This window comes from Quercus lobata, chromosome 1, assembly GCF_001633185.2.
Source record: "Quercus lobata isolate SW786 chromosome 1, ValleyOak3.0 Primary Assembly, whole genome shotgun sequence".
In the NCBI taxonomy this organism is placed as follows: Eukaryota; Viridiplantae; Streptophyta; class Magnoliopsida; order Fagales; family Fagaceae; genus Quercus; species Quercus lobata.
Genome location: NC_044904.1, coordinates 37,124,250 through 37,195,899, shown reverse-complemented (window position 1 = coordinate 37,195,899; position 71,650 = coordinate 37,124,250). Strand labels below are relative to the sequence as shown.

Here is a 71,650-nt window from a genome sequence, read left to right as displayed (position 1 = left end):
GGGTTGCAAAAAGCAGCAGACAGTGGCTCGTTCTAGTACAGAAGCTGAATACAAGGCCTTTGCCAATGCTTCAGCTGAGGTTAAATGGTTGCGTGCCCTTTTATTTGAACTTGGAATTCCTATCTCTAGCTCTCCTGTTCTGTGGTGTGACAACATAGGTGCAACCTATTTATCCTCCAATCCAATTTTCCATGCTCGCACTAAGCATGTTGAGATTGATTTTCACTTTGTTCGGGATATGGTAGCTGATGGCTCTCTTCTCATTCGGTTTCTGTCTACCCGAGATCAGCTTGCTGATATTTTTACAAAGCCTCTGTCTTCCTCTAGATTTGCTCTTCTTCGGACCAAGCTCAATGTATCTCCAATACCGTTGAGCTTGCGGGGGCGTGTTAAGGATGTTAAGGATACAGCTGTAGCTACAGCTGTAATTGCTGAGGATAATAGCTGATGTATATTTGAATTTGTAAATCATATTTTGAATAGGATATGATAGGATAGAATTAGGCTTGTGATGAGATAGGATGAGGATACGGTAAAATTACTTTAGAATTTGTATCTCAGTGAAGTATATCCTTCCGGATTGATATATCAGATTGTATTCACATTTGAATTGTAACAAACTCTTATATATACAAAATGCCTTGAACCGTGATGGTAAGGCTTGGAAATCATTTTTGTATATCTGATTTTACAAATAGTAACACAAATAATTGGAGTACTTTAACAGGAGATAAAATCAACTGACAGACTGATAGACACAATAATAGTTTTTTGGTTATAATTAATAAAAAATTAGAATCTTTAGAAAATATTGACAGATCCGCTATATATACTAAAGTAGAAAAGAAAAGTGATAGTTTTTTGGACCTCTATGAAAGAATGGAAGCTTTAAATTCACCTTTGAAACAAGAAAGCAAATTTGAACCCCATCATAGATCATCTTTAACAAAAACTATGACAGATAATTGGCATATAAATAATAGTCGAAAAGATGAGATAGGAATAGGCTTATAGATATTAAAAACAACTGACAGAAGAGTTGACAGAAAAACTAACCCAATTGAGGAAAGAACAACACGTATAGAAGATAAAGGAAAGAATCTCATAAAAGAAAGAAGTGCTGTAGAAAGTGCTATAGATATAATAAATGAAGACAAAGAAAGAGGTATGATAAGGAAAGGCATAGTTAAAGAAATGTTAGAAAAAATAGAAAGACAAAAGAGCCTAATAGAGACAAGTAAGGAAGAAAGAGTAAAAGAAGTGTTAAAGAAAGAAAATAGTACTCTTGAAGAATCTCTACATAGGAAGCTAGATGCAAAAGAAAGACTTGAATCAAGAGAAATAGTCAACAGAGGGAGGAAAAACAATAATAATGATAGTTTAAAAGAAAAGGCAAATAGTGATAGTGTAGTAAAAGTAAAAGTGGAAAAAGTGGGAGTAGTCAATAAAGAAGACAAGAAGTGTAATAGTTTAAAGGAAAAAATTGATGAAAGACTAAAATCAATTGAAAGAGATATAATATACCCAAACGGATAGCTTGACAGAATTAACTAAAAAGATGAAAATTTTAAATACACCTTTAGAGATAGACAGAAAAAGAGACGTAGCAATTTTAAATACTACTGAGTTATCAGATAATAAGAAAATTGACAGACATGTTAGTAATACTATTTGTCATAAATGCAAAAAATATGGACATACTAAAAAACAATGTGATAGACATAATAAAAATGTAAAACGTATAAGTGAATTAGAATTTGAGAAAGATATAATGAATGAATTAATGGACATATTTAATGTTAGTCAAAAAGAAATAGATCAAGTAAAGAAGATAATACGACAGACATAGACAAACAAAATATTGCAAAAATAATAAATTTAAAAGAATTACCTAAACCCGTGATAGACCCCCCTTCATTAGAAAAAGACATTTTGGATAATAACAACAATAAGCAGAAATTTTTAAGATTAATTGACAGAGTAAATTTTCAAAAATGGCATACATAAATCACTTTAATAATTAATAAAGAATCTTCTTTGACAGACTCAGGTGCAGAAGTGAAAAGTTTACAGTTAATTAATCATAAATTGCCTCATATTTGTACTAACGATATATGTTTTGAAACTGTTAAAGACTTCTCTTCCAAAGTTGTCTTGATGTATCCCTTTTTAGAGACAGAAAAAGGAATTGCAACCAATGTACCTTTTATCTTATCCTTTACCCCCAAAAGAAGTTTATTCACGTAATAATATCACTATTTTAAAAGATATTGATAAAGAAAGAATCTATAGAACTGAAAGAAGTTTGTCATCCTTAAAGACAAAAATATCACTTGATGACCCTTTGATAGATAATGACATAAAGAGACTTAAACAAGATATAGAGACAGAGATTTGCTCTAATTCTCTCATTGCTTTTGTGCATAGGCACCTACAAATAGTCCAAACCCTTTGTGAAAAGGAACTTAGTGGAAAAGGCATAAAAGATGGAAATATGATTCCAAATTTTAGTCAATATGAATGGACTGACAGTTTGATAGAAGTACCCAACAAGATTATAATAAATAACATACTTACACCCTTTATAGTATCCTCAGATGTTCATATAACAGATGTTTTAATAAAAGAAGCTCTGACAGATTCTATTTTGCTAATCATTAAAGAACATATTAATTGTGGTAATTTCTTGAATAAAGACAGATTTAATTTTCTTAACAAACAGAGTTAATCATAAGTCTCTGATAGATTTTCCCCAGATTATTACAGTAGTTGATGAAAGACTTTATGGAGAAGCTTTATTTCACATATTCTCACAAAATGAGACATATAGTAATACATACAAAATAGATAGAATCATGGCAGATTTTGTAAAGTTTTTGGATTTTAGCCCCTCTAACATTGAAAGACTTCATCATGATTACTTTTATACCACTACTTGGCATGAGCACAAAGGTGTACAGAAAAAAGTTTGTTTTATTATATATACTTTTCATATAAAATACTTCAAAAGAATTTCACAAAAATACATTGGCAAAAGAATTTTAAAAATAAATTTTAAAGAAGCTTTGCAAGAAAATATTTACTCCAGACATAATCTTTTTCCCGAAACCCAATTACAAACTACTATGAATAAAATATTCTCTCAAAAAGACAAGGGCAAGGCACTAGCGGTGCAACCCAAAGGAATCCGAAAGCCTTCAATAAAAATTTTGGATAGGCATGAAGGCGTCTCGATAGAGACAATATCCCTTCAGGATACGTTGCTAGTAGAGGCAATGTATTCATGTTGTGAAAAAAGTGTAATTCTACAAAAAGTGTTCTGCACTGACCTCATGTTTCAGGACGGAGAATTCACAGACCTTCCTCTTCATATTAAAATACTTCTTGATAATTTACAAGCAGCCTTCAGAAACCTTTATTCCAAAAGACCCTTAAGGCATTGGAATTATATCTTGTTAGCACTAGTGCATTCATTGAAGCCTCTGGTTGTCAACTCCTTGGCAAGGAGGAAGGAGATTCAAGCTCCACAATGACAAAATCACAGTCTCTAAAAAGGTATCTTATGGGAACAAGCTTTTCAAAGCTCCACCCTAAGATTCAGCAAAATACGAGACTTGCCATTAGAACTTTACTTCCTGAAATCCAACAGAAAATATTAACTCATAAAGCCCTAACAAGTTCTTATGACAAATGGATGCATCTTTTTAAAGTTTTATTCTCTACAGCATTTATCAGAACGGAAGACATGACAGAAGACATATGGCTATCTCATAAAGCTACATGGTATGAAAGCTTTGGAGAAGCAAACAGAGTTTATGAAGGAACTTTTGACAGATACAATCCCTATCCAGGATTACTTATCAACACAGAGACAGAAGATCCAATAATTTGTGATCCTTTATGGTTATCTGAAATGCTAGAAGCAGGGTTTATAAGCAAAATAATCATAACTTCTGGAATTCAAATTAGTTTATTTTCCAAAGTCATCCAAGAAGTAGCAGCACAGATTGGAGGACTTAATTATATGAAGATCACTATCTGGAGCACTCTTCTAGCTTGGGATACTAGCTCTTATATGGAAGCTCGGCCAATACACATTTTGGCTCTTATCCATGATTGGGGTTGTATCCTTGAATACAACTGGTATACAGGAGATACTTATTTATCACTTGAAGATTCAAATGCTCTGGCTCAAGAATTGTCTAATTTCATGGGTAATAAGATTTATGAAGTACGGAAAGAATTGGACAAAAGGTTCCACTTATATAGCTATACCAACAGGATAGCTGTGTATGGTCCAAGACCTTCAGCAAGAAGGCTTTTTGGGAAAAGAAAGATTACTAAGGATCCCAGACTAATGACAATAAAGGATCGTGTTCCTATTTATGTTCCTATTTCATACTGTGTTCTATGTAGTAATTATGGAGTGATTCATGAGCATGAGCAGTATGAGGATAACTCTGATCTGCTAGATTATGATAACTACACAGATACAGATTAATAAACAGACAGATATGTCAAGAAAGACAAAATGCTCTCCAGAACAGACAATGGTGACAGAACACTATTCACTAGTGACAGATCACTATTCACCAGCAACAGATCATTATTCACCAGCAACAGATCACTATTTACCAGCATGCTTGAATAGCTTTTAGACAGACCCAAGAAAGTCTAGACAAATAGAGACAGATATTTAAAGTTACTATTGTTCACTAGTATGCGTTTCCTGACAGATTCCCAAACAGACTACTGTTCATAAAACTTTTACTGTTTAAGATTCTACAAGATTCTACCGACAGATTAACTTGAGTTCACTTTACTTAACTCAGGTTACTTTCAAAGATCTATCATAGTTTATTTCATCTATAAAAGGACAGACCCCGAAGACAGAAGATAGGTCCATTTCCAAAGTCCAATTTTAAGGTTCAATTCTCAAGTTCAAAGCTTAGGTCCAAGATAGCTCTCCCGCTCTCTCTCTTGTAATCTTGTAACCCTTCCCTTCTAGACAGATATAATCTTGTAACCCTTTACAGATTTTACTTTGTAATCTTGTAACTCTTCAGACAGTGTTTTATTTTTCAAAGCTTGTATCAAAGACAATTTGTTTTCAAGTTTAATCAAAGACAGAAGTTTTATTCAAGTAAGATTTTACTAGTTTCAGTTTTCATATTCCATATTCTGTTTTAACTTATTTTGAATATATCTATTTTGCTATTTTCTTCTTTATCATCTATTTTATCATTGTTTATGCTTCTATATTACTACTGTGCTCTCTCCTGGGTAGTTAATGATATCAGAGCCATGGATGGTAGATGTATGAGTTTTATTTCTTTGCAATTAAGAAGTTACTAGGAACATATATTACTACTTCAGCCACTACTTGCTCCTTGATAGCGTTGGTCAGCCTCAGACTTGTTGGCAAACCATAGTTTCGCGTTGGTCAGCCCGTTTTGTTAGCCGACGGACAGGCCTTGTTTGGGTGGTCCCGCAATGGAGTTTCCCGAGGAGGTGGTCCCGATAGTAAGGATATCAGTGGTTAGTAATAGTTTCACCAGTAATTATTAATTGCTTAGAAATAGAATGAATATGTTTAGTCGCTCATTATCTGTTGCTAGGACACACTGAGGTCAGGCACACACTAATCTGAACATGGAAAATGATAAGGTAGTTAATTCAGAGGAATATAGCATGGAAGATATAGACAGAAATTTGTTAGAATGGAATAAATGGAATATACTGACAGAAAGAATTGATAAAATCTAAAGATAGACTTCTTTTCTAAATTATCCTTTTTGACAAATTACACTATAAAAACTGTTAAAAGAATTTACTCTTTATTTAATGAATATGAAACAATTCAGTTATTTTCTATGGAATCTATCAACCGACATAGAGAAAAATATGCCTTTTTACATGTTGGTTTGGTTCAGGTAGCTGTAAAACCATTAACAAGAGAAGCTTTAAATACAAGTTTTTTACTTTGTTTAAGAGATGACAGACATTTAAGATTTAATGACTCACTTTTAGGAATGATGGAAACAAGTTTATATAATGGACCAGTATATTTTAATTGTTATCCTAATTTTGCTTTAAGCTTATCTAACAGAAATATTATGGATGCTTTCACTTTGAATGTAAAAACACACGGTTACTAAATGAAAGAAGGCTCAGAACCTTTAGCCATTATTTATAGGATTTATTATAAACTAATGAAAACCACTCTTGACCCTCAATCCATGGTTGAACCATCCCCTAAAGGACATACTCTCCTTCTTCAGGCATCAACCGCAAATAGTAGACTTCGTGTACCCTAACAGATACAATGGAAAGATATAAACCTTCCTGAACAATGGCAACTACAGACCATTGCTCCCACACCAAAGATAGAAAACACTGAGCCAGATTTTATAGCCCAAAAGACAGATGGTACAGTTATTATTTCCTTCAATAATAATGATAGACATACCAATAGCCTTATTAGACCCAATAGTTCTTCAGGCAGAAAGACCCCTATGATGTTTACCCCTAGAAGCTCCTTCTCCTCTAGGACATCTTTCTCTGATTCAAGACCTTTACCTCCTCATAATCTTCCTCCAATTATACACCTTCCCCCTATAAATACTAAAAGAACCCTTGTCCAGATAGAGACAGCTTATTATTCGGCAGACACCACACAACCTACCCGTAATGTTCACCAACCCCTTTAACAACCCCAATCTCAACATGATTCTCCTACCCACACAAACATATTAGGATTTACAGAACATGATAGAAAAATTAATGTTTTATCTAAAGAATTTGTTTTAGATAAAGAATTACTAAAACATGACTACTTAAAACCCAAAAATAGTGACAGAAAAAACCAATTTTTTGAGAATTATAATGAACAAGAAAGGAATAATTTAAGAACCAAGTATTATGAAATGATGACAGATTTACAGACACACTTTAGTTTCTTTGATTTTTTGGACTATCATAACAAAAAGATAAGTGTAATAGAAAAGACATTGTCATGGACAAAGATAGAAAATCATGAGAAAGTATATCAGACTTATCCACCCTTTGAATCAATTATATTAAATCAAAATAGTGGAGTCCAAGTGTTGGCTACTCCTATCAAAAGACTTAGTCTAAGTGATGATAATAAGAACCTAGATAGTATAATTCAACAGAATAATTACACCAATACCTATCTAAAAACAATTGGTCAAAAGCTGCAAGACATAAAAGACAGAATAACATCCCCTTCCACTTCCATAAAAAAAGAAAATGCGTCTAATACCCTTTTGTTTATCTCTCATGAAATACCTCCTCACCTTAGAGCACCTTTAAAGAGACCTATGACAGAGAAAACTGATAATTTACTATATGAAATAAATAAAAAAACTAGACTTAATGAAACTATAATCATTAAAGGATATGGAGCCATTAAAAAACAAGAATATTATAACGTTAAATACAACAGGACGAACTGACTCTTTAGAGGATGAAGAATCAGAAGACAATCAATTGACAGATTTATCTGACATAAATAACTTGGAATCACAATTTACAGATAAATTACAAATTAATAAATTAAATTTAGCATCTTCATCGTAAGATCGCAAAAAAGGAAGAATTGAAGAATTATACCCTAAAAAGAATTGGTATCCTAAACCTACTCCCCCTGATTTACAATTTGAAGAAAGACATACTTATGTCAATTCATCTTACTCGCCATATTTAATTTATGAATGGAATATTGATGGAATGTCAAAATATGAAATAATAAACCTTTTACATGAAATGACTTTGCTCACTAATGTTTATAAGAATCATGGAAAACAGGACCATCAGATAGCTCATTTAATTGTCACTGGTTTTACTAGTCAATTGAAAGGCTGGTGGGATCATTATTTAAATAATGGTCACAGAAATGAAATATTAACAGCTGTTAAAAGAGAAACAAATGGAAGTGTTATAATGAAAAATAGACAGCCTTCACAAGATGCAGTTAATACTTTAATTTTTACCATAACTAAACATTTTGTTGGTGATCCCAATCAATATAAAGAAAGAGCTTCAGATGTTTTAATTAATTTAAGATGTCCACAACTTTCAAATTTTAGATGGTATAAAGATGTTTTTATTTCAAAAGTTTTAAGTAGGAATGATTGTCAACAATCCTACTGGAAAGAAAAATTCATTGCTGGCTTACCTTATTTCTTTGCTCAGAAAGTTAGACTTGATATAGCCAATAATGAAGGAACTATAGACTATCCTAGCTTAATATATGGAGACATAATATCTTCCATTAATAAAATAGGTCTATGGCTATGAAATGATTTAAGGCTAAAAAATCAAATAGAAAAAGAAAAAAGGTATGCTAAAAAAGAGCTCGGAACTTTTTGTGAGCAATATGGTTTTGACCCGTTAATTGCCCCCTCTAGGAAAAGAAGAAAAGAAAAGAGAAATGATAGAAATGATAGATACAATAAAAATAATAGAAGATATTATAAAGGTAAGTCTAGAGACAAGAAAGAAGAATCCAAAAGAACGAAACATGATAGACGTAGGGAAAGTGACATTACTTGTTTCAAATGTGGGAAAAAGGGACACATTAGTAAATATTGTAACTTTCAAAGAAAGATATATAAACTTGACATATCAAGAAAATTAAAGGATAAATTAATAAGTACAATAGAACTAACAAATTGTGATGAAACAGATAATGAAATTCAACAGATAGATAATTGTAACATCACCTCATCATCATCTACAGATGTTTCTTCACATGATGAAAATGTTAAATTATGTAACTGTAATAATCTTGATAATTGTTATTGTAAAAGAAAATTAAAAATAAGTGTCTTAACAAAACAAGAAGACATAATAATGGATTTGATAGACAGACTTCCAGATCTACAGTCTAAGAAAGATTATTTATCCAAATTAAAAGAATCTTTAACTCAAACTGACAGATTTGAAATAGATCTAAAAGATTATAAGTCAACTTATAATTTTACAGAAATTACTACTAGATTTAAACCTAATAAACCTATAACTATGACAGAGCTACAAACAGATATTAATAATCTAAAAAATGAACTAAAAGAATTAAAATCAAAAAATTTCATCTTAAAAGGCATGGTTGAACAGATAACTGTACAAGTAATTAGCATAAAAGATAGAATTAAATATTGTACTGAACCTTTGACAGACTCCCCTTTCCTTGACAGACATAACTATACTGGTGAAAGTTCTCACAAAGATGATGTTAAAGATGAATTTTTAAATATAATTGACAGAATGATATTCCAGAAGTGGTATACTAAAATAACTTTGGTTGTTCATAAAGGATTCTCATTAACAGTTATTGCCCTTGTTGATTCAAGTGCTGACATGGATTGCATACAAGAAGGATTAATACCTTCCAAGTATTATGAATCAACAACAGATAGATTAACTCAGGCTAATGGTGATAGACTTAAAATAAGTAATAAACTAACTAAGGCATACATATATAATAATGGAATCAATTTCAGAACACCTTTCTTCTTAACAGATAAGTTGTCCTCTAAAGTTATATTAGGAAATCCTTTTGTGGCTTTACTTTACCCTTTTTTCACGACAGACAATGGAATATGTACTAATATTTTGGAAACAGAAGTATTCTTTAAGTTCCTCCTACCCCCATTCCCCAAGGATATACACTTACTGAAAGAAATTTCCATCTCCAAGGATAAAAGCACTGATAAAATTGACCTAGTAATAGATGATGATGAGATTCCTACAAATTCAACGGTAGATAATACTATTCTACCAGTAGTATTAGTACTTAAGTATATACATTTTATCTACCAAAAAAAATTTTCAAAGTCTTTATGAAAACAAAATATTTTATTTCCTACCTTTGTTGACTATTAATTCTAGTCTTTTGTTTCTAACTTCCTATGTATCCTTCCCTTATTTTGGCTTTCAAACATTTCTTTTATCTTTATGACAAGATCTTTTCCTTGTACTATAGGATCATGACTTTTAGTTCTTTCTTGTCCTTTCTCAAACAATATTTGACTCCAACCTCATTGTCACTTCCATAATGGTCTTTACTATATTAATTAGTTAATTTTAAAAATTAATAGTCAATTGCTTGGCAAGCAAGATAGCCATTCTAAGGCTAAAATCTCAGACCAAATTTTGCCAAAATAAGTCAAAGCATGAAGGCGTCTCAATAGAGACAATATCCCTTTAGAATACAAGGTCAACAATGACAGTGTACTCAAGTGGTGATCAGAAAGGTTTAACAAACATAATGACAGAATAGCTACTATAGCTACCAATCGGACAAAATAACAAACAAGATAGACAACTGCGACAGATCACTACTCCCTTGCGCCAGATCACTATGGTTTCCAAAAAAATACAGACAAATGTTCCCACGTCACTACTGTTCACGAGATAGATGTTCCCAAGGCACTACTGTTCACAAGCATGCGTAAAAAGAGTTCAGACAAGGACAAAACATATTTTACAGATATAGATGTTCCCAAGTCACTACTATTCACGAGCATGCGTAAAAAGAGTTCAGACAAGGACAAAACAGATATTTAAAGTCACTGCTGTTCACTAGCATGCGTACCTAGACAGATTCCCAAACAGACTACTGTTCATAAAACTTTTACTGTTCAAGATTCTACAAGATTCTACCGACAGATTAACTTGAGTTTACTTTACTTAGCTCAGGTTACTTTTGAAGACTTATCATGGTTTATTTCATCTATAAAAGGATAGACTCCGAAGACAGAAGATAGGTCCATTTTCGAGGTCCAATCTTAGGTCCAAATTTCAGGTTCAATTCTTAGGTTCAAAGCTTAGGTCCAAGATAGCTCTCCCTCTCCCTCAAAAAGGCTCTTGTAATCCTTCCTCTCTTGTAATTTTGTAACCCTTCCCTTCTAGACATATATAATCTTGTAACTCTTTACAAATTTTACTTTGTAATCTTGTAACTCTTCAGATAGTGTTTTATTTTCAAAGCTTGTATCAAAGACAATTTGTTTTCAAGTTTAATCAAAGACAAAAGTCTTATTCAAGTAAGATTTTATTAGTTTCAGTTTTCATATTCCATATTCTGTTTTAACTTATTTTGAATATATCTATTTTGCTATTTTCTTCTTTATCATCTATTTTATCATTGTTTATGCTTCCATATTACTGTTGTGCTCTCTCCTTGGTAGTTAATGGTATCAGAGCCAGATCAAAAGTGTATGGAACTCTCACCTCTCATACAAGGATAAAGGAGGGCTCTCCGCTGTACAGCGTACGCTTTACGTACGTGGCTCTGGTAGGTACCGCTCATGTTCCTTTGTAAGGGCGTTCTTGGGGTGACCTTCCATACCCTTGGATAGGGCGTTCTTGGGGAAGCCTTTCATACCCCGGGATGGGTCCCACGTTTGGGATTGCTTACTTGGGTGAATGATAGTAACCTGGGTAGTTAATGGGGATCGAAAACTCCTTCCTTTAGTTATCAAATTATATAATAAAACAAAAGTAAAATGGGATGCCAGTGCCAAAAAAAAAAACCTTCTGACTTCCAATTGGATTTCATTTTGGCAAAAAAATATTCTTTTCGTTGGTTCACGTCCTATTTCAACCAGTGAATATTTTAAGTCGTCATCCATTTTTGTCCTTGTAACCACTTTGGTAAATATCTTTGTCAGCGTGTCTAACACAACATATTTTAGGAACAAAAATATTACATTTTAGGTACAGAAGGATATATTTTAGATTCTCTTTTTATCCTTGAAATATCACCTATCCAGTTTTATTTGTCCGTAAACAGTAATAAGAGTGGCCAAAAAGAAGAAATATAATGAGTTTTAATTATCTTAATTAGTAAAATCTCTAATAGTCGAATAAGAGCTTTTAGTTCAATCTCCACTTATACACTAAAAAACTAATTGGTGTCTTGGTCTAATAATAAAAAGTAATTATCGGAGTAGATCTTTAATATATATATATATATATATATAACATTTTGAATTTTCAACGGCAAAAATAAGCTTTTAATTTTTAAATATAAAAATAGCTCATAAAGTATAGTTTAAGGACGAGAAGAATATTCTTCTCAAAAAAAAAGAAGACAAGAAGATTATTTGAACCTTCTATATTTTTCCCATATATCATTAAGTGGAGGTGGGTTCATCTAAACATGATACAGAGTATTATAGCAGTAGTAACTAGTAAGGTTAAAAAATGCAGAACTATAAACCACAGCTTTCACATGACAAGCCAACATCATTCAAATTTCTTTAAGCTACACTATAAAAGGAAAATTCTGAGGTACTCTAGGAGTAAAAATAAATAATGCTCCCTCTTTTCGCATTCATGGTAACCTTCACCATGAATTTAATGAATAGACCCCACCATGAATGTGAGAGAAATGAACACCATTATTCGTGCTTCAGAGAATACTTAAGAATTACTTAATATAAAAATCAGAGCGGAATTTCATTGCATAATTTAGTTACAGCGCAGTTGTGTAACCTGTACAGGGTGATAGTAAGTCCTTTTTTACAGTTGCTTCTAGATGCATTTCAGTCTACAGATCACAATTAAATGTGGTAAAGTTAGCTAAATAAACTGATACTTTTTTAACAGCAACAAATGAAGTTTGTCATAAAAGACAGTTTGTACTTTTCATTTACTGATATCATATAAACTAGTCATTGAAGTATTCAATCATCCGCTTCTCCTATTTCAAATGCCTATATATCCAAAATTTCTCAGGAGAAAAAAAATCTCAACTGTATCAAAACTTTTCCCTTCAACGAAGCATTCACTTTACCTATCACCCTAATACTCACAAAAACTCGTTGCTTTTAAAGGTTCTTGTCTACTTATATACCATTGTGAATTGAACCTGCTGCACTGAGCAGTGAGCAGTGCAATGAAGAAAAAGGAAGACTCAATAAAATTCTATTGTGCCGTGTACAGTAACAGGTGGGTTAAGTTCAATTTGAGTTGCCTTCCCCTCTGAAACCAATTGTGGTAATGTGTTAGCTTCTTTGGCAGTTACTCCCTCTCCAGTCCATATGGTAAGATGAGGCCATTGGTTTTTGGAAACAACCTTTTCCCCATTTACAGAACCGAGGCAAACTTCGAATGCAGCCATTTTATCTGAGAAGAGCAGAGCAGTCAAATTCACTGGGACCTCTTGATGAAGGAAGAGGCCATAACCAGCTACAGCTGTAACACCATGACTTCTCTTGTGTGCAAGAGTCACATGAGCCCTATTAAGAATTCTAACTATATCCTTGTCCTTCAGGAAAGCATTAACCTTGGGATTGTTTTCGGCTAACTGCTTGGACAAATACAATAGTCATATAGTGAAACATCCATTTAATCCTAGATATGTACATGATGAAGAAAATTTGTTAAAGAGAAATGCTATGTCCACAATATTTCACAACACTTTCACAAAAAATCTTAAGTGGCAGATTGTTATTGGCAGTTAATAGTGGGCAAAAAAGCAATTTTACTGGTGAGTTCAAATTAAAACCAACAACTTACTAGCTAGGATTTGTTGTGAAAATGTTGTAGATGTAACACTTTTCATTCATTAAAAATAACATTGACTGTCAAGTGACAAATAAGAAAACAAAATAGAGACAACCACAGGACAGTGGGATCACAGAAACAGAAAAGTCTTTTTTTAAGGTAAATTGAACTACTTCCAAGGATAAAATCTGAATTTTAATTAGCTTTTATATAACTTCAAATCAGTCCCAATTATACATTTTGACTGCTCATATTCTTAACCACCGACAAAAAGTTGCAGGAGCATTCCATTAATGGCAGCAGTGAATATTTACAGTAATCATGATGCCTTTGAATATTTTAAGTTGTGAATATAAAATAAGAATCCTTTCCTCTAGCCTAGATTGGGCCCTGAGAGGTGGACCTTAGACCTGCCTCTTGAAAAGTCTTGCATCAGAAAGTCAAACCAATTGTTTTATCCAATGGACGTTGGAAAACCAAGATCTCCTATTCATAAGACCAAACTCCATATTTTTGCAATATTAATACCCAAGCTCAGACTGTAGTTTTAGAGAGCCAAACGAGCCCCCACTAGTCCTGATCAATGCCCTCAGGCAGGCTTATGGATGAAATTTCGTAGTTCAAAAAATCGAAATTAAATTATTCATTCAGTTTTGGTTAGTTATCTCAAGTAAATAGTATTCTGAAAATAATAGATGAGAAGGCGGATGGTTTACATACATTATCAAGAAGGGTTTGGATTTCTGTAACAGGCACATTGACAGCAGCAAAAACAATGGCTCCAAACTTCCTCTTCTCAGTATCTGGTGTTGAATAATCACCCTTGGCAATATTTTTTAGTTGTTCCAACACTTGCTTGACAGCAAACTCAAATGGAACCTGGGGCCATGGAAATTGTAAATAAGATTCCTCTAGTGATTTAAAAAATTATTTGATCAGCTTGATTTCAAAGAACATTGACGCTAAACTGAACTGAATAGATCAAATTACAAAACATAACCAAAAGAAAAGACAATAATTTGACCTGTACAGAGTTAAGATACTCAGTATTGCTGAATAAAACCTCCCGCAATTGTTTCTCCCATTTAACCCACTCCTTTGCATAGGATCCCTTGGTAGAGTCCAATCTAATATTTAAAAGAGAACATGTAAGATGCAACCACACACAAAAGAAGAGACAGAAGTAGCAATAGTAGTAAAATGATAATGGGAGGCCAAAGCAGATAACATCCCTTGGGAGTCAATTCCAGATAAAACAAAAGAATCTCAAACAGGAGAGAAGAGAAATTAAAAGATCTAAGATTGTTATTTGATATACATGAAGTGAAGTAGAGAAGAAAGCTTAGAAGAAAGCAAAGACAAATAAAGAGTGCAAACTTAGTTGTATGCATTGCACAAATAAGCTGCACCCTCAACATTCAATTATAAGTTTATAATTACCATTATTGATTTTGTGTTTATAAGTACTCCGCAAGATCAATTATGTACAAGTCAGTACACCTTTATGGGAATTAGTACGGAGGCAGTTTGATGTACATAGTGTAAGCATTTCACAACCCTTAAGAGTGAGAGCAAGCATTAACACATGCAACAGAAAAGGTTAAAAACTATATATTATAATATTAATATTAAAAAATATGTAAAATAAGGGGGGTGAAGCAGCTTCCACAAGTGAAGCGAATACTCTTCCAATAAAAGCATACTTGAATTGGCGACTCAAGTACTCAACCTTTTCAGCTCAACTCTTTCTTTACTGCCAAATAGCACCAACAATAAACAGTCCCAAAGTTTTCGATGGCATTCTTCTCTTTTTATTGGCAAACTTCGAATATCATAATTGTTAATGCCTTTGGAACAAAGTAGAAGCTAAAAGAGCAAAGCTTTCGTGTGACCAAATGAAGCAACAAGAGATGAACCATTGATCCTCTTTCTTTCACCAAGAATGCTCTGTTGACACTATCAGTTTGGTCAGCCCAATTTTGAATTTCCATTGATCTCTGAATGAATCAACTTTATTTGAAGATTTACCATCACCTCATACTGCTCTGGTTCAACTTAGTCATGGGATCCAATGGCAGCTTCAGGATTTTTTTCTAGGGAGGTGAGCAATGGCAGAGCTAGAAATTTGTCATGGGGGGCAAGTGAAAAATAAAATGATAATTTTTTCTTTTCTTTTCTGTATATACAACTTCCATATTATATACAATAATATAAAATAGTATTTTAAATACAATTTAGTATGCAATACAACTACATTGTACAATCGTCTAAAAAAGTTATTAATAGTTTAAAGATTGGTAAGACCACAACCATTGAACGCATAAAAATATAATTAAATAATTAATCATACATTTTTGTCAAATTAATAGATACTTACTATATTTATATGTAATATCAATTAAATAAAAATCTATGATAAAGAAGAATAGTAACACATCTAGGAGTAGGACTAGGAGCAAATTTGAGACTAAGAAAAAAAGTAACTAATATAAGCTTTTGCTTTTAAAGCGTATGGCTTTTTAATCAAACACGTGGTCAATCTCTTGGAATTTTAGCAAGCACCTAAAAGACTTCTTGGAAAAAGAAATCTATAGATCATTTATCAAATTACTTGATCAAACAAAGAAAAAAACTAAGAAAACATAAAAGAGAGAGAGAGATAAGGAAAATGAAGAAACAATCACATATGCAGATAGAGATTTGTTGCTTCTAACGGTGGTGTCATTTTTTGCTTATGAAGAAGAAAAGTGTAGGGAAAAATAACTTCATTCCACTATCAACAACAAAGTAAGCCACCAGAGTCTAGAAGAGAAGGTTTATTTTATTTTATTTTAATGAAGGAGCAAAAATTTGAAACTTTTTTATTTATATATTTTTTTATAAAATTAAATATTGTAAGAGTAGTGATCTGACAAAATACTTTCATAAAAATTTTCCAATAAAATCTAGGTGGTAAGTTGTTAAAGATAGGTAACAAAGTAATATCAATTGTGGGTTAAATAAAAACCAGTTCTAACTTGCCACTAACCTTTATTGTGAAAGAAGCATTAAAATGATCATATTCAAATTTATTTCAGTTGGGTTTAAATAAAATTTAGGGTCAAGGTGTTTAAAATTTTATTTTAGGGGTCAAACCAAAATTAAAAAAACATTATATATTAAAAAATAAATAAATAAAATTGGACAGGGCAGGGGGTTCATTTGAACCAACTAGCTTGAACATAACACCGCCCCTGATGGGATCCTACATTTTGACAATCCCCTTACTTCTTCCACTCCTTCCCAGAGCTAGATAAGCTGAAACGATATTGGGGGCTTATACAATGTAACATATTATGCATTGTATTCTAACCCTATATATATTTCTTGCACATTTATATTTTATACTTTTTTCTCATAGAAGATTCTAGACACTTGATAAAGTACAGAAATTGTAATTATGGATAGCTTTTAAATGTTGTCCCGAGGATATTGCTTCAACTAGTATGCACAAATTACAGATATATAATTGTATACATGAGTATTAACCCATATCCATGATATGCTGGTAATGCTAATCACGAACCTTCCATGTTGGGAACTGTGAAGATTGTATAGATTTATTCCCTCCTCTAAAATAGACTTTACAGGATCAGGTAGTGGATTCCTGTTTTAATGCCCAAAAAAAAGAAGCACAAAAAACAATAGTGTTATGCATCACAAGTACTTAAACCTCAGCTTGCAATAATGGTAATAAATCATCCAGTACAGGTAGTGATATATGTGTACAAAAAATACTTATAATAGAAGGGGCAGATCTGTGTCAGCCTCAAGCTTTAATTTTGGTGGGGGAATAGTTTTTTTTTTTAAAAGTAATAAAATTTTATTAATGCAAAAAAAAAAAAAGTCTCCCAAAGTATACTGGGTGTATACGGATGGAATCAATTCCTCAAGTTACAGATATCAATCAACTCATAAATTGAAGATTGAGAAATATAAACCATAGAAGACATCCAATCAGACACAGTTCTTAAAAGAACAATTTAATATCTGGTATGTTTTTTTTGATGTCCTCAAAACTTCGAGCATTCCCCTTCCTCCAAATACACTGTATCACTCAATGAGATGGTGGAAGGAATAGTGTAGGGTTGGCATGGGATTTGAGTTAGATTAAATTTCACTGCTTATTAAAATAAGGACATTCCTTTATTGTGAAGTGGGCCTATATTCTAGGAAGCACAGATGCTTCATTTGGGGTGCCGTACTTGTACCCGTGCCTGTATCCATGCTTCCTAGCCTATATTAGAGATTTAATTAAAATCCACATAACTGACATGTAGCACTACTGTCCACAGCACAGTAGCAAAGAACCATTCTAATGAGGGTCTTTTTTTGGTAAGTCAGTATTATGTGGTTTCAGTTGGAAGCCAAGTAACTTAGGAGAAAACTTGCTGAGTACCTATCTGATTTCAGCAATGGCATCTTCACAAGTGAGCCAAATCGTTCAACTAGTTCACCCTCAAACTCATTGCGACTCTGTAAGATGTCAACAAATAGAAAACTTCAGAAAAAACCACAGAAATGGGGGCATCGGCATTATAACAGATAAAAGAGAGAGAAGGAGAAGAGGGGGTGGGGAATCATGCCTTGCCCTCATAAAGGTGATAAAACATTAGCAGCACATAGCCAGCATTTGGAGATCCCTTGTCAAGATTTCCCTGCAGATTTCAAGCAAAAAGTTTTACTAGGTAGATGGTACTCTTGTTTTAGAGAGGTTAGGTGTCTGAAAACACAGCTTGAAGAATCAGAACTAAACATATACCGGATGATTAACTCGTCCAAGCACACGAAACATGAAAACAGCTAATGCGTCAAGAGAAAATGGATTTGTATCAGTTCCTGCACATTTGAAAGATCACAAACAATTTAAAAGAGAACATAAATGGATATTAAGTCAGCAAGACATTTATTATTTTTCAAGAAATCAACTAGGCAACTAAGCAGCTCTAACAACATTTTCTCAAACAAATAGAAAGTATATACATGGCCTAACCCCATAGCTTCCAAAGCAAACCTATACAGCAATTAAAGTCAGTCTAAAGACCCAATTCCCAGAATAATAAATGTCTCAAAGGAACGAAAAAATAAAAGTTAAAAGAAAGAACTAAAATGTAAATTTGTTTGGGTTTGCAGTATGTATCAGAAGATTCATGGTTTACATATTTAATGAAAATATTCTGTGAAGACTATTATGCCTCAGAGTCAGAGAAAAATCTTAAAATAAGGTTGACATTAGCATGAATTTAATTAACTATGTTGGTAAATAAAGCATGAAATCAATTGTCAAAAAGCCAAAATATATTTCAAAATAAATTTCATAAGAATATGAAAAAATATGCAGCTGAAGGATGCATATAAATGACTACCAACAGAGAACACCAAGAAGATTAATATATCATGAATGACAGGAGGTATAACCTTCAGAATCAGGTACAACTGGAACTGCAGAAGCTCTGGTTCTGTGGCACATGTCTTCAATCTGCACAAGTGGAAAGTACATTTCAGCTCTACACACAGTCATGCAAGTTCAATATTTGTTGGCATTTAAAAATGATGAACCCACCATCTATTTACTGTTCATTATGTAGTCAATAATGTCTCTGTGTTAAGGGGAAAATTTTGACCATTCACTGAATTTGAGCAAGTTATATAGTATGTGCCTTTGGGAAGATCAAGTGAGACATACATCAGTAAGATCTATTACATTCCAATCAACTAAGTAGAACATTCTTCAAAAGATTAAATGGAGGAAATTGGATGATAAGAGCCCCAGATGACTTTGGAGCAGACTGTAGAATTGCTAAGGAGACAATTAACAGCCTTGACCAAGGAAGTAAGGAGAAGCCAACTTCATCATCACAGACGTGATGGTAAACAATCTGAAGATGCTGATGCAGATAGCAACAGCTACTTCAACAACCCATTTGGCCAAGCTGTGAGAGGAAATCAGCAAGTGCCTGTGCAAGAACCAAGGCCAGGTCCTATGCATCTGCAAGTTCCTCAAAGAGAAGAGCCTAAATGGGAGACAGAAATCAAAGTTGACATTCCAAAATTCCAAGGGAGCCTGAATCCTGAAGAATTTTTGGACTAATTGAATCAAATTGAGAGGATCTTTGAGTACTATGAAGTCCAAGAAGGCAAAGCTGGTCTCTATCAAGCTGAGAGGGAGAGCTTCAGCTTGGTGGGGACAACTCCAAGTTCAGACAGTTAGGAAGTGTAAAGGAAAGATCCAAGAATGGTTCAAAATGAAGTGGAAATTACAAAAGCAATTTCTGCCTTTCAACTATCTATATGCAAGCTATCTACAAAATGATTCTTGGCAGACCAAGAATGACAAGGGAAATGCAGCAGGTTGTTTTTCTGTTAATGCAGCACCTGATTCATCAAAGGCAGCCATTACATGCAAACCTAACACAAGTAATGGAACTTTCACATGTTACAAGTGTGGAAGAGAAGTCCATGAGGCCACTAACTGGAGGAAGTCAGCCAAGCAGTTAAAAGGAAAATCCTTGATGATGGAAGGGATTGAAAAAGAAGGTATAGTTTTGATCCTTGATAATACCTTGCTAGCACCTAAAGAAGATATGTTGATGAATGCACCCATGTATGATCAATATAAGAAGAAGAAGAAGTGAACGATACTGTATTGATGATTGAAGACAATTTTGGGGGGGGGGGGGGGGTGGAACCCATATATGATCAATACATGAAAGAAGAAGGAGAAGATGCTCATATAGAGGAAGAAGAGCTTTATCATTAGCAACGAATGTCTTGCAAGTTCCAAGGAAAGAAATGGCGGATGACTAGTGTCTTGGAAGAAATAAGTTAACAAGGATATGGTGTCACAAGAAGATTTGATCACTCTGGAATTGAAGGATCAGCCCAATCACAAAAGAAATCTTCTTTCAACAGGAGAAAGCAAACCCCAAACCCATGGTCAAGATGAAGAAGGTTGGATGCAAGAGCATCTACATAACTGCTTACACTTGCAGCCTTGACACACAGCAGCAACCGTCCTTTATCTCTAGCATGATGTAACAGCTTGATGCATGCAGATCAGTGGGACTAGCAGATCACATGCACATCTCCAATAGTTTTAATGTGCATCACCTGCTGCCCTATCATGCCTCATATCATATTCACTATGTTCCTAAGAGGGGGTGTCCTAACGCAGTCCATTTGTAGTGTCCTTAGTGGCTGCATGTGGCTGTAAGGGGCTGCCAGCATGTTACAACCATGCTGCAACCAAGTACTGAAATTTGCCAGCTTGGAGCAGGAAATTTAATACTTGTTAATGTCCAGAAAGTCCATTCATTAGTTCCTTATGATCAGCACTAGTGCTTATGTTGTATGATAAGTAATTCCTTTTACTTGTAACAAACTTTATCACTTGTAATAGACAGTTATTTAGCTAATAGATTGTTAGTGATAAGTACAATAGCCTATTGGTTAGTTAGAGGAGTTTATTAGGCTAGATCAATCATATGGCAGCCACATGGCAGGTTATTGTAACTAACTTCCTAACTAATCAGAAGCTTGCTTATGTAACTATAAATAAGCAAGGCCGCCCTCATTGTAACTAGTTGAATTTGTGTGAATAAACCCCATACCCTAGAGGTATCTTTTCAAGAATGTGTCTCTTGAAAAGCTAGCCTAACCTTTCATTCTCTAAGCAACTTAGCATCCCAAACAGAGAATTAATCATCCAATTCCCTCCATCATTAAACAAGAGCTTATTCCATTAATTCCTTACTAGTTACTAGATTTTTTTTTTTTTTTTTTTTTTTGAGATAGTTACAATATGCTACTAACCCCACAACTCAAACTACTAGAAATTATTAACTTGAGACATTATAATGAGCTCAAAACCAATACATTTTAGTTAACACTGTTTTGACCAACCAAGAGCAAATCCAATTCAAATCACTGTAATTAAACATGTCATCAGAGCCTCCGGAACGTAATTATTGCTCTCATGGACACATTTGAGAAATCTTTTTTTGATCCCAATGGAATCCCACTGTTTTCTTTAAAAGAACTCTGTCCATAGAAATTTTTCAAAACTTAATTAGAACCTTGTGAAACTTTGCTATAATCTCATTCAAAATCAAACCTAAAGATTAGACTCAATTTTTCTGAAGTTCATTGCAATAGTTATGTTCCTTATCTTATTAGAATGGATTGGGATTTCCCCAGCAGCCACAAAAGAGTAATACCATACTGTTTCCAAAACTCGTATAACTATCATTAAGAGGAGGATCAAGATCTGGGAATACATATTTGTTTTGTTTATCAAAGCAGGGAAGAAGGTTTCTGAGTAAATCATGGTATAGAAGTAGACAGCAAATTTACCTGTCTCCATACTTCTTCATTTGGTGCATTCTTGTCTGCAAGCATTATCGAGTATGGTTTTCTCTTGCGCTCATCTGCAACTTTCTGCCAATATTTTCCTGTCATGTAATACAAATATATTATTTTGCTGGGATATAAGTTGCAACTGAGCCCATATAAATTTCAAATCATTCCAGCATCTTAACAATAGGGAAACCCAGTGAGTGCTCCTACGATTGCAGCATATTATACAGAATACACAAAAAATCTATTTCCTCATAATAAGGTAAAGAGCTTTAATGCTAAAAATTAGGTTTTCGATGATCATCCAATTCTTTCTGCATTACATTTGTACTTTTAGCTCTAACCTAAATGATACTTCTCCAATTCTACTTGTGAGAGAAAGGTAGAGGGTGAGGTCGTGGTTCAAGATCCACCTAGTGGTGTGTAACTTAACAATAAAAAAATTGTACCTTGAGACAACTGGATTATAAAGAATGAAGCACTGATCTATATATGCCATTATGCCTATGCCTTACAATGGTGGGGGATAAACTGACATGATATCTCATTTTTATCATGATCTACTAATAATGATATCTAAAATTCAAATATCATCCTCACCCCCCAAACCCCTTCCCCCAACCAAAGGAAAAAACTCAATGGTATAAAATCAAGATGTGATTCATTTTAAAGATAGGTATTAAGGGTTTGTTTGGGATGCGCTTATTTTATTAAAACTGAAAATTTTTTGCTGAAAGTACTGTAGATAAATGTAAAAGTTAGATGAAATAGTATAGTGAGATCCATAAATAGTACCAAGAAGTGCAGTGAGACCTATGAATAGTAATAAAAATAAGCCGAATAGTAAAATAAGTTGACAAAATTAATCATGCCAAACGAACACTAAATCAAGATAAATATTAATCAATTAACAAGTGATGACAATTCTAATGCTCTAATCATCAACAGCTCCCCATGAGACAATAGGGATGAGGAAGCCGTTTTTCTAACAGCCTTATTTCTAATATATTACTCATTCATTCACATAAAATTCATACACTTGACCATAATGGTGAACAGTTCACCCATAATTAATAGGATTTCAAATAATTGTTACACTGAAACGACAAGTCTTTTTCCATAACATACATCCCTTTTATCCCCACTAATATGCAGGTAAGCTTCAAATTACAGTTAACTATAGTAAGATTGTTATTCTGAATGGTTCCAGTATAAATTATTCTAGGTGCTGAATAAAGCCATTTTCCAGTCATAATGATGTTAACCCACTACAACTATGCAAATATTTTGAGTAACTATGAAAGAATTCAAGATTCAATAATTTACATGTCATAAGTAACAATTGTATTAAAGAGAACTTGATATTATCATTAACTTGATCAAACTTGTAAAGAAACATGAAATAGATGCTGTATAGGATACTAGGATGGCATTACAAACTATATGAAGACACAATGACATGATGGAGGTCATTCAAAACCTATACAGATGACTCAGATTCATAAGGCATCAGTTTAAAAAATCTGGACAGTGTCATACCTTTGATAAGGTCACCCATGAGACTGTTGACAGGCCGATCATCTCCGAGTCCTCCAGGTAAAGTTAGTAATTCCTTGCAAAGTGCAGATTTAGCACAACCTGGTATCCCTGCAAATGGCGATCCAGAAGTGGTTATCACTTATCAGACAAATGCATAGAAGCAATGTCCAATGTCTCAACAACAAAAAAAACCACAATACCATCACTGGTTCAAAGTCCCAAATAAAAACAATAAACAAATACACTGTAGAATGAAGAGCCATCATGAAATATTCAAATGTATTGAAAGGAAAAATATGAAAGGAACAGTAACAGGAGATAACTGTACAAATTTCACAATATTCAAGAGCAGACAACTAGGAGACAAGCTGTTTCTTTCTACATAAAGATGGAGGGAAATTGCTCTGTGACACAAATACATTTTGTTGAATACAAAGTAGAAATAAAGTATAAAGTTAGCATAGAAGTGTTACTTGACTTCAAACATTCAATCATCTGAAGTTCTAATAAGGTCCAAAACTAGGGTTGAAAAAGAACATCAGCAAAACGACTACCTGAAAATATTCATCACCAATATAAAGCCTTGTCTAGGTGATGCAACTAGGGGCATGGGTCAGGTTTGGTTGGGTTGAGGGGTTTTTTTCAACCCAACCCACCATGGTGGGTTAAAAAAACTCAACCCAACCCAACATTGTCCAGGTGATGCAGCTAGGGGCATGGGTTAGGTTTGGTCAGGTTGAGAGGTTTTTTTCAACCCAATCCACCATGGTGGGTTAAAAAAACTCAACCCAACCCAATATGGGAGTCCAACCCAACCCAACCCACATGGATCGGGTTGGACACACGGGTTGGGAATTTTTTTTAAATTATTATTATTATTACTATTATTAAATTGATCATTAGAACAACTCTACCACAAATAAAAGCAAATTTATAACCAAATAATCCTGAGCATAACACTGACCAACACAAACTATACAAGGAGAACTTAGGGTTTGAGTTTTATTTAGGAAAAAGGACAAAAAAAAGTAAATAACAAAATTGTGTAATATATTTTTTAATTTAAATATATATTAAAAAATATAGGCAGATTGGGTCGGGATAGGTGGATTTGTGAATCTTATGACCTGAACCCAACCCGACCCACTAAAAAAAAAAAAAAAATCTCACAACCCAACCCAACCCACTAACCCCTTAAAATTGACCCAATTGAGCGGGTTGGGTTGGATCGGGTCGGTTTTTGGCGGGTTGGCGGGTTGACTGCACACCCCTAGATGTGCTAATAAATCACCAATTGTCCCAAAAACTTAATCTAACAAGAAATGAAGAATTTAATCACTTAACCATCATTTTAACACCCCCCCCATGTGCCCAAACTCCTTAATAAGTAGGGCCTAGTACATGGCATTTTGAACTCAGGATCTCTTGCTCCGATACCAAATTTGACCTTTGTCAACCACCACTATTGCTATTAGAGCCCTCTAAGGAAGCAATCACATGATCTCCTCCAATAATCACTCTCTTTATAATTGATTGTATAATTTTATGATTCTTCCTGTATAGAGATATAAGACCTTTTGTCCTATAAAGGGAGATGTAATCACATTATACAGATAAGGAAATATACAACAAATTTCTTTAATTATTTGATTTCTTTAATCATTTAACCATAATTCTAACACACCCTTCACATGTGGGCCTAACTCCCCCTGAATAAGTGGGGCCCAATATATGGATTTTTAACATTTTAAATGGGAGGTAGAATGGAAACAGGAATCAAACTCAAGATATCCTACTCTAATACCATGATAAATTACCGATTTTCCCAAAAACTTAAGCTGTTAAGAAATGTTGAATATAATCAATTAACCATAATTCTAACAACATCCATGGAAGATTGATTTGTTACTATTTTACAATCTCATCTACTAAAGAATGTGAGCTATACTCCGCAAGGAGCCAAATGGGCGTATGGCCTTGCTTGCCATTTGACCTCTCTTCCCGTGTGACTAGGAATGCCCAGTGACAACCTATCAATTGTCATCGCTTGGCCTCACTTGCTACCTTGATAGCAACTAGTGTGGTCAGCACCAATCGTATTCGGACAATGAAGCTTACACTCATTCACATTGGTTCATCCTGCAATGCCTTAGGCCTTTTGCTCTTCTAAAGTCCAATTAAAGTAAAAATGTTGTGGTTTTGAAAGTCTTAGTTATATATGTCCTGGGGTTAAAACAATTTTTAATTTGGATTTTTATTTAACAAGTTAGGGTCAATTGCATATTTAGGGGAAAATCTGTAAGTTTTGTAATCCTAGTGAGTTAAAAGGTAATTTGGTAATTTAATTGAGTCTAGAATTTTCTAGGAGGTCCAAATATCTTAGATTTTCTTTTCTTTTAGTCCAAGTTACTCTTTTATTAGTTTACTAGTCAAACTAGGAATCCAAAGACTACTAGTACAGGACAAAGTCCTTATATTGAATAGGTAGAGTGGGTCAATAAAATATTAATTTTTTGAGTATTGAGGCACGTTGGCCTTATTGTTCTTTTCTTCTTTTCCTTATCTCTATCCCTTCTCTTAGGAATTTTTTCACCATTCACAGTTACCTTATTAGGTTTTTAGTTTACCAATCAAACTAGAAGTCCAAATACTACTAGTACAAGAAAGAGTCATTATATATGTACTCAAAGAAGAGATAGAGTGGATCAATAAAATATTAGTGTTTTGAGTATTGAAACATGTTAGCCTTATTGCTCATTTCTTCTTTTCTCTTATCTCTTAGATATTCTGTCACTATTCACAGATAGTGTTCACATGTTCACTGTTCATGCTACAGTTCACAGATTCATGGGCAGATTCAATTTTCTTTTCTTTACTTTTTTGCAACACTATATCAATTCTTGAATCCTAAAGCTTCTTTCTAAGGGTTATAAAATAAATTCACAGATCCTCCTAACCCTAATCCTTACCACAAGCACATGTAGATAATTTCCCCAATTTGTCCAAAGTCACCAGGACCAATGATATGATATGAAATCTATAATAATAGATCTCAAAATAGCCATCCAAACCAAGTTCTTAACTTGAGCTATGAAGATACAAAGAAAAGCTAGAGCTCACTGCTCACTGCTCACCCATGTAAGCCACCAGCATGCAACATTTAGAAGGGCTACATTCATTCTAACGTAGGCCATCAAGATTTTTTTTGGCAAGGGTAGGTCATCTAGAATTTCCGTGTCATATTCCCAGACTTTTTTTTTTTATCTCAATATAAGAAGATCTACTCCAGGAACTGAAAAGAAAGTCTAAAACACGTAAATCAATTCTTGTTACAGATCAGTCCAACTTAGTATAGCACAGCTCAATAAACTGATAAAATAGAAACAAGTTATCTTGAATCCCACAAAATAACTTTTCAGATCCTTCCTCTCTTCTTCAATGGGTTAACCAAGGAAATAAAATCTAATTGTTAACAACTTCATTGAAGAAAAATAAGCAAAATTTTAGCCAGTTGCAAATATTTTTACCTGGAAAGAATACAATTAACCCCTCTTTCTTCGGAACAATATCCTTTACAGAGGGACTTGGGCTTAATGGTGCTATCTCCCGCTCCATCTCGAGATCACCCTCTTCATCCCTGCCTCCCTCAACAATGGCCAAGAAGTCTTCAGCCCTTACAAAGTTACCAGCAGAACCTATCAGAGCCTGATTCTGTGGACTGCGTTTTGCATACTGTTCAAGAAAAGTCTCAGCTTCACTAAGGTATATTGACTGTGATAGCTGTTTATTTCCATACTTTCTTCGTATGTACACAGCCCTGAACGTGAAGTGAAAGAAAAACGTTCAGTTTCATGAATAGCAAAAACCAACGTCTGAAAGGAATCCCAGAAGTGAGAAAAAGAGTAAGGACACTCAAAAGAATGCATTACCATTCATCAAGCATCTTACTAAGTTCCCTCTGCTTTCCTGCTGAAGTGCCCCATATTTTCATTTGCCTGTAATGTTCAAAAGAAAAAGGATAAATTGTTTACTAAAAAAGCCCACTCACGAGGTAGCCAAATAATAAAAATTCTAAGAGTAACTAGCCGATGTCCTATGTGATGCATTTTGAAACGTTTTGTAAGAAATTATATTATGTCCCATATATAATATTCATTATGTGTTATAATTCTTCAGAAATCAACTTTAGTTATATTACATGTCATTAGAAAGAGAGGATAATTAATTATATGAATCAATTGCATGAGTGAATTGACAAATATTTAGTTATTTCCACTAATTTAAGTGTACGATCATCTTTTATATTCTTGATTGTGCATGTAATTAAATTTGCTTTTATCTTTTGCTGGACTTTGTTTCAATTGTTGCCAAAGCAACTCAATTTGAGCAAGAGTGTCATATTCCAAATCAAATGCTTCTTATACAAATCTTAGAAAAATAATCATAAAAATTCATTTTACAAAAATAATTAAGGCACCACCTATAAATAAAAATAAATGCATGCATTTACCCCATTAATACTTTGTTTAATTACATAGCAAGAAAGGATCTAGGACACGTAAATTTCTAAGATCAATATAATTAAAAATTTGAACATATTAGTTTGGTGAATTCATAAATATTTGATTATTTCAAGCATACAATTATTTTTTTTTTTTATGGTATTTGCTGTAGTTGTTGCCAAAGCAACTAAACATGAAGTAGAATGTCATATTCCAAATCAATTTTTTTTTCCTTTTGATAATAATTATTCAAAATAATTTCTTTCTTCTAAGAAAATAAATGCATTTGGAAAAAATAACCATATGCATTTTGATTATATATATAATTAGTGCACCATTTATAGATAATGTATGATAATTAATACATGGAAATAATAACATTTTCCCATTAACTCGTGACAATTATTATTATTGTTGTTGTTGTTGTTGTTATTATTTATAAGAATCATTACAATTAATTAATATATTGACATAAATCCAAGTTTTGATGAGGTGGAAGGCAAAACGAAGAAAATTCTCTTTTCTTCTCAAAGAATGTGCCACTTGACAGAACCTTTGACCACCATGACTGAGGTTCCAGCTTATATACATCTGTGTGCTTGAGAGAGAGAGAGAGACCAACACAATATAACATTATCAAGGATGCACTAGCACCATTGATATGTCACAACAAACAAGTAACTTCAAATCATTAAGTTAATAATGCAAGTCATGTATATGTTTTTTAAGGACAGTTCTGGTATAGTCATGTATATGTTTTTTAAGGACAGTTCTGGTATAGTCATGTAGCTTATATAGGAATGAGAAATGTTATATCTACAATATTTTCACAACAAATATTAGGTGGCAACTTGTCACTTGCTATTACTAGTGAGCAAAAAAGTAATTTCTACAATGAGTTCAAATTAGAATTAGTAACAACCTATGTCTTAAGATTTGTTGTGAAAGTATTATGAAAATGTTGTGAATGTAACAGTTCTCATATAGGAATTATTGAAAACCATTAGTCGAGCAACTGTTGCTTCTTTCAAGAATAGTTACTAGAGGATTTATTCTATATTGATATTTTAATAGGAACGGTTATCTACTCCACCACAATAAATACCAAATTAGCTCTCACATTAGATTTTGAGCATGGATCTTTGAGGGTTTAACATGGAGCACATCCATAAAAATCAATGTAGAAATCCTCTAGGGTTAGAGTTAGATTTTAACCCCTACAATCTAAGTATGCGTTTGGATTCAGATTATTTGAGCTGCGTTTGCATTTTTTTTTTCTTTTTTTTTTTTGACCTAGGGCGTCTTACACTGTTCATGGAACATAAACAGTGCATTAAGGCAAATGCACAATACTTTCAGTGTGAACAGTAACTTTTTTATTATTTTTTTATTGTTTTTAGTTTTCAGTAAAATAAGTGGTATCCAAACGCACCCTAAACTTCTAAAGATTTAATGAAACCTAAAAATAAAAAAGAGACTCTGTTCACAATGATGAACACAAACAATCCAAATACCAGAAAAAAAGAAAAAGAAAAAGAAAAATCAAGTGGAAGGTTTCTAAGAGAAGTTAAGAACTCAAAAATGGATGAACACTATTGAACCCCAAACCCGGACCAATCAAAGAGTGTGTGAAGCAAATATTTTTATTGATCCACAGAATTTTTGGTATCTTCAAATGAACGACGACTCCACTCCTTCCAAACAATCCCCATCAAACAACCCTGCACTAAGTTCTAAAAATCCAAGCCATGTTTCCCAAACCAATTTCTCCAACAAAACAATAAACTAGCCATAGACCGGGCATGACCCAGTGAATCCCAAACATCTTAAGCACATCCCCCCATAAAGCATAAGCAACATCAAAGTGAAGTAAAAGGTGGTCCACTGTTTCCTTATTTCTTTGATAAATATAACACAAATTCACAAATGGCAAAACCCTTTTCATAAGATTTCCCAACGTAAGAATCATACCCAAATATATAAGACAGGCAGTGTACAAGGTATGTGCCACATTTCAGATTTCATACATATCTTATGGTAAAACATGCATGGAACCTTACCTTAAGTAATAGGTCTTGTAAGCCGCTGGACCTTCTTTAAAAAGAATTGACAGGCCATTTCGTATTAAAAAGGTTCTCAACTGCCAAAAAGGAGAGCATGATAAGTTTTTTTTTTTTTTTTTTAGTATGTAATAAGAGAGCATGATAAGTATGAAAACTTTTGACCCATCATGATGAGACATCACATAAAATGACATGACCCCCCCCCCCCTTCCCAATATATACTCCTCAATAACCATCATATAATTCTGGCATGACTTTTTCATAGAAATCAAGAACCTTTTCAAAATCCATATAGCAGGTACTTGGCCAATACCCCTCAAACACAGGGATATGGCATTTCTTACAATTTAAGTATATAATATAACTGCAAAACAATCAACAGATAAACATAGAACTGGGCCTGTTTTTATCTTTTCCTTTTGTTGGCAATTACACACCCAGTGGGTCTTGAATCCAGGAACTTACCCTCTACCTTGCCCTTATAAGAGGAGGATGCACTATCTGAGCTAGAGCTCTCTCTCTCTCTCAAAAGAATCTTATCAACAAAAAGAAAAAGAGGTACTTAGTGACTAAAAGGACCAAGCAAAGGTCACGCATAAAGGCAATGGCCTATGTCTAGCAGTTGAAGAAATTACCAATGTGTAAATAGTAAAAGATACCATTATCCCAATAAACTACCACAAACATATTTCCATGACTACTACTACTACACACACACACACACACACACACACACACACACACATATATATATATATAAAGCTACTTTATGCAGAAGAAGCACAAGGAAGTCAAAAAGTACAAGGAAAAAAGAAGAAAAGAACAAAGAAGAAAATTAGATACAAAAGAGGAGAGAGCTAAGGAACAAAGGGATGGAGTCACTAGATGTGAGTCCCTAAGCCTGAGACCAGTCAAACGAGAAACAACTGAAAGAAGCAAGCAGCTAGTCTCCTGAACTGTCCAAGCCCTCAAAAGTCCGCCGATTACGCTCCCTCCATAAACACCACATTAAGAACAAGGGAGTCACAATATGTTTAGACCCTTTTGGAAGCTTGGTAATTTACTCATGCACCTAAGGGGACTCAAGAGGAAGGAACCAGCACACTTTTGAAGGGGTTGAGTATTCTCTGTTTAAAACTGTTCTTTACTTCATTCTTTATACGATTGGATGACTACTTTAAGTAGTCACTTATTTTCCTCTCCGGAGGAGTTTTTAGATTTATGTGAAATGTGATGATCCTTGTAGCTTCCCTAGTATACTACTACTTGGTAGTTTCCCCTTTTATATTTTCAATAGGCTTCATTTGGAAGTTCATAAGAGAATGGAATGAAATGATCATAAGGGAATGAAAATGAATGGAATGGAATGTATTTAAGCAAGGGAAAGAAATGGAAAAAAATGGAATGGAATTAAGTAATCTTGATTGGATGTTTTAAAATAAAGGAATGGAAAGGAATGAAAATAAATGGAATGTAAGTAATCTTGTTTGAGAGTAACATAGCAAGAATAGAATGGATTCATTTTATGACAATATTACTATTAGACCCTTATTTTAAAATAAAATGTTGAATATATAAGGGTATTTTGGGAGCTTTGGTAAAAAATTCTTTAAATCTAATTCCATTCCCTCCCATTCCTCCCAATTTTGGGGGGAATGAAAATTTGAGATTTTAAGGGAATAGATAGGAAAGAGTGTTCCCTCTTACCCATTCCATTTTCTCCCACTTAAACTCCCAAATAAGGGAATAGACTTTCCATTCCCTCCATTAAAACTCCCAAACAAGAGAAAGAAATAATATTCTAAAATTATTCTTTTCATTCCTTTCCATTCTGTTTCATTCTCTCCTCCCCAAACAAGGGCTAAAAGTTTTCATAACCTAAATATATATATATATCCAAGAGCCTTATAGTTCAATCGACACTTCCTAATGTTTCCAACAGAAATGTCTAGGGTTCCAATCCCCCCTCCCCCAATGTAACTATTGAATTATCAAAAAAAGGCTAAAATAATGTTTGCGTCCTAAAGTTTGCATGAATTTTGTTTTTCATCCCCAAATTTTAAAAGGTTTGTTTTTCATCCCTAAACTATTGAAAATGTTCCACTTTTTGTACTTTAAACTTAAAAAATAAAAATAAATAAATAAAATAAAAAATCATCCCTACTATTAAAAAAGATCTTTTGTTCGTCCCTATTTTCACCCCTAAACTATTGGAAAAAGTTCTTTACACAGTTTAGGGAAGAAAAGCAAACTTTTTAAAGTTTAAAGACAAAAAAATAAACCCATGCAAACTTTAGGGACGACAACAATATTTTAGCAAAAAATAATAATAATTTATAGATAAGAAGAATACAGGACTATCCTATCACAATTTTGATTTTACATCCATATTCATTAAACATCTAAGCATGATTATATATACATCGAGATTGTATAAGAAAACTAGAAAAGATACCTTATAAGTAAGAAATTTCAATTTGATCATTAAATTTGCATCTTCATCAGCTAATGCATCTTTTCCCAATGTGCTACTGCTACCATTCTCTACCATAGTATTGCTTTTGGCAATTTCGGCAGCTCTCTCCTTGTTTGCCATGAATAAATTAATATCAACAAAGAAACCTGGGTAAATATGAAATATGAGCAACAGATTGAAACCTCGCAGTAGACTGGATAGCATAAAATAACATGTTAAATTTTTATCATTTATTTAGAAAGATACTTGAACATGAGCTTACCATATGTTGTCTTAGCATCTCTATATATACACTGATTTATACCTCATTAGTAAATAACAAACACACAACCCATACCCCTAACACAGATTCTATAGACTAAGGACCTGTCCGGTTTTGCTCTTGAAGGGTTCAAAAAGTGCTTTAAGGGGGTTAAAGCTCCTTTAGCTTAAATTGCCAACTTTTGGCAATTTCAGTTGAAAGAGCTTTAAGGGGGGTCCTTAAAAATATGATATGGGTCCATAAAGCTAACTAGCTTTAAGGCTAAAGCTAGAATTTGGAGCTTCTAGGAAAAGGTTCTACAATTTACTGTTTATGCTTTACAGATCCAAAACTTTAAAACGCCTTCACTATAATTGGAAAAGCACTCAAAAGGTTAAAAAAATTTCAAGTAAAGCTTTATACTGCAAAAGCTCTACTACAAAAGCACTATAGCTAAAACTCTACTTCCTGCAGCAATGCCAAATGGGCACTAGTCTAAATGGGTATAACAACATACAAGGGCTATATCAGGCTGTTGTTGCTCAAAATCCTCTTCGAAATAATTGAAGTCCCAAACTTAAAAGTAGGAGAAAGAAAAAAAAAATCTGATCAATAGATGAATTGGAGATCCCTATCCATTTTCATTGCCAGTACTGATCTGAGGCATTATGGCACAATTCTATGTTTATGTTGTGTCTATGAATATGAAATTGCATGGTCATGACATATGATTCCATACTAATGGGAAAAACCTTACATCAACTGATTAAACAATTTGAAAATCACCATGAACTTAAGATGGCTGTTAAACAAAGAGACTGTGTCAAATACTATCATTTTTCCTACTTCACTGTACCAATTCTCAGTCCATGATAAATTTCAAAGGATTTCCTAAACAGTAGAAACTCTTCTATACATCACTCATTTGTAGCCAGTCTGCCATACCATTCAATTTTTTAAGATTGTTTGGAGTTTATTTGGTTCCTTCTACAGATCCATGTTTACTTTTATTTTTTCTATGAGGAATAAATAACATTGCCTCAGAAAATTTATTATAAGCCCCCAGCATGCACAGCTGAAAAGAAAAATATATATAACTCTCACATTACCACAAGTACTAAACAAAATAATCTTACTACATAATCTAGGACAAGATGGAGAATTATCAGAAGTAAGGTTTAAAGTAAAAAATAGATCCAGATTGTTATGCAAAGCATAAAAGATGCTTACCTCGATATAATGGCCACAATCCTGGCTTGAGCCTGAAACATACCAAATATTTTTAAGTTGGGGAGTGCATAACATAAAATAGTATGAAACAACCTAATCCAAGTATTAATTTTTTTTTTTTTTTTTTGATAGGTAAATCCAAGTTTTACATTGAAGAAAAAGATTAAAGTGTAAGTTCAAACAAAACCTCATCTCTTTTTGGTATCGCCGAAAGGCAGAGTCACTGTGGACATGAATGACCATTTTGTAGAAAAGGTTGTCACTTGATATGGAACTGACTTTGTGAAAGTTATGGTAACATTTAAATGCAGCAGGGAAACGTTTTTCTCTCATCAAGCGCATCATTTCCTAGTTCAATTGAAAACTAGTAACATCAATAAGCGACAAATGAAGGCTAAGTCACCCAAACAGCATTTATAGCATTTTTTTATAAGTATTGATGCTTTTATAAAAAAAAAAAAGATCACTCCATGTACAAGATGAACACAAAGAAGCAAAAAGAATTACAAATAATCAATCATTTTCAGCAATGAAATTGCAACTAGTGAACTTCCATGCACAGGACCAATTAAGCAAAGATGTACTAAATAAATCAAGCACATGGGTCCCCATGTGCTCCACATCCACAAAAATACGCCAATTGCATTCTCTCTCCACAATATCCACATCAAACATGAGAAATGCAACATTAGTTGATGTTAACAAAAAAAGAAAACATAGTTTGCAAACTGTGATGCAATGAAAAAACCATCACTACTGTTCAAAGGGAATGCAAAATTTTATGATTTGACATAAAATATATGAAAAATAGCAATAAAAGATAAGAAGCTATATTAGCAATTAAAATAAAGCAGTAAAAAAATTGGCAAGCACCGGTGCCCAAAACTATCTAAACAAAGAAGCAGGCAATTTCAGAATTCATCACATTATAAAAGTAAATTTGATGAAAATTAACATTTTAGAAGATAGCAAAAATGGATTGTAGCAGGACCTGCAATTTGGTGGTTGAATAATCAGCAGGATGAGATTGTAAAAATTTTGAAAGAACAGATTTATCCGCATTTCTTGAATGGGTGTCACCAGCTTCTTCATCCCCAAACCAATCTGAATAGTCCGGGCAAAAGGAAGTGCCAACACTCTGAAGAAGTGCTTTTATTTGCTGCAGTAAAATTTTAAAGAGAGAGAGGGAGAGAGGAAAAAAAAAAAAAAAAACACATAATTGATATGAATTCTTAATCATCCACTTTATCAATATCAAGTATAGTTGCCACATTCAAATACGATACTTCAAAGTACAGGAACTCCCTGGTACCTGCTTTTCATCTGTCCTGTTTGCAGCACAAATTTCCCTAAGGCTTGGTCCCAAATCAAGGCCAGCTGAAATACAAAGCAAAATCAGGTATTACCTGATGATCAAGACTCAATTTCTGTTTTAACTAGCATTTTCATTAGTCAAGAAAGTAAACTTCAATGGGGGTAAAAAGCAATTCAGCCATTTTTGTGATAAGTAAGAGTAATTGTATTAATTAAACAATAATTGTACAATAATTTCAGATTTGCAGTTTAATTCTACAGGCTATATAATCAACTGCTCCAATGAAAAGATTCAGCAATGCAAAAACCAATTCAGCTATCCAATGATTTAAAAGGAATTACGTAGTGCAAGCAACAGTAGATTTACATAGAGGGAACCCCCATCTTTCCTTTGACCAACATGTCCTTGAACCAACCTGTCCCCCCCTTTCTCAGGAATCTATCTTTAAAAAAACCAATCCCATAACTAAAGAAAAATAGTATTTATTGAAAGATATTGTTCAATCAATGGCCATGAAAACAATCTTTGGACAAGAGAGCAAAAATTCAACTCATAACACACACACAAATGTCTAAACACAAAGACTCCTTCCAGTACATAGAGCAAATATAATTATATAATTTACAAGATATTTGCCTATGACCTTTTTTGGATTGCCACTGGGGTCCATATTCAAGGCTCAATTATTATAACAGAATGAATGGAACAAAAACCTGCAGGGTGGAAGAAGCTATATCTCTCAAAGGAGAGAGGATTGCGCTTACTAAGAGTATAGTACCTTCACATCGTACATGTTTTTAATTGTCCCTCTTTAAAATTCCCATTCTAAATATGGTGTATTATTTGTACAAAATATGGTGAATCTTGAAGGGTTAGACAACAAAGGAAGTCAAGGGTTTGCATGGAGTTAGTCTTTGGAAGTGCATAGAGAAGACTGGGATACTTATAATAGCTCTGTAAGATTTTCTGTTACACAAATTCGTTTTTGTCACATTGTATGGTATTAGGACTCTTGTATGGAAGATGTTTTCCCTAAACTATTTCGGAAGGAATAAACAAGAGTGTTTATTCTAACTGGAATCATCAGTTCAGCGAATCACCCCAAGATTGGGAGTTGGAATCCATGGATAATTTCTGTGACATATTATATTCTACTTTCCCTTCTGGACAAGGGGAGGATTGATTAACTAGGAAACCTCCCAAAGTAGAAAAGTTTGACATCCATTCTAACTATGGAGTCTTGAAGAGTTCTATGTAGTGTTCCTAGGAGAAGCATATCTTTGTTAACAAGTGAGTTATAGCTCAACTGGTACTTCCTCCTCCCATAATAATGGGATGGAAGGTGAGAGATCGTCGATTTAAGACCCACAGGGTGCCTGCGTGACATACCAATCCCCCCCCCCCCCCCAAAAAAAAAAAGCATACCTCTATTAAATGGCCTCAAAAAAAAAATTTCGTTGCCCAAGGCAGTAGCATTGGATAAAAAATGTTAATAGTAGATCATCTTCAAAAGCACAATATATTGATTATCAATTGATATTGCATAGAGGGGAGTCCATTGACCACCTTCTACTTCATTGCACAGCAGCAAGAGACATTTGGTTGCTTGCGATTATGCTAAAAATTGTGGTTTAGATGCTAGGCTGTTGGCAAGGGAGATTTCATCATCATAGAATCTCTAGAGCTTGGGTTGGAGGTCCATTGTGTATCACGTGGACTATTTGGTGTGAGCAAAATAGCAGAATATTTGATGGTTTTGAACATTCCAACCATGTCATCAAAAAATTCATGCTAAGATGTTTGTATGTTCCAGTGGTTGTATTAAAAATATCCCTTCTTGCTCTTTCTTAGAATTCTAAGTAGCTAAAACTTGAGATTGTGATTTCCAATGTGGGATATGACGTGTATAATGTATCTTCTATTTTGTTTGAATGAATTTTTTTATTATTTTTTTAAAAAAAGTGCTGCTGTTACATTATATTAGAGACAGACGAAGTGGTTGATTCTTTTCTTTCTCATAAATTTTCTTCTTTTCATCTGCCTTTTTTATTAATCCTTAAAAATTCCCCAAAGCATTAGCATTTGTTGGATCCATTCTTTAGATCCATTAATAAAATATGTTACCTATTTCATCAGTTTGATAGTAGCCCTCATGTTATCTCTACATGAAGAGGGCAGTTTCCACCACCAATATAGCATGTAATTCATTATAAGTAACAATACAACACCGCAAAGTTCCAGAAGGAGTGTAATAATATCTGCTTCTGATAGATTCAGTTTTTGCTCAATATATTTGGACTAACACACTGGTTCTACAAAGCAGAAATTATAATTTTATACCATGTGCACCAGTCTCAACATAACCTATCACTTCACTATGAGAATATATACCGTCCCCGGGGGAAAAAACACCTTATCAAAAAGTGAATGAGGGGGTCCCTGTAACACACACTGGCTAACATGGATAAATTTTGAGGGTAAGCAATTAACAATGAAAATAAACATAGAACCAAAGAATTTCCTAGCCAAGGTAACCAATACCAAAAACAAAACTCATACCTCCCTCAGTTGGCGGCGGAGGAGATTCTTTTAAAACTTTCTCCATATGTTTTGAGCTCTCTTGACTTACAATACGAGCCACAAGACCTTCTAAAATTTCACCCTGAACCTTTATATGATCTTTTGAACCTGCATATTAAGTTAAAGCTGAGTTAACACCCTCTAGTCTCACTAATAGCTCACTTAAAAAGAGCCACATTTTTAACTTTGGCTAACACCCAATTTTTTGATGAGAAAGAAAAGATCACATAACAAATCATTCCAAGTCAAGAATCAAACACACCAGAAGAAAAAATGATAATCTACTTAATATGACAACCACACAATGGACTAAGACACCAAATCCAATACCAAGGGCGTCTTTGGAATATATATCCAAATCCATTCCTTCTTGATTGAATTGATTAAAAAGAATTCCTATGGCTCCAACAAGAAAAGTAAATAAGCCTAATACAAGCATGGAAATAGCATATTGCTATCCAATTCATGGGGATACAAAAAAGTGGGGCAGCAGCATTAATGGTAAGGATGTTATGGCAAGAGGCAATGTGAACTATCCATTTTTTCAGTTATGTTTCAAGAGTTTTTTTTTTTTTTTTTCCTCCTCTTACGTTGCAGAGGGTACTTTTTGCTTAAATTAAGCAGTTGAGGCAGAAAAGAGTGGTCATCATTCCCAGCAAGCATGATTTGAAATTGTTTTCCAATAGACACTGTTTAAACTAACAATTTTTTGTTAAAAGAAAACTAGATGAGGCCCCACAAAATCCCAAGCTAAGTAATAGAAGCACATTGCACTTAAAACGTTACCTGGTATAGATATATCTGCAACTTCATTAAGAGCCTTACATACAGGTGTTGCAGTTCCTTCTTCACAGAGGGCATCATAGGCAGCAAAAAATGAAGTCACTGACTTCCTTCAGTTACAAAAATATCAATCAGAAGCAATAAAACTATAATTTTCCTTAGCCTAGAAAATTTCAACTGGATAATTCTTATGTGAGATGAAAATGAAACTTTCACTGCTTTCTTAGTTTAGGAGTTGTTCAAGTATAGTCACTGTCTACTGAACCATTCTACTCTTTTAATAAAATTATTATTTACTGTAAGATAAATAAATAAATAAAAACCCATCACTTTTTATATAAGGAAAGAATACTGAACATAATTTAAGCTAATATCAAGAAACAGACACACATATTGGCAACTACACATAGCAAGTAATAAGTTCAAAGAAGAGAGGGAAAAAAAGCAGAATGACTTGATTATACACACATACAAACAAACACACATGTTGACAACTGGAAATACAAAGTAATAATTTTAATGGAGGACAAAAGCAGAATGACTGAAACATACAATCTTCTGTGTGTGTGTGTGCGTGTGTGTGTATTATAGCAACTAGATATACTATGTTTATTGAAGAAAAAAGTAGAATGACCTAAGAACATGGTAATTATACAAGAGACTCCTCTAGAAGTTACAACCCAAATTTTAAGAGAGTTGTCCAAAAAAGAATTCAGGGAGATACATTATTAAAATTCTTCACCTAAAGCCATTCAGATTGACACCTAGACCTTCAGGGCGATAATATCATACAGATATCTGGTTTTTATGTGCTTGATGCTTCTCATTCTGTCTGTTTTAAAAAAAATTAAGTGTTTGTGTGTGTGTATATATATATATATATATATATATATATAAATACTAATAAATAAAAATACAAAGGATCATGGGGACAGTCGTAGAATACTAAAATACTCAACTATCAACTCATGATTAGTTACATATTCAACAGATTCAAAGTGTCTAAAATACAAGAGGGTCCATTATCATCTAATGATGCCCAATATAGCCTTAATGCCAGCATAGTATCTGACTCACAAAGTTAGCATGATGAGAGAACCACAAGCCATGCTTTTGAGTACATATATGTATTTATGTATGTGTGCGTATGTGGAGTGAGAGAGAGCAAGAGAGGAGGGAGAGAGAGAGCCTAATTCAAAGCACTCTTCATGCTATGCTAAGTAATTGGGATCCTTAGATCATCACCTTGTCGAGAACAACCACACATGATTTGTTGGTAGGCGCCAATTTCTACAAAAAGCAATTATTTCAGGAGTAGAGTAGAATTTTGGCTTTCCGTTGCCCAATTCTGTGACTGCTGTCACTACCACTGCTCAAACAAGAAAGCACAAAAATTGTGAAGCATTAAAGAATGTTGTTGACATCAATGAACAATGAGATAGTTTCATCATGACATAATAATATTGACAAAAGAAACACAAATTGAGAAACATGCATTGATGTTGAGAAAAGAAATTTATAAGGAAAAAAAAAAATGTTTTCCTAAGTGAGGTGCAGAAGGAGGGCACCAGGACAGTTTCATCCTCAGGACATAGCCTAAACCTTTGTAACCAAACCTATGAGTGTTCGAAATCTTGAGTACAGTACACAAATTATATGCCATTTAAATGTTTTAACATTTATACTACAATGAAGTTGAAGGTGACCAAATAATTCTCTAAACTTGAAGCATACTTTCACTTCTTTCGGGCAGTAGTTCTTTTGACATTTATCTCAAGAATGAGGCTATCCCAAAAAACTTAATGCTTGCAACTCCTAAAGATACTTTGCAAATAGTCCAGCCTTCATTGAAACAATACATAAAGCATGTGAGCTCAGGGAAAGACTGGCATACTACCTGAATTAAAGAAAATTTCAAAATATATGACCAAATGAATCATGACCTTAGCAATCACACTAATGATGGCTTGACCTATACTTTTTATTTTTTGATAAGTAATAAGAAATATATTAAGATAAAGAAAGGAAGTGTCGCCTAAGTATACAGGAAGTATACATCCGGGACAAAATACAATCAAGCGCATAAAGTACAAAAGTCCAATAAACCATGAACTGAAATAAAAGAACGAAAACCTAACACTACAACCCAGTCTAAAATAGTCTTAAAGATTTTAAGGTCTGAAACTGTTTTTTTCTGATCTCTCCTGTATGGTCTGAAGACCTAAAGTCTTAAGCCTCAAGTAGACAATGACTCAATCCATTAATTAAAATCACATACTCAATCTTAAGGTTCAACACATTTGGATAATTTTACATGGCTATTATAGTATTATCCTTAAACTCAGCTTTTTCTTGAGCTTAAAGTTTTGAAAATAATTAGCCCATGCGTTATATGCAATATGCATAAAAATTTCAAGGATTTATAGCTCTGACTTTATGCAATATCTAAAATAAAAGAGTTATTTGCTGAACAAAGGGAAAAAAACTCTCTTACCATAATCTTCTCGGGGACGCTGTCCATGATCTCCAAGAACAGCAGTTACCAGTTCCATGGATATGCACATACGGTTGCTCTGAAGGAATGGACAACTTTAGTATTTAAACAACTCAATAAGAGAGAGAGAGCGAGAGAGAGAGAGAGAGCGGGAGGGGGGGGGGACATTCAACAACTAATAAGATTGTACCCAGTGCACAAACTCCCACTTTTGCGGGGGAAAGGTGAATGGTAGGCAATTTTACCCCCAATTTTTTTTTTGGACAAGTTGATCCCCAAAAAAACGCACTCAACAACTAACAAACATAAATTTTTAAAGGTAAGAATTTAGATAATAATAATTATAATAGCTTGCTAATTATAATTAAACATAACACAAGCATGAGGTGAATAGGTCGAAAACTTATATTCAGCCAAAAATATAAAAATAAAAAACATATGCAATCAGATTGATTAACAATAAGTTTGGTCCATTTAGTAAAATACTCTTACCTATCATATGTTTTTTTCTGATCGCAAAATCATAATGTCACCAATATGCTAATGATCTCTAAATCAGATGACACACACGAGGATCTAGTCATTGGTTCTAAGCCCTACAGTTTATTATGTAATTTACCCAACAAAAATAGAAAGGAAAAATCAACATCACAGATATTACTAGCAAAGATACCCAAACATAAGCAAATCAAATGAATGTAAACACACATACCATAAGCATGTTCAAAACTTAAATTCAGCAAAGAAATCATAATCTTACCATAAGGCACAATATATATTTATATGCAAATTATTGAAAGAAAAGAAAGGAAGAAGCATTAAAAAACAGCCTTCCTAAAATTTACAATCAAAGACTCAAATGGTCCATTGAACCAGCTAATGAATGCCAAGAAACCCCCTATCATGGTGTATCATTCACATAAAGAACATAAAAAGACAGATTTGACTTGAATTACTAATCTCAATATTCTCTCAAAGGTGCAATTAGTCCACTCCCTCCACACTACCCACATAACATAAGATAATGAGGAACCACAACCCACAGCACTACTACAATTCCTTCCATATATCCATTTCCAGCAAAAGACGGCATCCAACACCTTGTACATCATCTAGTGTATCCCAAATGCAAAGAAAACAAAGGACCACAAATCGAAAGCTACTGAGCAATCAAGTAAAAGGTGATCCACAGATCACAACTAGTCTTACACATACAACACCAATTAACCACAACCATACTCCTTTTCATAAGCTTATCTATGGTTAGAGTTTAACCAACACCCCATGAAAGATGTACGTTTAGTATCAATGCTACTTGATAGCCCTTATTCCCAAGAAGATTGGTATTGTTATATGAAGGACTTCAGACCTATCAATGCCAATAGCCTTGTAGCTCAACTAGCACCTCTTGGTGTTTCCAAGAGAGACGTCCAGGGTTCAAATCCCCCCTCCACCACTATAACTACCGAATTATTAAAAAAATATAAAATATAAAATAAAATAAAATAAATAAAGAAGAGGTTATTCAAACCTATTAGTCTTCTAGGGGGTTCAAATCCCCCCTCCCCCATTATAACTATCAAATTATTAAAAATATATATTATAAAAAATAAAAAATAAAAGCTTAAATCCTATACGAGGTCAAGGAGTATACAATGCTAAGAAAACAGAACAGCAAGCGGTAGTGTACTTTTAAATAGCATTAGCCTCCCTCATTTTGACAAATGGTGTGGGAATCCTTCTTTAAAGGTATTGTACCCTATTTGTACACATGCTCAGTAGCTAGAGATGCCCCAATTCATTCAACTTTGGTTAGCTAGTTGGATGGGGAAGGGCATAGTTGGAATGTAAGATTCCACAGAGGTTTTAATGATTGAGAATTGGAGTGTGAATTTTTTCCTAGATTCCACATTCATTCTTATTATGAGGCCATTTGAGGTACCAGTGCAACTACTTTCCAAAGAGGGTTTCTTTGATGGGATAACAACTAGGGGGAAGATTTATATCATTGGATAATATCATCAAGAAAGGTTTTTCTTTAGTTGGTTGGTGTTGGAGTAGTGGGGAGACAGTGGATCATTTATTGATATTGCGATGTTCCATATGTTTTGTGGAACTTCATCTTTAGAGGTTTTGGGATTCAATGGGTGTTACCAAAGAGAATAGTTGATCTCTTGTTTGGGTGGAGGAAATGGTTTTGGAAGCACTCATTGAATATCTAGAACCTTGTCCCTTTTTGTTTGATATGGACATTGCGTAGTGAACGAAATAGGTGCACTTTTGAAGACGCAGAAAGCTTGATAACTCAGTTGGAAGCATTGTTTATTAGAGCTCTATTCGATTGATCTTATGTGTGGGGTCTTACAAATAGCAATTCCCTTTAGACTTCAAAGAATCTCTTTACTGTTGTGCTTTTTTTGGTTTTTAGGCTACTTTGTGTTCATTATTGTGTACATGAAGCAGTCAATTCCCAAAATACAATATCATTTCTCATCAAAAGGGGTGATTGATAACAAATATGATGCTAGTCAGGAGTGGAGTTCTGATGTTGTTAGAGGCCCAATGAGGTAAATATATGGAAATACATAAGAAATGGTTGGAACAAATGGACTGGGGATGGGAGGTGGTACTAGAATTCACTTTTGGAATGATCATCTCTTTCATTTGCTTGGATGCTTTGATAGTAAGAGGGATAAAGGAGTACATATCCTCCCTTTGTTTAGTTACAAAGTAGGAAGGAAAAGCACATGGTATCCCACATATTGAAAATTATGAAAAGAAGTGCTAAAGGTTTAGTTGGACTAAGTAATTATGATAAACAGTTAAAGAGTAAAATGGGGAAAATTGTTAAACTTATTTTCTTGGTAAGTAAAATCAATTATATTAAAAAGAGAAGATACTAAGAGTAAAAAGGGGACAATGGAGTCTATTAGCTATGTACTCATAAATTCCCTTAAAAGTATCAAGAGTACAAAGAATCTACGATATCACACAAACTTGAGGCTCTACTACCATCTTAAGCCATACAACAAAAGCAAAACAACCAAATCTTAGTCCCAAAATTTGGGAGTTGAGTATGGATCCTCAATAGACTAATTAGGGTTGACCACATGTATTATTTTTTCATCATTCTATCCTATCCAAAATCATACTCTATCACCTCCTTAATTAACAAGTCATATTTTACTTCTTCTACTAATGTTAGTCTTTATCTACCTTTTTTCTATTCCCTTGACTTGAATCAACCCACTCTTTCTTTACTGGTGCATTAATTGCCCTCCTCTGCACATGACCAAACCATCTCAAGCAACTTTTTTTTTACACTCATGCATTACCCAGCTTGACTAATATCTTGTAACCCTCCCCCTTCCCACCCTCTGTCACTGTCTCTCAACCTTCTTTTATACACACACAAACACATATCAATCATCCATAGATTAACTAAAAACATATCACCTCAAGAAAATCATTGAACTCTGATTGCTTCTTTGCTGCTTGAGTTCCCCATGCCTCATGAAAAATCCGTCCAAGAACAAAAACACCTACAGCAGTGTATCTGTAAAAGAAACACCCAGTTCAGAAAACCTTTTTTTTTTTCACAAGTACAAGAATTTTATTGCGCAAAAAAAAAAAACCAATGAAGGCCAAGTACACTGGAAGCATACAAGAACCACAAAACAAATTCAGAATTAATTACAAAGATCAAGGAACTCCAAAAAAGAAGAACAATTAAAATCCCCAATGTCACTTGTTATTTCCTAATGCAATAGAGATATCATGCTCTTTAGATCAAGACATAGAATCCCTTCTCCACCAAAAAAAAAAAAAAAGATCAAGACATAGAATCAAAAAAAGCTATCACTGAATGGGTTGGGTCAGGTGCATTGAATGTGCCTGGCCCAGAATAATTAATCCTGATAAAAATGGGGTAGATTTTAAAGTAAAAATACACACACAAATATAGAGATTAATAAAATGTAATAAGCATACATATTTCCAAAGCTGTTTTTCGCATATGCTCCACCCTCATGACCAGCATACATAAAAAGAGACCCAGAATGTTTAAGTGACACCTACAAAAAGCATCATCCTTTAATAAATCAACATGGTGAAATTATATAACAGAAACCATTAAGTTGTACTTGAATAACCTATTAATTCAAGCAAAAAAGAAGAAGATGAAGATCCTTCATTAATTCAATACCTAGCAAAGGAAAGAATAGTATACAACTTTTTCAAGAAAAAAAAATCGTAAACCCATACCTCCAAGGTAGCCAAGCCTTTAGATACCATCTCTATCATCCTTGTCCTAACCTGCACATATGAAAACAGACAATTAATCAGTGACACTGCCAACTAAAAAAAATGAGACACAATTAGAAAGCAAACTGATGAGGCCATCATCCACAAGGAGGCGACTAGCAAAAGATGATACACAATTCTACGAAAGTTTAGCATGTGGGCAGGACAGCAGGTTAGAGGAAGACATTAGAAATGTGAGCAAAGTAGTGTTAACACAACCAAGAGAGGCATTTAAAAGATAAAAAGTAGAGCAATAATTTGGAAACCACATTTTGAATGCTAGATAGATTCATGGTCCAAATTAAATTTGCTGAAAATTCATTTGGGAGACACAGCCTGGAAGACAGGAATGAGAATAAGATTGTACCTCTTGATCTGACTTCTCATTTTCAAATTTGGGATAGAACGTAGCTCTTACTTGCGCATGCGTGTATGTAGAGTTATCCACAGTGAAATTTTCCAGCATATTACCCCCGAATAACTTGCTCAAACCAGCACTACTTATTTGAGTGGCTGCTTGCCCACTGTTTTCAGTGATGCCGAGCCCACCAATTCTATTACTAACAGCTTCAGCTGCAACTGCTGAAGCACTGCTTGTAGCTGAAGACGACATACTAGTTTTTGACTTCTCTTTCCAACTCTGACCTCTATGCCCACCTCTTCGCTGCAAAGCAAAATCTCTCCCTCAATTAGCCAGTTAAGCTTAGAAATTCAACTCTAGAGACACCATTGTTTTCTTAAGCAAATTGATTTGATTATTATTACTAATACCATTGCATTTTCTCACTCATAGCGGGAACCACAGTAAGATTACTTGATCATTAATGATTAATTCTTCATTTCTTCCATTAGCATTATAAATAATACAGTGACAAACAAATTTTCACAAAAATTGACATCAGAATACACAACATCAAGAAAATTTGCACATATTCCAGAAATAACTATATATATCAAATACAAAATCCGGAAAATTTTAGCAAAATCTATTAAGCATTCCAAATTTCTTTGTACAAAGTGAATAACACAAATTCAAAATACAGCCAATCAATCATGAACAACAAGATTAAGAAAATCATCACCAAATACAAACGAAGAAGCTCGATCAAATATCGAACACATACATAGCAAAGAGTTCAACAAAATGAAACAACAATCAAGCATCCAGCCTTCTTTATACAAAGTGAATCCAAAATACAGCCAATCAAGCACTAACAATGAGACTAAGAAAATCATCACCAAATACAAATGAAGAAGCTCGATCAGATATCGAATACATACATGATACATTGCGAAGAGTTCAACAAAATGAAACAAAAATCAAGCATCCAATCTTCGTTATAAAAAGTGAATCGCGCGAATTCAAAACACAGCCAATCAATCACCACCGATAAGATTAAGAAAATCATAAACAAATACAAACGAAGAAGCTCAATCAAAATATCGAACACATACATAGCGAAAGAGTTCAACAAAATCAACGAATGTGTCAAAATATTAGCTATTCATTCGCAACAAGAAACGTAAAAAAGCAGTGAGTGAAATTTCTATAACGTGGAGTTGGTACCTGATTGTGCGACATGATTGGATGGCAGTGAGAGAAAGAGGAGGTGAAAGTGAGAGAGCGAGCTAGGGTTATGTACGATGGAGGAGGAAAGCTGAGGAAGAGGGAGGTTCTGGATTTTTTGAAGGTTAATAAAGAATAAGAAGGAAGAGTTAGTGTGAGAGCGCAGAGAATCCTCTGCGGTGTCGACATTCAATGCAAGCGTAAGCCTGCGACAATGTCTACAATATATAGAGTGATATACTGATACGTTACATACAGCACCAGAGAAAGAGAGCATGAATTAGAGCTTGGCGAGAGGGTGACTGGGAGAGAGATGATACGAGCTGGTGACACCATGAGCTTACCTCAATGTACCGTGGGCGCCCCACGTGGGACCAGGACTACCATAGGCAAGTCTCCGTTTTCTTCTAAAATAAAATAAAACATTTTCTTTTAAAATAAAATTTTTTTTTAAAAAAAAAACATTTATGTCCTGACACGTAAATTCAAATACATGTTTTTAATTTTTCACCTACAGTATTTTCAAAAAAACTGAAAATTTTTGTTTGAACACATATATCCCGATAGAATTTTAGCCAAATATTTTAATGAATATTTTATTTCTCTACTATAATTAAATTTTTTTTTCTCTTTATTTTATAATAAATATATATATATATATATATATTGTTATCTTCTCCGTTCCACAGCAACACACAGACCCACCAATCACAAAATCAAGCTACGAATTTTCACTTTAAATATAGGAATTCTTTCTGCTCTTTTTTCTTTTCAAAAATAATAGGAATAAGACAGATATGGCCACAAATACCTTTTAAAATTTACAAGCAGATATAAATATATTGATATATGCATACCCTGCGTTTTTTAAGAGGCTGTTGATAAGCTCTCTTCTCCCTCAGACTCTCCCTCTCCCTCTCCCTCTCCATCCTACGCTTCATAATAATTTTATAAAGTTCTTGAAGATCTCCTGATCTCTTATCGTGACAGAGATTATTTATAATATGGATTAATTCTTGTTTATGAAAGTATATAACTTTATTTTATGCTTAAGTCACATGGATTTTGTTTCTCAAAATCAAAAAAAAAAAAAAAAAATCACATAGATTATTGTATTTTTTTTTTTTTTTTTTGACGTAAAGGTCGGCTTGTCTTCAACTATCTATCGGCATCCTTCTTACGTTATTATAAATAACATCCTTATATATGATTATTCTCACACAAAAAATGAAAATAGAAGATTACATATTTATTTATGCTTATATAAACATACATATAATTTAGGTTTATACAACTTGGCCGTATCTATGTGGATGTGACCAAGTTGCATAAACCTAAATTATTTATTGTTTTTACTTAAATAAAATATTTCTTAGCACTTATTTAGCACACATATTAAAACTTTTTTTTTTTTTTGGGTAGAAATACGATGCATTACAACAAGAAAAAAAAACTAAACAGAACCAGCTATAACAGGGCAAACCCTGTTAACATACAAGCCATTCTTATCAAAAAGCAGAGACTCCAAAATGTCCACAGGCGGACAATGGAAGTGGACAAAATCTAACTCTTGCTCCAAGCCCATTTTTGCCAATAAGTCAGCGCACCGATTAACTTGACGATAGCAGTGATTGATCTGCACCTGATGGAGACGGGCTACAAGCTGCCTGCAGTCATCCAGCAAAGGGGAAACAACATTATTTACGTAGCTTGTGTTTTTTAAGACATCCACCACCACCTTAGCATCTACCTCAACAATGACACAAGGAATATTAAGATCACAGCAAAGTATGAGACCATCTCTCAATCCCCATAACTCCGCAACAAGGCTGTTAGTTACCCCAATATGTCTCGCAAAACCTGCTACCCAATCCCCATTTTTGTCTCTTATAATACCTCCACATCCAGCCTTACCCGTTCTTCCTGCATAAGACCCATCCGTATTTAATTTTTTCCACCCAGTTAAAGGTTACTCCCATCTGATACCCATGATCACATTCCGGGCTGGATTCCTTGGAGAGGCAACATAACAAAGAAACTCCATAGCTTGGTTCTCAATCTCCAAAGACAGCTTCGGGTTCTGATCTTTTCTGTTGAAAACAAAGTTGTTTCTGCTCTTCCACACATTCCAAACAGCAAAAAGAAAGCTAGTACTCCATGGAGGCTTCCCTTGAATATGTCTTTTGTTGTTCTTTCCATTCAAAATCAACCAATCTTGTAAGTTGCTCACCCAAAAACCCCGGTCTGTCTCCTTAACCCCTAGCTGTCTCCAAATATCCTTAACTATCCGACAGTCCCTTAAAGCATGAAGAATTGATTCCGGCTCCCTTTGGCATATGGGACACAAATCCTCCTCAATTACTTTTCTCCTCACAAGACATTCTTTGACCCCAATACTGCCATGAAAACACATCCACAAAAAAGGTTTTAATACGAGGCAACGTCTTTAATTTCCAAATCCACCCAAAACTACTAGTAGTCACCTCAGAATCCTCATCTGTAGCAATTCCATAGGCACTCTTTAAATCAAAGGTACCTCTCGGGTTTCCCAACCAAGAAATCCTATCCCTTCCTCTACTAGTGATTGATATAGGAGTGGCCTGAATCATTGCTCTAACATCTGAAGGAAGCTCAAAAGGAATTCGGTTCCAAGCCCACCCCGTGTCTGCTAACACATCCTTAATTTCCAAAAGATTTGCTTCTTGAGTTAAGGGGCCTTGAATCAACTGGCGAAGAGGCCCTTTACTCATCCAGTTGCCCCTCCAAAAACTGATATTGCTATCTCTACTTATCATCATCATGCTACCTTTGTGAAAAGTATCTCTTCCCTTTTTCATTGCTGCCCAAATCTGAGAGCAAGGCAGCCTGTCAACATTAGAGGCTCTTGCTCTTCTATTGTTACAATATTTCTGCCATAAAACTTGGGACCATAGCGCTTCCTTTTCTGTATGAAGACGCCAGTTCAGCTTAGCAAGAAGGGCTGTATTTCTGCCTCTTGCAGTCTGCAAACCCAGCCCCCCCTCTTCCTTCGACTTTGTTACTTTATGCCATCCAACCCAATGCATTTTCCTTATAGTTTCCGAAGAGCCCCAAAGGAAGTTCCGGTTGACCCGGTCAATCCCATCCAAGATTCTTCGAGGAATGTAATTACACTGCATAATATAAGATGGAATTGTAGCTGATGAAGCCTGAATAAAAACAGTCCAACCAGCCAAAAAGAGCATGTTAGCCTTCCACCCCACTAGTTTTTGTTTCACTCTCTCCAAAATGAAATTAAAGTCATGAGAAGATGAGCCCGGATGTTTAATAGGAAACCCCAAATATCTTCCAAGTGAGGGAGTAGAAGCAAAACCAAGGATATCACTTAAAGATTCCCTAGTATCCCTATCCACATTAGGCGAAAAATAAACTCTCGATTTTGTATCACTTATCGTTTGCCCCGATAGGTTACAAAAATCATCAAGGACGTCCCTAATGGTGGAGCAATTAGTGCCATCAGCTTTGGCAAATAAAACCAAATCATCCACAAAAAACAAGTGAGAGAAGGTCGGACCACTCCGAGAGGCCTTTACAAGCTGCCAAAGGCGAGCATTGCATTTTCCTTCAATGAGTTGGCCCAAATACTCCATAGAAAGGTAAAAATATAAGGCGATAGTGGATCACCTTGCCTTATCCCTCTTGAAGGATAAATCGGCTCAAGAGCCTCTCCATTAAACAAAATGGAAGTGGAGACTGAAGAGATGCAGCTCATAATGATGTCAATCAAATCAGTCGGCAAGTTAGCTCTAATGAGCATATCCCTTATGAAATTCCATTCCAATTTATCATAAGCCTTCTCTAGATCAATCTTTATCGCCATATATCCTACCCTCCCTTTTTTCTTACTTAGAGTATGGATAATTTCTTGCACTATGATAGCGTTATCCACTCCCTTTCTACCCGGAATGAACGCTGTTTGGAGGGGAGAGACAAGCTTATCCAAGAGAGGCCTCAATCTAGCAACAATGACCTTAGTAATAATCTTGTACACCGTATTGCAAAGACTAATTGGTCTATAATTGGCTAAAGTTTCAGGCCCTTGAATTTTTGGAATAAGGACAATGTGGGTTTTATTTAGGTAATCAGGGATTTTCTTCTCAGAAAAGGCCCTTAAAACTATACATAAGCAAATAAGCCAAAAAAATTAAAAGAAAAGAAATGTCCATTTGGCAAATTTAGTTTTACTTTCTATTTCATATTTCACTAAATAATAAACTTTATCTCACCATTACGGAAAAAAAAAAAGAAAAAGAAAAAGAAAAAAAAAAAAGCTATCGAATGTTATAAGATGCTAAAGTCACACACTACCTAATAAGAGAGAGAAAGAGAGAGAGGATGTTGAACTTCTCCGTTCTCCCCAAGATTTATTAAAATCTTTGATTATGGTAAGTCTCCTTTCACTAGCTTGTTCTTCCAAATTTTTCCCTTATTTGATACAAAACATTATCATCTTTGAGAACCTAGATTTGGATTTCAGATAGTTTCAACCTATGGCGTCCGCTCCTGATGATAGCTCTTTATCATCAACCCAAGACACCAATAAATTTTGTATGTATGCAAGCATTGAACCTTAGATCTCGTATTCAACCATAAGAGATTTTACTAGTTGAGCTAACTGGGGTTCAATCCTCGCTTACAACAAAAACTAATTGGTTTCTTGGTCTGATAATAAAAAATTATTATCAAGAGTAGACGTCATACGTTGAAACACTCTCAATAAAAATAAAAAATAAAAAGATTTGGATTTCAAATCAAGAGATTCATAATGTAATACTAATTTCTATGAATTTGAAATCTCTTGCTTTTATCTACTTACAAGTATTTGAAATTCAAAATTTTAAATTCATTGTTGGAAGCAATGAATTTTTTGTTTAGAATTATCTCTTCATCATAGTGTAATTAATTGTCAAACTAATAAAATTTTAAAGAGATGTTACGTTCACAATATTTTTACAACATTTTCTCAACAAATTATAAGTGGCTAGTTGTTATTAGTTCTAATTTAAACCTACCACTGAAATTGTTTTTCTATCCCACCAAGAACAACTTATAATAACCTGCCACATAAGATTTATTGTTAAAATATTGTGAAAATATTATAGACATAGTACTTATATATAATATTAAAATGAAAGACTCGAAACACAATTAAAATCTAAATCAGTTTCTAGTAGTTATCTAATTTTGTGTCACACGTCTAATTCAATTTTCTTAATTTTTATGTCAAGTGGCTAATTAAAATTCTCAGCTCAAAAGTCAAGATATCCACTTTACTCACGTAGGACCTAGGTATAACCACCTCTAACCTCATAATTATTAATCACTACTATTAAATATTTTTGTAGATAAACATTGGTTAAAACTTGTTTTTTTTTTTTTTTTTTTTTTTTTTTTTTTTTTTTTTTTTTTTTTATGAATGGCTACAACTTACAACAAAGTTTTTAATTATGTTAATTGTCTCATCCCCACAATTTTGAGATTGAAATTTCGGTTCCTTTAAAATTACAAATACAATCTGGTAATCTCTCTCACAATTTCTGGCTACATATGTTTTCATATTTTTGAGTTCCAATGAACAATAATGTTTATGATATTATCTTTACTAGAAAATTCTGTCACTAAATTCCCTTTTAGAATATTATTTTTGCTTTAACAACTGAACTATTAAAATAATGGTCCACATTTAAGATTTTATGCAAGTCTAAATAATTAGAAGCGTACACCATAAGTTGAAACTTTATAAAATTAAAAAATATTGTGGGGACTATGGCCTAAAATAACAGGTTGGGCCTTGAACCCGTCCGAGGACACCAGCCCATCCGAGGAGTTAATGTGGCTTAAGCAACCCACTTTAAACATCACTGGAAACAAAGAAAATAGGTTCGAGGAGGAATTTCTTCTCGGACACTGAAAATCCAGAGCGAAAGGACATCCCAGGCACTAAAGCCCATCCCCTAAATACATGAAAAGGAAGAAAATACAAAATATCTAAGCAAAAGCTGCCACCGCCACATTGAATGCACTACAACTACTTTCCTGGCTGCATTAATGTGGAGAAGACCCCTGAACAGTGCTACTTTGGCTACCGCAACTCACAAAGAACTGAAAGAGGTGTCTGATAGGATAGATGCTCAAGTGGAGGTTTGGATGATCGACAAGTGTAAAGCCCAGATGACAGGAAAATGCCTACATAATGTGTAAAAGCCCCCATAAGAGGGGGACGGAAAAAGGAGGAAAGAGAACTGTAGCATGCAAAGGAACCCCACTGCATTGATTCGTATATACAAACTAAGTGTTTAGCTTTATCAAATCGTGTGATCTTTCAATATAATGGCTTTTGTTCTTGTTCATGTGTTACTTTATTCCATGCAATACCCCGTCTAACTTACTAAAACCTAGTTCTTTGATCCATACTCTACAAAAAAATTCATTGTATGGGGCTCTTTAGACCAAGATTCACAAAATAGGGGTTTGGGCTCCAAATTGTGCACCTACAAATATATATACATACTTTATTAGAAGTTCTTAACATATAACTCATAAAGAGCAAAACTAAGGTGTTGTTCCTCAGGTTCTCCTCTTGAGATTTTGCTATGTGGATTTTTTCTTATGGAAAGAAAGTGTACTTTTTAGTTAAGTAGCCACATGACTGAATCTTAAGAGGGGAACCTAAGTAACAGCACCTAAGATACTGTACCTAAGTTTTGTCCATTCATAAAAGATACATATGCTGTGTTGGGGGAGAGAGAGACAATATCATTTGAAAACTTCAATAACATTTACGTAACAAAGCATTATATTCACTGATGGGAAAAAAATTAATTATAATTTGTATGCATCATCTACTGAACATGAATTCATAGGTTGGTTAATATTAAGGGTCTAGTTAACAGATACCCTTAGCATAGTTGTCAAAATAATGATCTGGATCATAGTATCGCACGATTTTACGATCCCACCTCACCAAAACGTTTAGGATCACGTTATGATTGTAAAAATTGTAGGATCATGTATGATTATATAAAAGTGTAGGATCGTATGAGATCCTACCAATACATAAATTTTTGGTTTTGAAGAAACTTTAAGGGTTTTTATTTTTCCATGTTGTGATGGTATGGCTTTTTATTTTTTTTAGAAAATTATGTTAACGTAGGTAAATGCTTTCTCAAAACCAAAAAGGTAAATGCTTTCTAGTTTCTAATTCACTTGTAATTAAAATGAAGGAATGCTTCATCATTTTCTAAATGAAAATTTGATGTTGACTTTACTGCATTTTAAGCTATAATGTTGTTAAATTTGTTTGATCAATATACTAACTTGTGTTTTGATATTACTAAAACACTTTTTTTTTTTTATATAATTTTATTAGTTATACTTGTTGTATGGGCTAAAATCCAAGGACCTTAACTGATTGGGCTAGACTAATATCCAAGACAATTAACTTGAAGAGATGAGTTTTTAAGACTAACAGTTGAGTCTAAATCAATATTTTCACACAAAAATTGAAAACAAAGCACTACAAGGCAAATTTGTATGATAAAACAAGACTTGAATTTTATTTCTTCTTCCTTAGAATTACTGAGGAGTGTTTACACTTACAGAAAGATACAAAATTGAACTTCTCTCAATATTCCAAGTGTTCTATCTTTTTTTCTCTCTAAATCTGGATCAAATACCTGTACATGGGGGATCTCTTCCTATTTATAGTCTTAATGCTTCAATCATTGTTATCCACTTGGGGGGTGGGTGATTCTTCTCACAAGATACTTGTCTCATCCTTCTCCTCTCCTCCTTTTAAGGTTGTGGTGAGCTAGTAATAGGCTATTGTGGCACTATTCGGGTGTCATTCAGCCATTAATACGACATATCTGGTTGGTGTAGTGCATTTAATGTAGAGGTGACAGTATCTTCGCCAGGAAGTTTCCTTCAATTGTTGCCAGGATAGTTATTGTTACCTTCCTCGAGCCAACACGTTCAGTTTGGTCTAAGAGCTCTTCAACCTCCTCGAATTGTCCTTCTCTAAGTTCTTTCCTCAGACTATCTACCTCCTAGGACGGACTTTTCTTTCATCCTATCTGGGCCCACATAACTCATTTGAACATTTGGTTAGGCCCATTTAAATTTCGGCTTAGGCCAAATTTGGTATAAATCTCTTTGGCCCTCACAATTGTATTTGTATATAGATTGATTGATTTTTTTAGAATACTTTGTAATTGTTCTTGAATCGTATAACTTAAATAGTTGAGTGTGGAACTATATCTTGATATCTTTTGTAGTTTTAGTAGACATATATACAATGTCTACATAGATGATGAAATGGATGATGATGATTAGAATGGTGATTATAAGAACCTTAGAATGAGAATGATTAAATGTTCACTTCACCTTAATATTTATCTTGCTTTTGGATTTCATATTGTAATTAGCTAGTTTCCATTTGCTAACTTATTTTGGATTTTAAACTTAGAACTTAGAACTTGGAAAATTTATTCCATATGTGTTGATAAATATTTTGGTACTTGGTTGCTAATCAAACATTGGACAAAATTTAGTTACAAAATTGATTGTAGCTTAAGACTACAAACTTACTCAATAAAATAAATATTACTACATATTTTAAAAATCTAACCATTAAATTGCATTTTCTTGACACTCTTAATACACATGTAAAATTTTATATCAATCAGATATTATTTACTATATGATCTATAAGCTTATATTTTATGCAGAATTTTAAACTACAAAAACTTATAATTTAAACAATTTATTGATGACATAGCTATTAACATTTAATTTTCTAGAAATTTTGCAAGCATAGAGAATATAAGAAGAAGATGTAATCCAGTGGTGGATTTGTCAAAATTTACCTCCAATAAAAAGATATTGAGTAAGTTTGTAGTCTAAGGTTACAACCAATTTTGTAGTTAAACTTTGTCCTTAAACATTTATTAAACTTTTTAAATACATTGGGTCAAAACTTAAATATATTTGTTTCGTTAGTATAGATGTAGCAATGTATGACATGCAAATTACATCATATGATGTAAATCTTTATTTTTTTTATGGATGAATTCATAATTTACGTGATTATTCAATATACAAAGTCGCTATCAATGCGTTTTATACTTTAAATCTGAAAATAGGTAGCATCTTATAATCCACAATCCGATCATACGATTCACGATTCCACCTACCTCCCACGATCCTACATAAGATCCTAATCTTGACAACCTTGCCTTAGGGCATTCATTAATGGAAAGTTTTAAGAAAGTTTTGATACAACTTTCATGAGAAATATAAAAAACTGTAAAAAAATATTCTTAATTGCTCGGTATCTTTTGGCACTCTAATTCCAACAATGGCTAAGTAGTTCTTAACATGGCTGTAGGCTTGAGGCTTGTCAAATGTGTTTCAACCCTTCTTTGGCAGATTTTGCAACTTTATCACACTCATAGTTTTAGACATTTGATCCCTCCTTCCGTGGTATTCCTGGGCTTATCACGTCTTTGAAACTTTTAGCTTTAGGCATTTTAAACCCTTCCTCCACGGATTTTCGGGTTATCATGCCTGGCTATATCTAAATAGTGTGTCGCTTATACGATACTCTTGAAGAAAGCACTGGGATTATCAATGCTAAAAAGATGAGGCGAAAAAATTAGTAAATTTTCTTGTTGCCAATTTGACATATGTAGTGAAATTGAGTGCAATGTCCGTAATTTGATGGAAATGAACCATATTGAACCATATACTTTTAGCAATAGCCTGAAAACAAATTGTGGATTGTCTTTATAAAATTGTGAAAAAATATTAATGTAGAATATGTAGTTTTCGGATAGACAGTCTATATGTGACATAGAGAATGATAAAGAGATATTTAAACACAATTTAGTGCTTAGGCTGATGTTTTCAATTTTCACCCTCAAGTATTTATCAAATATATCAAAAATGCTTTGATCATTAGGACCAAGAATCTTCAATATCCTGATGAATAGATTTATTCTAAGACCTGCCATCTCAAAACCAAGCATATGAATAAGGCATCGGTTGTAATAGGAATGGCAACGGGTTGAGTTCGGGCCGGGTTTTTCCATACCCGGACCCAACCCGCGGCTTGGACCCGGCACGTTTACTAAGCGGGTTTTTTTTTTCGAGGCCCAGACCCACCCCAATCGGGCCTTGCGGGCCCCATTAAACCCTGCCAAGTATGGGCCCATCCGTGGCCCAACCAAAAAAAAAAAATTGAAGCCCAAATTTATTTTTGCCTACATTCTGGGCAACCAAACACTACAATCCAGAACAATACAAACTCAGAAACACTACAACCTAGCCCAACCCTCTCTCTACCGATTACAGAAACCCTTTAATTTAGAATTCTTCTACCGATTTTAGTTAATTTTTTTTTTCAAAACTCTTTCTCTCTCTCAACCTCAAAATCGGAACTTCATGGCCAGACTTTCATGCTTCGCAACTCGCCGTTCACCACTGTTCCCCACTTTTCTTTCTCTTCGTAACTCGCAACTCGCTGTTCCCCACTATTCAAAATCGGAACTCCATGGCCAGACTTTTCTTTCTCTTCACTTCATGGCCAGCTTTTCTTTCTCTTCTCTCCATTTCACATTTCAAGCTCTCTATCTGTTAACACCCATTAATTGTGACCGCCGCTTGCCACTACCATCTAGACTCAATCTTCATCAACGATTCACTCTCTCTCTCTCTCACAAATGGTTCGACCGATCTGACCAAAACCCATTTTGGCCGATTTCAGAGTGGTGGGTTTAATTGACTTAGTGGGAGTTCATTTGGATTTGTTGTTAAGTTGATTTCAATGGTGGTGGGGAGGCAAGGCATGAGGCAGTGACTAAAAGTGAGTAAGGCTGTGTGCGTGAGGCAGTGATTGAGAGTGAGTGAGCTGAAATGAGGGAGTGAGGGTGAGGAGGGACTAAGGGAGGCGTGCGCTGTTGTTGAAAAAATGAGTGACTTAAGGTTAGTTATAGCTACATATATATAGGGGATTTTTTTGTAATTTCAGGTTAATCGGGTTATATTCAGGCCGGGTTTCGGGTCAGGTTTCAGATTTTTTGATAAAACCCAGACCCAAGCTGGACCCGCTTCGGGTTTTTTTCAAGAAACCCATACCCAACCCTATTCCTAATCGGACCGGGTAAAATCCGGCCTATTAGGGTCAGACTGGGTCGGGTACCCGCGGGTAGGACTGATATCGGGTCGAGTCGGGTCGGTTTTACTGCCACCCGCAACTTGACCCGATAATAATCGGGTTTATCAGGGAGAAACCCAACCCAACCCGAAAAATACGGGTCTCGGTTCAGGTAGGGTGGTCGGTTGCTAGGTCGGGTCTGTTGCCTCAAAGCCTTCTCAGTTCTCACTCCGTTGTTCATCTTTCTTCTCCATGTTTCTACAAAATCAAGCTCAAGAACTCTTCACTCCAGACCGCCGTCGTGCTATTCATTCTGCCGGAGAATCAGTTTCCCGACAGTCACGTCCATAATGTGGCGACTCGCCGGCTACATTTCACTTGAGCAAGTCCGATCCTGAAAAGATCGTTGGAAAATTGATTTTCGTCGGGAAACTCTGCTTGAGAATCTCAATCTACACTGGTCGGAGTCTAGGCCTTCTACTGTTATTCACAACGATTGGATTTCGGTGATGGAATACACATTCTGTGATCAAAGAAGCCAAAGGCTCCTCCGCGCAAATTATGCTACAATTTAAAAAAAAAAAAAAAAAAAGAAAGAAAAAAAAAGGCCCCCTTCAACCCGCTCTGATACATTAGTTTTTATTTTATTTTTTTTTTATTATTTTTTTTAAGATCAGTCGGGTTGGGTCCAACCCGAAATCGACTCGAACCCAAGACAGACCCGAACCCGACCCAAGCATCCATTCAACCCGCCCAAAACCCTTTGGGTTGGGTCGGGTCGGTCGGGTGGGCCGGGTTGGCCGGGTCTCTGCTCAGTCCTACCCACGGGTCGGGCAAAAATTGCCATCCCTAGGTTGTAATATTCAACCTTTCTAGTAGTTAATAATAGAATTAGAACATAATTGCTATATAATTTTTTCTATTAACAATATTCTAACCTTCCCTCAGGTCTCGTTTGGGTGGAGGGAATGGAATGGAATAAAAATGAATGAAAACAATAATTTTAGAATATTCTTCCATTCTCTTGTTTGAGAGTTTTAATGGAAGGAATGGAAAGTCCATTCCCTTTTTTGGGAGTTTAAGTGGGAGAGAATGGAATGAGTAGGAGGGAACACTCATTCCTCTCTATTCGCTTAAAATCTCAAATTTTCATTCCCCTCGAAATTGGGAGGAATTGGAAGGAATGAGATTAGATTTAATGAATTTTTTACTAAAACTCCCAAAATACCCCTATATATTCAACCCTTTATTTAAAATAGAGGTCTAATAGTGATATTGTCATAAAATGATTCCATTTCATTCCCTTCATGTTACTCCCAAACAAGATTACTTACATTTCATTCATTTTCATTCCTTTCCATTCCTTTATTTTAAAACATCCAATCAAGGTTACTTAATTTCATTCCATTCCATTCTTTTCCCTTACTTAAATATATTCTATTCCATTCCATTCCTTCCCATTCCCTTATAATCATTCCATTCCATTCCCTTATGAACTTCCAAACGAAGCCTTAGGGTCCATTTGGTTGGAGAGGTGAAAAAATGGAAGGATAAAAAATTGTGGGAGGATAGAAAAGTGGAAGGATAGAAAAGATTTAGTTTTCCCTCATGTGTGTTTGGTTGGAGAGATGGAAAAGTGGAAGGATGAAAAACTCTTTTGTTTGGTTGAGAGAAATAAATAAGAGGATGGAAAATGAAATTTGTATAAATTTACAATTATATCCTTATTAAATAAAACAAAAAAGTTACACATTTTTTTTATTAAAAAATTGTTTAGTATGGATTGTACTTCCACATTTTTTTTAAGTTGAAGAACCTGAAACTTCTTTATTAAAAAAAAAAAAAAAAAAAAAAACCAACTAACCGTTGAGAAAAAAAAAGTATGTAAGAAAAGAAAAGATTAAAAAAAAAACTGAAGATAGATAAGTTTCGGAACGTGTCTCCTAATTTAATGGTTTAAGATACTAAGCAAAACACGTGCTACAATTAATTTGTGTTATGAGTTGATATTAATCCACAAAGGGAAATTTGGACAAGAACGCAAACTTCCAACATTGTTTTATTAATTCAGGTGTAATATGTTACATGAATCTCTCTTGAGTGTTTTTCTTACTATTTTCTCTCTTTTTCTACATTTTGTCTGTTCGTCTTCTCTTTCTTCTCTTCCTTTTATATAAGTCATCTTCATATTTTTTTGTCCTAGTACACCTAGATAGCCTCTAGCCTTATTGAGCCTTTCTTTCTTGATTTTTCTTCATGAATGGAGACATCTGAGGTCTTCTTTACTGTTTAGGCGTCCACCTGGATAACTTCCGGTCTTATCAGGCTCTTCTTTTGTGGGTTTTTCATCATAAAAGGAGACTTCTGGGGTCTTCTTTACTGTTCAAGCGTCCACCTGGATAACTTTTGGTCTTATCCAACTATTCTTTTGTGGGTTTTTCATCATGAATGGAGACTTCTAGGACTTTTCTTACTATTCAGGCTTGTCCTTCTGCATTAAATGCAATGGTGTCAAGCAGGTGACTTATGTTGATACGAGTGCTGTTGTGGAATCATTAGGAACTTTTAGAAAACTACCTTGGAAAAGTTTAGCCTCTCTGGGATTTACCTCGGTAGCTTAGATATACCTCGGATATGACCTTGGTGTGTGACTTAAAAGGGTATTGGGCCTAACCAAGGATCTGAGGTTTTGCATTCATTTAAGAAATGGGCTAGCCAATACTAGGTTTATCTCCATCGTTTAGGCTGATACTTAAGTTGGGCCTAGGACTTACTTTATTATAATAAGGGCCAAAATTCACTTATTATTCACCCCACTACTATAATCATAAAAGAAAAGAAAAAAAAAAAGAAAAAAGAAAAAAAGAAGAAGAGAAACTAATGAAGTTAGAAATAGAAAAAGACAAAAGAAGCAAAGACCAAAAAGGAAAGGACAGAGAAGTTCAAAGTTTATGAACGTTGGTTGGGGCAGTTTTGTCCAAAATATGAACCAAAATTTTCATTCCAATTTTCCTCCCGAATTGGGAGGATTGAATTTTTGTGGACCTGAAGAGAAAACTTTCAAGCGCCACCAATTTTCTCTCTTTTCTCCCCTCCCAACCAAATACACTTATTACTCATTTTCTTACTTATTTTCTCTCCCTCATTTTCTCTCCCTCATTTTCTATCCACCTTATTTTCACCTCAAACAAACACACCCTTATTGGAGTTTAGAGGATGGAGTCTTGGTCTCTTTAAACTTACTTTACAAGTAAACATCTTTTTGACAGTGTCTTACTAGGGGCATTTCAATGAAAACAAATAATTGAATCAAAAACTTGAAGCATCTCTTGGCAAACCCACTCTTTGTCCCTTTTACCCATAAACTTATCACAAAAGTCATATTTAAGGTAAATAAGTTTCTTTATTCTTTATATCTTATGCTTTATAAACAATTGAAGTGAAAATTTGTAGTATTAATTTGATTTTTAGTTAATTCATCTTTATTTGTGAAGGTCGAAAGTATTGTAGATTCTAAGATTAAGTAAAGCTATAATAGTGTTTTAATAAATTAGGTTTATTGTTTTTGCTTTAAAATTTATTTTATTTTAATTATATTACAATTTTATAGTGTAGATGACATTTCTTTTTTTAAATGTCTGCTAAAAAAATTCATTGAGATATGAAAAATTGTGAGAGAGAGAGAGAGAGAGAGAGAGAGAGATAAAAAAGCAATACATGTTACAATTGTGCTTGTACAAATAAGTAAAATAAAAATAGTTAAAATAATATTTAAGATTTATTATATTACAAAAAATCTCAAGATGATTAATATAATTATTAATTGAAAAGGAAATATTATTAGTGTAAGGACTGAAATTGTGTTGATCCCAAAACCGAATTGGGTTCAAACTCTAACGGCCCAAATAATAAATTTGTAGAGCGTGGATAGAAGAACTAAATTTATCCCAGAAGAAAAACGATTAAACTTAACGATTCAAGATGGTTTGACACAAATAAGATTATCAAATTTGTCCTCGGAACAAACTAAGTTCTTTGTTTTATATGGTTTTCTTCAAGACCAAAATTGTATAAGAGTTCCAATCTTGCTTTCAGTGCATTCTTCCAGGTTATATACTGCAATCTTCGTGTCATCCTTACCACACACGTGTATGCTAGATTAGGGGGATTCCTTCATGTCCCATCCAACACTTCCTGGAACCATCAACCAGTAGCTGTAAGGCTGCTTGATCACTGTTCAGGCATCACTTCCACATTAATGCGGCCAGAGAGTTGGTTAAGAGGCAATTAATGCGGAGGTCGCAGCCTTTGAAGATATTTGTCTGCCTTTTTATCCTTATTCCTGGTCCAATGTCCTACCCTCAGCTGTGACGTAGCTCCGAAGTAAGTTCGTGATGATAAGGCACTCAGATTCATCTCGGACACATGTTGCCGAGGATACTTTAGTCCTCGGACACTTATTGGACCCATCTCACATTGCCTCTACTCCTCTTTTAACTTTATTATACTCATAGCCTTATTTGGGTCTCCTCAGATGGTCTAACATCCTCGGATAGGGCCATAGGCCCAGTTAATACCGCTTTTAACAATACTTCCTGATAAACTGGCCCCCACAATTAGAATTTGAATACAAAAATTGAATTAGTAATTTTGTAATTTAAAAGGCATGAAAAATATATTATAAAATGAAAAATAATTTTAAAAATACCACTCTTAAATTTATCGTTTAGGCTCCAAAAATACATTGAGCCAACCCTGAAAAGGATTTAAAATGTAATATTAATTTTGATGTATTTAAAATCTTTTGTTTTATCATTCTTATGGTCACAAGTATTTGAAATTCATAAATTTAAATTCTTTGTTGGATGTAATGAAGTTTAGAATTATCTCTTCATCTCAATGTATATTAAATGTCAAATTCATTAATATATATATATATATATATATATTATATTATATTAAAGGTCTCATTCCCAATTTTCCTATAAATTAAAAAAAAAGGGTCTCATCCCCAAAATTTTGAGATCAAAATTTGGGTTCCTTCAAAATTAAACTAAAGTATAATTTTGGTCCTTAAAGTTTGGAGTTTACATTTTGACCCTTTATATTTCAAAATTTTCATTTTAACCCTTCATATGACTTTGTTGTCTATTTCTCCTAGTAAGGTAGTAATCTGATTGTTAAATGTCTTTTATGTTTAACTATTTCATAAAATACTAGCTCTAAAATGATGTGGTGTGCAAGAATTTCGTTGTTGTAGGCTAAAAAATCATCTTATAACAGGCCAAAGTACTAATATAAATAGACGGCAGGACCAATATAATAAAATAATCAAATAAGAAAAATGTCATAACACCCTCCTAAACTTCGAGATGGTGGCCATTACACCCTTGAACTTTTGTCTTAACCAATTTAATTCCTAAACTTCACACATATGTCAAATTGAGGCATCTATTGGTTTGTCCCTTTCTTTTGGGATGTCATTGCATTTTTCCCTAATCAAACATGAATGATCAAAATTAAAGTTTTAAAACTTATAGAGCCAAAATAAAAATAACTTCATTCTTTAATAGTGAAAGTGTATTTTTAGGGTCTATTTGAGAATTGCTTATTTTACTGAAACAGATAATTTTTTGCTGAAAGTACTGTAAATAAAGCTAAAAGTTAGCTGAAATAATACAGTGGGACCCATGAATAGTACCAAAAAGTGCAATGAAACTCATAAATAAAAATAAAAATAAGTTGAATAGTAAAATAAGCTGGCAAAAAATAAATTATCCAAACAAAGCTTTAGTCTTAAAATTATACTATATAACAATCTGACAATCTATCTCACAATTTATGGCTACTTATGTTTTCACGTTTTAATTTCGAATGAACAATAATGTTTATCACTCTAAAAAAAAAAACAATAATGTTTATGATTTACTAGAAACATTTGTCACTGAGTTCCCTTTTAAAATATTGATTTTGCTTTGAACTATTTGAATAGGGAAAATTATTAAGTACTCCCGGAGTATCATAAATACGTACTTCCTCCTCTTACATGAATGGTGGGTTCCACCATGAATTTAATTAGTGAGACCCACCATTTATGTGAAAGGAGGGAGTACGCATTTATGGTACTCCGAGAGTACACAATAATTTCCCTTTGAATAGTGGTTCGCATTCAACATTTAATGCAAGTCCATATTTCGCTTTGTTAGAAATTCCTTTAACATAATTCATAAGAGACATATGTTGCATTGGAGAGAGAGAGAGAGAGTTTTTTTTTTTTTTTGAGAGAGAGAGTGAGTTGAATGAAAACTTCAATAACATTTATGTAACAAAGAATTACATTAGAGGGAAAAAAAAATGTAAAATACAATTTGTGTGCATCATCTACTGAACAAGAATTCATTGGATGGTCAATACAAATGGATCTCCAACAAAGCCCAAAATTTTCTTAATTGCTTGGTAATTTTTGGCATTAGCTAATTGGAGAGAATGATATTCCACCTTGACCAAAAGGTTAAGGCTTGTAGAAATCTTTATCACACTTCCCAAAAAGGCATACTTCAGCAAAATGAATAGGAGAACCTCACTCTCACAAAAACTTGAATTTCCGACATTTTAGTAGTTCTTAACGTGGCTGTAGGCTTGAGGCTTGTCAAATGTGTTTTAACCCTCCTTTGACAGATTTTCCAATTTTGTCACACCCATATTTTCAGACATTTGATCCCACCTTTTATGGTATTTCCAGGCTTATCACGTCTTTAAAAGCTTTAGCCTTAGTCATTTTAATCCCTTTCTCCATGGATTTCCCGGCTTATCAGTTATCACACTTGGCTCTATCTAAATGGTGTGTAGCTTATTATAAAATGCTCTTGAAGAAAGCGCTGGAATTATCAATGCTGAAAGGATATGGTGAAAAAAATTAGTAAATTTTCTTGTTTCCATACGATAGTGGAATTGAATTAATTCAATGTCTCTGATTTTCTGGAAATGAACTATATACTTTTAGCACTAGAGTGAAGTGCAAACAAATTGTGGATCCTCTTTAAAATTAAAAGTGAAAAAATATTAATGTAGAATATGTAGTACTTAGATAAAAAGTCTATATGTGACATAGAAAATGATAAAGAAATATTTAAACACAATTTAGCGCTTAGGTTGATGTTTACAGTTTGCATCCCCAAGTATTTATCAAATATAACAAAAATGCTTTGATTTGGACCAAGAATCTTCAATGTTCTGATGAATAGATTTATCTTAATAAGTTTTCTTTTTTCTTTATATCTTCAATGTATCTGTGAAAAATCCTGAAGGAGCAGTTTGCATTTATTTACTGTTCCCAGAAAACACATAAATTTGACACAGCATGGCAAATGTGTAACTATCCAGGAGTAATCAAGATAATTTCAAGCTTTGATTCAAATCTCACCTTGCAATATGGAGCAGATCCTTCATTATAGAAAGAATATTTACTTGATTTCACGAACATGTCATGTTCAAATTTGGTTTCTTTTTGAAGTTCCAGTGAAATTTCTTCTTCTTGCTCAAATTTTTGAGCTGCATCTTCCATTGCTGATACGTCCTCCCTCAAGAAAATGGTACATTTTTCCCTACATGAACAATTAAGCAAATCAATCTGTGTGTCACATGATTAGGATTAGTAAAACCAATGTCATAGTAGATTAATCAAGTGTCTAAACACTTTATCGAAACAAAAGTATTTATATTAAACTAACATGAAATTTAAAATATTTTAATTTTACTAGTAGAAAACTAAAAGCCTAGATGATTTAAACACAGTTGAAACTAACTAAATTGATTCCAAGCCTTATTGTTACTTAACTGCAGCAGAAAACAAAATACTTGAGTTAAACACAGTTAAAGACTAATAAATGGATCTGCTTTTAGGTGTGGTAACAAAATATGTGTGACATTCAGAGGAATGTACATTTCCAATGAAATTAAGATCTCTAGCAATATTCTCATACCATGAAAAAGGCAGATGGGATCAGAGTAGCAGCAGTTGCACATGATATATGCCAAGTAACAGTCACGCTTGCAGAGGCTACAATACTAGAGTTTCTAGAGCATGTGAGGAAGTAGAGAACATTTTTAAGCACTGAAGAGCCTGCTTATGCAGTCCTAAAACAACCAATATATGAACACTCAGCTCTTAAAACTTAGACAGTCACTAAAACAACCAATAAACCTGTACAGATAGTGATCTTCCAATACCAACAATTATTGTAGTTGTTGGGTTATATGTGTGAGTGAAGTCTCACATTGAATAAAGATGAAAAGAACGAGTGGTTAATATAACATAATTGAGCAACATACCCATTAGACTTAGGCTTTTTGGGTTAAAGTGTGTCTCTATATGTTATATTAATTACTCAAGGAAGCTCATGGTGGTGTGCGGCGAAAGTGGTGAGATGTTCATGGTCCCTACCTAGTGGGGACAGAGAAAGCCTAAAAGGCCCACACACAAAGATCCTGAAAAAAAAATGGTGCTAAATAATGGTGTGGTGCAAGGTTCCTATGGACATGGATGTGCGTGCGGGGTTGACATGTGGTTCCCATGAATGGCGTATGAGACATGTGGTTCTCATGAATGGCATATGAGAGACCCATGAATGATGCGTTGATGAGGTGAAAAGCCCATTAGACAAGGGAGAGTGAATAGGACTTGTTCATGGCCCACAGAGAGGCAGAGACTCACACGTGAAGGGGAGATTGTTGGGTTACACGTATGAGTGAAGTCCCACATTGAATAAAGATGAGAAGAACGAGTGGTTAATATAACATAATTGAGCAACATGCCCATTAGGCATAGGCCTTTTGGATTAAAGTATGTCTTTATATGTTATATTAATTACTCAAGAAAGCTCTCCAATGTGTTCCCCCCCCTCCCCCCACCCCCACCCCCACCCCCACCCCCACCCCCAACAGTAGTAATATTAATTTACCATACCAATATGGCTTAACCTCAAGTATTTTATCAAATATAACAAAAATGCTTTGATCACTAGGACCAAGAATCTTCAATTTTCTGATGAATAGATTGAATCAGAACAGAATCGCTATATAATTCTTTCTAATAACAATATTCTAACCTAATCTTCCCTTACAAGTACACATCTTTTTGACAGTGTCTTACTAGGGGCATTTCAATGAACACAAATAACAGAATCAAAGGCACACATAATGGGTGTAACAGCAAGATAGGTAATAGTTTAATTCTTCAGTCTTCAAAGAATTAGGACAATGCCTATCCCATGATGGAATGTCCAAATACAAAACTTAACAAAAGATCATAAAACAGATTGCACTTCAAAGGGTTTGCTATTGTACAACTAGAAATGATGTTTCAGCTCCCACTGGTTGTGTCATGTGGCTCCAGATGAAATTTACGGATATGAGAACTTCGATTTCAATTAGCCTACAAACAAGAGATAGTAAAAACGGTCCTTTTTTTTGAAAATTCATAATTTCATATTTAGTGAAGATAATTAAAAAGGTTGATCAAATTACTTAGGCTATTATGGATCCAACCCGGTCTAAGGAACAAAAATCCATTGGGCGTAAGAATGGAAAAAATGGAAAATCTTATTCTAATTCCGTTTCCCAAAAATAAAACTATTTTCGTTCAATATGGCACGATATTATTTTTGAAGAGGAAAAATAAATTTTAGACTCATAAAATAGATGATCATGAGGAATTTTGAGAGAGGCATAGCATTGATAGCAACCCCAAACAAAGGAAAATCAAGGCCATTTAGAGAACCAGAGCAACAAAAAAAAAATTGTTTAACCCATTCATTCTGGGGTAAGAATAAAGCTAAAGACTTCCCGAACAACAGTAGCAAAAACTCGTTTAATCAAAGTATAATAGTTTAGTTTTCTATCATAACAGAAATGTACTTATCCATCAATTGAAATTTATATGCTCTGGAAATATGAATTTGCTCTTGTAAATCACTGGTCCGATTTGATAATATCTAGTAATATTGTTTGAGATCATATTCACGTTTGATTTTTGAAAGGGCAAATGTATAGGAGGATTAATGGATGGGGTTGGAAAGGGAAGATTGAGAACATGAGCAACTGAGGATGAAGACATGAAAACTGACAACAGCATTGAGAATTGAGATGAGAAATCAGGGCTAGCCATGAAGGGTATTTATGCCTTCATGACATGTACTGAAAATAAAAGCGTGACACATCTACTAGTGTTAACTTTGGAAACACATTCTAGCACTTATTGCAATTTCAAAAACAAAATTAAGGGCAGTTTATTACATTACAATTAGCTACCAAATCAAAGAGGTACCCTCAGATTTTCATGCCATACATGCTTTACATGCCATTATATCTTTTTTTTTTTTTGGTTAAGAGGAATATCATTAACAACAAAAACTAAAGCTCCAACAGAGCAACAGGACAGAGCCGGTTCAAATACAAGCCATTGGAATCAAATTCTAGCAAAAAAGAAATGTCCACAGGAGGACTTTCAAAAACAATAAACTCATCTTCTTGAAGGCCTCCCATCCTAGCTAAAGCATCCGCACAACGGTTTGCTTCCCGGAAAATATGCTTGAACCGAATTTGAGGAATTTGCTTAATCAGGTGTCTACAATCATCCAAAAGAGCAGAAGCAAAGATATTAGAATACTTTGCGTTTACAACAACATCCACAATAGACTTTGCATCCAACTCCACCTCTACTGCTAATATGCTGCGATTAACACATAGCTTGAGACCGTCTCTAAGAGCCCATAATTCAGCAAGAAAGCTTGTAGTAATTCCTATTTTGCGAGCAAAACCAGCTACCCAACCACCCTCTTCATTGCGAATTAAACCCCCTCCCCCTGCCAATCCCGGATTTCCAAGGGAAGAGCCATCCGTATTTAATTTCAACCAACCTGCTTCAGGCTTAGACCATCGGATAGGCCTAACAATTTTAACAATGGGCTCCTTGGCTGGCGCAGCACAAAAGTTGTACTCAAAAGCCCTTTGGACTATTTCCTTTGCCAAATGGGGGTTCGGCCCAAGACTCCTGAAGACCATGTGATTCCTGCACTTCCAGATTAACCAAACAACAAAAAGAAATAAAATACTCCAGGGAATATGCAGCTGACCTGTGAGTTTATTGTTTGTGCTATTAACTTTTAACCACTCCTGAATGTCTCTTTCAAAGAAATGATTGTCTACATCACACACTCCCAATTGACTCCAAATATGCTTCACAACTTCGCAATCCCTTAGAACATGCAATATGGACTCATTGGCTGAATGACACAGAGGGCAGGAGCTCTCATGGACAATTCCCCTAGAAAGGAGACAATCTTTTACTCCTATACTGTTATGCAAGCAAAGCCAAACAAAGGATTGAATTCTGGGCAGAATCTTTACTTTCCAAATCCAACTCCCCTCAAAAGAAGCATCACTACCCACCCTAGTAGCTAACTTATAGGCAGACCCAATATTGAAAGTACCATGCTCTGAATCTATCCAAGTTAACTTATCCCCTCCTCTCGAAGCCAAAGCAACCGGAATTGCCTGAAGCTCAAGTTTTGTTTGATCTAGAAGAACAAAAGGAATTTTTGCCCAATCCCAACCACCAACAGAGACAACATCCCTCACTCTAAGATCCATCGTTTCTCGGGTCAAGGGGCCCTGGATGGCTTTTCGGAGAGAGTCCCTCTTAGTCCAATTATCATTCCAAAGGCTAAGATTACTTTCCCTACCAATGGTCCATCTAACTCCTTTTTGAAACACCTCAGCTCCCTTTTTCATTGCAGCCCACACCCTAGAGCAAGGCAATCTGTCTCTATTGCTTGAATTAATTCTTCTAGTGCTACAGTATTTACCTTTAAGCACCTGGGCCCATAAAGAGCCTCCTTCCGCCTGATACCTCCAGTTAAGCTTTGCTAGAAGGGCCAAATTCCTACCCTTAGCCGACTGGATCCCTAAACCACCCTCCTCTTTAGTCTTAGTAACCTTTTCCCAGTTCACCCAATGAATCTTTTTTGCCGTTTCCGAGGAACCCCAAAGAAAATTCCTATTTACTCTATCAATGCCCTCAGAGATTTTGCCAGGTAAATAAGCACATTGCATAACATAGTTAGGGATAGTAGAAGATACATGCTTAACCAAAACCGCTCTACCTGCCAAAGAAAGGAGGTTAGCCTTCCAACCTGAAAGCTTCTGCTTCACCCGATCCAAAACAAAGTTGAAATCATTAGCTGAATGGCCAGAGTGTTTTATGGGAATGCCGAGATATTTTCCAATATTTGGGGTAGATTGGAATCCCAAAATATTACATAGAGAAACTCTCATATCCCTATCCACATTTGGTGAAAAATAAACTCTGGATTTCGCCTCACTAACAGTTTGCCCAGATTGATCACAGAATTCATCTAACACCTCTCGGACAATGGTGCAATTTGCATGGTTAGCTCTAGCAAATAGTACTAGATCATCCGCAAAGAAAAGGTGAGAGAAAGCCAAACCTCCCCTAGTTGATTTCACAGGGTTCCAGCTTTTAGCACTACATTTCGCTTCAATGAGGTGACCAAGTATTTCCATACATATAATGAAAATGTACGGAGATAAAGGGTCTCCTTGCCTAATACCTCTAGAAGGCAGAATTTGATCCAACATTGCTCCATTTAATAAGATAGAGGTATTGACCGAAGAGATGCAGCTCATGATAAGCTTAATAAGCCCTTGTGGCAGATTTATTCTGGTAAGCATCTCCTTAATAAAGCTCCACTCGAGCTTGTTATAAGCTTTCTCCAAATCTATTTTGATTGTCATATACCCAACCTTTCCCTTCTTTCTACTCACAATATGGATTAGTTCTTGGACTAAGATGGCATTGTCCGTACCCCTTCTACCCGGAACGAAAGTGGTCTGAAGAGGAGAAATAACTTGGTCGAGCAGCGTTCTCAATCTTGCAACTATTACTTTCGACACAATCTTATACACCGTGTTGCATAGACTAATTGGGCGGTAGTAGTTAAGAGTTTCCGGGCCAGGAATTTTGGGAATGAGAGAAATAAGGGTACTGTTTAAGACCTCCGGAACTTCTTTTAACAGAAAAATCTGCTTAACCTCCTCTATAACAGACCTGCCTACTACGAGCCAAAAACGTTGGAAAAAACCAGCATGGAGACCATCAGGCCCAGGAGACTTGAAAGCTTTCAGGGACCAAAGACCTGCTCTAATTTCCTCATCGGTAACCTCTGCATCAAGATTGTCCCGGTCCTCATCAGTGATACAAGCATGCCAGGTGCTATCCGGCTGAATATGACGAGGAGTAGAATAAAGAGATGTGCTGTACAACTTAGCAAACCCATTACGGATAACCTCCTTCACTTCACTCTCATCATGCACCCATTCTCCAGTGTTAGACATGATAGCCTTTATAGTGTT

The 71,650-nt window shown here is 34.4% G+C and overlaps 1 protein-coding gene across 3 annotated transcripts; it reads right to left on the bottom strand.

The window, feature by feature from the left end:
• Positions 1-12,681: 12,681 nt before the first annotated feature.
• Positions 12,682-47,425, bottom strand: LOC115989160 (tRNA ligase 1). Of its 3 annotated transcripts, none has more exons than XM_031112822.1 (27): positions 47,026-47,424; positions 45,826-46,122; positions 45,420-45,470; positions 45,147-45,229; positions 44,613-44,712; positions 41,157-41,235; positions 39,908-40,031; positions 38,666-38,772; positions 37,859-37,987; positions 35,297-35,361; positions 34,976-35,143; positions 34,172-34,332; positions 33,985-34,016; positions 32,493-32,659; positions 30,035-30,114; positions 27,402-27,467; positions 27,000-27,289; positions 23,473-23,580; positions 21,931-22,028; positions 18,997-19,057; positions 18,341-18,417; positions 18,165-18,236; positions 17,978-18,054; positions 17,105-17,185; positions 14,564-14,666; positions 14,260-14,418; positions 12,682-13,339 (listed from the first exon to the last, which is right to left on the bottom strand). In XM_031112822.1, exons 1-27 carry the CDS (start codon positions 47,212-47,214, stop codon positions 12,947-12,949), a joined length of 3,417 nt encoding a protein of 1,138 aa, XP_030968682.1. In that variant the 5' UTR covers positions 47,215-47,424; the 3' UTR covers positions 12,682-12,946. The 3 variants fall into 3 exon arrangements, with proteins under 3 accessions (XP_030968682.1, XP_030968694.1, XP_030968688.1); XM_031112828.1 differs by lacking the exon at positions 12,682-13,339 and adding an exon at positions 13,732-14,137 and having other exon boundaries at positions 47,026-47,425; XM_031112834.1 differs by lacking the exon at positions 45,147-45,229 and having other exon boundaries at positions 47,026-47,422.
• Positions 47,426-71,650: the final 24,225 nt, after the last annotated feature.

Bases quoted from the DNA above. Each gene is read 5' to 3' on its own strand.
- LOC115989160 (XM_031112822.1), bottom strand. From the start codon at position 47,214: ATGTCGACACCGCAGAGGATTCTCTGCGCTCTCACACTAACTCTTCCT. The intron at 30,115-32,492 runs GTATCTTTTCTA...CCTTTTTGGCAG, and splicing joins TGAAATTTCTTACTTATAAG to TTGAGAACCTTTTTAATACG. The intron at 18,055-18,164 runs GCATGATTCCCC...GACATCTTACAG, and splicing joins ATCACCTTTATGAGGGCAAG to AGTCGCAATGAGTTTGAGGG.